Source organism: Thalia democratica, chromosome 2 (assembly GCF_965202585.1).
Source record: "Thalia democratica chromosome 2, ktThaDemo2.hap1.1, whole genome shotgun sequence".
In the NCBI taxonomy this organism is placed as follows: Eukaryota; Metazoa; Chordata; class Thaliacea; order Salpida; family Salpidae; genus Thalia; species Thalia democratica.
Window position 1 is genome coordinate 22,190,233 of NC_139166.1, and position 72,089 is coordinate 22,262,321.

Below are 72,089 nucleotides of genomic sequence, written 5' to 3' on the forward strand. Positions count from 1 at the left end.
AATTAATTCAATACGTTGTTCTTAATGCTTTTAAATACAAGAGTATAACGAGAAATTATCAAAAATCCATTAATTGCTTACATTTTTAAACTTCCTAGCTTACTAAGACTAACTTGATGTACATTTAGAATTAAATTTAACAAATAAAATATTTATTTATTTAAGTTCAGTTGAAGTAAATTATGTTTAACAGTTCTATCAGAAAAAAATATATACAGACTGTGACTAAAATAAAAAATTAGTTAAGCGGAACTTGAAAAACTTATTTAAAACATTTCGGCACCACTATCTTCTGCTTATTCTGAAAGGTTATTTTCAGAAGCTGGTAATTTGTACGTACAAAAGCGAAGTCGATTGATTTTAAAATCTGCTAAAAAATTTTATTTCTTCATTATAACTTAAAAAACAAGAATAAGTTTCTTTTTAGCTTAATTGCGTTGATATAAGTAAATATTATTCACTAAATTACTTACTTTTGTATGTGTAAACAGTTCCTAAAAAAGTTATTGTAAGTAAAGTACTAATGTAAAGCACGACCATAGATTTTCAGTAAATTTCAAATTTCATTTTTTCAATTTAGTATACATCTTAATCTTTAGAAATGTTTTCCGTTAGCTTTTTTTTTTGTAATCTTTATACTAGCTGTTTTAAAATGTTGAATAATTCTTTAACTGTTAAAAAACTTTATATTAATCTAAGTTTATATAAAAATATCGTACTAAAATTCGTACTAAAAATTTGTTGATCGTACCAAAACGAGCTTTGCATGCTTTGCAGACTTTCGCCGATGTTTTTTGTTTATATAAAAACTACACTTTACAGTGTTTCTCTTTAATTGTTTTTGATTAGCTTTTGAAAACAGTTAACTAGATTACTTTTCTTAGATAAACATAGTACTATTTGTAATCCTTACACTTATTATATAAGAAAATTATTGTTAAGTTTTATAGATAAAGTTTTTGAAAGCTAGTTTTTCAGTAATACTTAAAAACAAGTTCAATCTGCAAAAATGAAGCTAACAATCTTATGTATTTTGTTGGTACTGGTAAGTAAAATTACTTTTAACTTAATGTAATTTTAATAAGTTTAATTCTGTAAATTAAGTAAAACAAAAATTTTATGTTAAAAATAGTTTTTACGGTAATATGAGTATTAATTTTGCACAAATTTTATTGTACTTCAGTATACTTGAGTAAACTAGCAAAGTTTTAAATAATTTATTACAAACCTCACTACTTCTTAATAAATATGTAGTAGTTTTAAAAAATGTCTACTAAGTAGTTATCAATTATAGTCAATATACTAGTAAAGTTAGTTTTAGAAGTAATAGTTCAGTAAAATGTATGATTTTTTTATTTAAAATTAAAAAAAGATCAATTTGTATTTTACAAACAACCTATCTAATGAAACTTTATTATTTTATACAATTTATGTTTTGATAGAATACCTTAAGCTATAATACACAAGTGAACTTGTATAAAACTTCTTGACTATTTTATTAAGCTATAACTAGTTTAATACAAAAATTTACCTTTAACTGATAAAAAGTCAAAAGAGTAACATGCAAAATTTTTTAAGTATGAATATGAAGATCAAAATTAAAAGCAATACAAAAACATTTTTCAAAAAACTTTCAAAGTCTTTTTAAGGTGTAAACATCTGTTTCTTAATATATAAACCTTAGTATAAGTTATTCTAAATAGTTTAAAAAGGATTATTTAATATCATTATAAATAAACTTTTTAATTTTTGAAAAATAACATTAAAATTTTTGTCATTTTTGATGTCCTCTAAGTCAAACTATATTTAAATATTTTTGGACTGCTTAAGAACATGTATTGAACGACGTAAAAAACGCTTAAAATAATTGGTCCTAGGACCTGGTGTACAAAAAACCTTCGATTATCGGGTTATTGCTCAGTATATTAAAAACTATTTTATACAGAAACATTTTGAGTTATATTATTAGGTTTTATGAAGGTTTATTTAGAATATAACTTAACATGATGTTTTTAAGTGCTGAAGTTTGAAATACTTTATAACCATTATTAATTTTGACTATCTAACTTACACAGGTTTCTTAGTATAATCTTAATGTCTTTTTACTTGTATAATAGTGACCAAACTACAAGATATTTTTTTTATGTACACATCTTACAGTGTTTTTTTACCAATAGACATTTCAATAACAGTCGATCACCTATGTATTTTATTTTTAAACAGTGTATAAGCTTGAATTAAACTTAAATTGTTATGATAATGTTAAGATATTTTAACAACAAAAACGTTTTTTAATTAGTAAATAATATTATTAAACTTAGTTTATTACAGTTGACAACAATAATATAGAGTTTACTCTATTAGCTGAAAAATTTATTGAAATCGTATCTAAAAGTTTTTTTAATAAAGTTGTTCATCATTAAAGTGAAGTCAGGTTTTTTGTTTCTAATTATGCAAAAAAAGTTGTAAGTATTGAGCTTACTATTGAATAGAGACTTACAAATTCAAATTGACATTTGAATAAAAATGTTCTGTTGCTCCAAATAAAATCTTTTTAAAAAATAAACTGATAGGGAACGGGTCAAATATGCACGAAGACATTTTCGCACAAAAGAAAACTGTTGCACAAAGAGTCACTTTTGCACCAAGTGTAATTTTTGCACGAGAGTAAGAAAAAAAAAAAGAAAAAATTAGTAAAAAAATAAATCAAAAAAGTTACCTACCGAGCGTAATGGTTAGGGGTAACAGTGATAGTAAAAAAAATCAAATATGAATTATTTTTAAAATAATCAAGAAAAATTACAGGGTTAGAGGCAACAGCAGCAGTAAAAAAAATATTAAAAAACTATTTAAAAATGTACAAAAAAAAATATTCAACCCATGCAAAGGTGTCCCTTCGTGCATATTTTACACCTACCCGAACTGATAAATCTATATAATCTTTTTCAAACATTTCTGTAATTGTGATTGTTACAACTTATTTAAATGTATATGAGAAAACAAAAATTATTTTTACATATTCAAATCGATAAATATTATTAAGATAAAGTTAAGTTTTTTTACGAGGCTGTAATTTAACACTGAAAAAGTATATACACTTTATAACTTTGTCTATAGTTTTACATGACCAAAGTATAGTAAAGGAAGTTTTATTTACAGCGTACAGTTTCTTCTTAAAACCTTTTACATAATAAGTTATTTCTAGTGCTTTTATTTGTCACTTGAAAAATTTTACATAGTTTTTTAAACTTTGTCTTACGAACTAACTTATAAAGACATTTCTAACTAAAGGTTTCGTAATTTGCAAAGCATTAACCTTTTATTAGTTAAATAGCTCATAACTATTGTTTATGTGTGGTTTGATAATTGACTACATAAAGTATTCATAACGACAGCTTTTAATCATAGTTGAGTCTGAAGTTATGATAAACTTATACTTATAAACTATATTAAAAATTAATCAAGAATTTTTATTTGTGCGTTTTTTATTTTTGAACTATAATATTGATGACAGAATAGTTTTTTTCATATTAAGTCCTAAAATTAAATATCTGAGCTTTTCTTTTCGGGTTTAAACTCTAAATAGCGGTTTTAATCTTTTAAAATGGTGAAAAATGGAATTTAGAATAAGTTAATTTCAAAGATACTAAGTAGTTTTGAATGATAATAATGAATAAATTTTAATTTTCTAATTATTGTGAAAACCTATAATTCAAGTTAAATCATTCTTAAAATTAGTTATTGTTTTTAGCTACTTTTCATTTTATCAACTATTCAAGTTTCATTAAAGCAATATTTGAGTTTTACATTTGTTCAATTAATTGTAATAAGAAATAGTTAAGCTATATAATTTTATTTTTATAAACTGATGTTGCCGTACAGTTAGATAAAATGTAAACAATTTTTGAAAGTTTTTAGGGTTTGCTTCTAACTTTTAAGAACTGAAGTACAATATATAAACACTGTACAAATTTTGTGAGGAACTAAACATGTCTAAAACTATAAAGGTTTTTTTTACTAATGCAAATTGTTTAGCCAACTAACGTGTCTTTGTTTAACATTTGAAGTTGTATGAAACTGTATCTAAAAAAACTAGCGATCACAACGAGCTGGACGTTTGCAAAAAAATCTCAGTGCCAAATACAAAATTATAAAAATTTTTGCAGCTGACATATTGTGGACATTTTCAATGTTGCAATTGACGAGAAGAAAAGTTTAACCGGCGTTATCAGCAAAAGTAACTGAATGATGTTAAGAACAAATAGATTCTAAGAGATCAAAGTAGAGGAAAAAAAATGAGATAAAATAAACTTATTTCTCAAACTGACAAGTCCATATTTTTCTATATTCACTGTGTTTTATTTTTATTTAGTATATATATGATCCTGTCAGCACGCCACATAGACTGATTATGGCTGATAGCGGAATATCATTATTTGTTTATTTATACGTTGTATGCGTGTAATGAAAAAATGTCAATAATAGTCTGTAATTCACTAAAGTCTAAATATCTAAACTATATAGAAACAAAATTTAGCAGAGTCATTAAAAAAACGCCGCTTGAAATGCTAAAAACAAAGGCAGGAAATAGTAAGTAAAATAATCTAAAAGACTTGAACTGTTTGTGAGAGTCATCAAAACAGAGTTTAAGTTCTAAAAGTTCGGTTTGTATCATTTTAGACAAGGTTTACTAAGCTAGTAATAAAGCAGAAATACATAAATCTTTCTTTTTTAGTTAGCATAAAAAATGTAGTTAGTTTGTATACTTTTTAAGCATACATAACTTTATTGGAGTATTTTTATTTCTTAATGTTTGATATATACTATTTTTTGCAAAAAGTGTTTAGGTTCAGTTAAAAAACAGAATGATAGTATATTTTCAATAAAGAGTTTAATTAAGTAGAAGAAAAATAGTAAAAAATTAAACAGTTTTAAAAAGGTCCAAAAAAAACCCTAATGAAAAAATTTTAATATAACAAGCGCCAAGATTTTAGTTGTAAAATCGTGTTTATCATTTTATAATCAGTAAACAACATATAAAAGTTAGTTAAACTCGTATTTTTTCATCTGACATTTTAATTTCTGTAAAACTTGTATTTTAAAGCTCTAAATTAAAGTAAAAACAAATAAGAACTGCTGCGTTCTTGCAAGCCAAAATCAAATAAAAAAGATCCCTAAAAGTTCCGACTACAAAGGTATGCACTTCGGCATCTTCTTGTTGAAGCTGCCGTCCTTCAAGCAGCGCAGTTTAGGGGATCCCCCCTGCATGTAGAACCCTTCGGGGCACCTCACGGAAAGCGTCTGCTCGAACATCAGGTACCGGTGTCCGTCGGAGGACCTGGCGGGAATCTTCGAGGTGATGGAGGCGTATTTGGGGATCTTCGGAATCCTGCATCTGACTCCTGAGTTCGTTGAAAACTTGGTTATTTATGATTAATTTAAATGATTAAATAAGAATTAAGTTTGCTTTCCAAAATAAAAATTATAGTACTATGATGTAGATTACAAAAGTGTTTTGAGTACAGTTCTATGTAAGTGTATATTTACAATAACTATGCTGCAGTATATAACCAATTTATTTCTTTACAGAGTTTTTGTTCTTCAACTAATAAATCTATAAATTTTTTTGTAAAGTTTATGTTGTTTTTATTAAAATCATCGAGTAACACCGTTAAACAAATGGTTTATTGGGATCCACTGTAAATCTAACTTTAAAGAAGTAAACAATATTTTTTATTCAAACCTCTTGATTCGTAGCGCACAGTGAATCCCGCTCCTTCAACAAAGTAGTCGGACACGAACGTGATTTTCATCCAATCAGAAAACGACTTCAGCTCTTTGGTGGGTTTCTCCCTTCCGCAAAATGTTCCAACTACGCCAGTGTGGTCTTCCACCTTTCAGAGGCTTGTGTAAAAACTAGTAATATGTTTGGCCAATTAACTTACAAAATTTCGTGGCTGTTTCTATTACTAACGAAAAAAACTAATCAAGTCTAATTTAGACTGAATAACCGTATTGCGCCTTAAAATATTTTGTAAAAAGTATGAAGTAGCATGTCTATTAGTAGAACAAGCAACTATTAAGTGTAAAAAATAACTTCGGATATAAAACCAATTAAATAGAGTAAGATTTACGAACAGTGCTATTGTTTGGTATTAAACTTTTTCATGTACAATGGACATTATAAACTAGTTAATTAATTCTTTTTATTAAGTATACTACTTATCATAGAAAGAAATATAAGTTATGTTAAAAGCATACCTTGACATAGTCGAAATTGCAGCTGTGATTTTGCGCCAGCTCAAGATCGAATTCGCTCAGGAAGTTCAAATAAATATTTTCGCCTGGTTCTGCCTGTTATATCAATTAATTTGTAAAATAAATTATATAAAAAGCATTATAAGTTAAGTATGCTTAATTATTTTTTTCAAGTTCTAATAAACATAGTTTAAAGCGGAAAACCTTGGCTTGCTTAGAAAAACTAATTTTGCATAAGATCTTAACAACTAACATTGTAAAAACCTTTAAGCTTAATGATTTTTTATTATGTTAAACGAAAACTGTAAACACTTTTAATCAACAATGTAGAAACTTATAACAATAAAACGAAGCTCACAATCAACATCCAAGTGCACAAAACATTTCTGGCGTAATTATTCTTGTACATTGGAGACATAATTATTCCGGGTTCAGTGACCTTTATGGGTACGCCGTCACAGTGCAGCGATGTTTCCACTAGAATGTGAAAGTAAATATCAGGTAAATGTGATATTTTGAATATTTCTAAATACTAAAACTAATTTATTGATACTTATTTCATTGAACTAACGCAAGCAGCTTCTTCCGTTTGATTCGTCAAGTCGAAAGCCGTTGTCGCAGGCGCACGTGAAACCACCGGGAAAATTCACGCATGAGTGCTCGCAGTTTGTATCGTTATCGACGCTGTCGAAAATTCGATCACGCTCCAACAAGCATTCGTCAATGTCTATAGTTTACAAAAGAGCTAAATTGTAAAAAAACTCATAAATAACTACTTTTGGATATACTTTTTTTTTATAACTTTTATTACGTAAGTAGAGTTTTTTTGTTCACCACATATTGAAAAACCAAACTAAGTAATTTTGTACCTATCTATTCTTAAATTATTGATGCTTTCTAGAAAGTAAAGCCTTTTACTTCTAAAAAACCTTAAAAAGGCATTGTTGCTAAATACTTTTAGTAATTTTCTCAGTAGATTGTACTGACTAAATTTGTTTATTTAAAAGACGTTTTTAAAAAGTTCTTGAATTAAACTTTTTAAAGTGTAGCTTAATGTTTTACTTTGGAGCATGATTCAACCGTTAAATAATAAAATTGCGTTTAAACGCTTAAACTTGAGTTTAACTACTTTTTCTCAACATTCTTTAAAACAACAATTTGTTTATGAATCCTTTTTTTTACATAACATAAAAACAAACTAAAATACACATAAGCTTTGTATCAAGATTTTATATTATGATTTTTTTAAATAAACTACAAAACTAGTTGATTTAACTTTAATAAAATTATTTCAAAATAGCACAAATAAATAAATATATCTTTCTTGGTTGAGTTTATTCACAAATTTTGTTGATTTTAACATACTAATTAAAATGAAACAAACTAATTAACATCTAACAAGTAAATACATTACAGTTGTAATGTTACATTAACAAGAACAGCAAAAAATATAAGTAAATCAATTATAAAATCAAGTTTTTGATCTCATGCATAAGTATTTAATCGAGTGCGTACCTGTAAAATTGCGTACCTTATCGATAGATGTAGATTAGGTGGTGAATAGTTATATATGACTGTAATGTAGAAGTTTATTATAGGGATCAATAAGTAAATGTGATAAAAATATTTGAAAAAATGAAAGAAAAAAGTTGACTCTCTTGAGGTAGCCTTGTTGAATATTCTGAACACGAACATTTGAGCATCATACGCGTATACTTAGTGTTACACTATTAAGAGAGGCACTTGTAGTGTGCCAGAAAGCGAGCTGACGACCTAGTCAGCTTAGGGATTTTACAATGTAAAGCTACAACGAATAAATCCCTAGACGTCTAAGCGGGTAGACGTCGTCAAGGCGAGTTGAGTAGTTTTGCAGGCATATAGCTTGAGTCGACTTAGCAGTCGACTCGAGCTAGAGTCGATAGACCGCAGCTAGGCGATCAAAGGTCGTATAGCAGACCTCATTGAATAAGCACGAAGGGAACGTAAAGCGAAAGCAAGAAACGTACCGTCCTAAGGAAGCCGTTAAGAATAAAAGCCGCTCTCTGAGAAGGCGTAGCAGTATACGAACGAACTCTGACATGATTCAGCCGAGTTAAAAGTACGTTTGAGTGCAAATATGGAACGCATTTCTAGAGGTGAAGCTTCGGCCGGGGCGACTGAAGCAGAGTAGATACTAGAAAATGCGAAGGCGAAGCACTCAAAATGTAACATGTAAAAAAGCGGCTTAGTCTCATAGTCGCTATAAAAGTCAGAGTTCAGTAGAAGCGAAATGTTTTGCAAAGAAGGCAGGAGCTTCGAGAAAAAAAATTAAAACAGGGGGAAGGGTGCTTTTTCGAAATTTTGTTGATTGAGTAAAAAAGTGAGGTTGGAGGAAGAGTTGGTAGAAAATAGAGAGAAAATGAGAAAAAAAATTGGCGCAAAAAAGCCCCCGACGAGACGCCGCGGCGTCTCGTCGGGGGCTTTTTTGCGCCAATTTTTTTTCTCATTTTCTCTCTATTTTTTTTAAAGGCCTTTCGTCGAAAGACGAAAGGTCTTTTTTTTTAACAAATTTTTTTAAAAGGCTTTTCGTCCAAAGACGAAAGGTATTTTTTTTAACAATTTTTTTTTAAAGGCCTTTTGTCGAAAGACGAAAGGTCTTTTTATTACCATTTTTCTTTTCAAGGCTTTTTGTCGAAAGACGGAAGGTCTTTTTTTACCATTTTTTTCTTTTGTGGCTACCTCAAGAGAGTCGAAATTTTCTAATTTACTCCCTGTTAATGACTAATTATTTCTTATAAAAAGTTCGTCTTAAATTTCAAAAGATGCCACTGAAAGTAAAGCATCGTTTTTTCTTTGCACAAAAATAATTGTAGAATTTTTCGATTTACCTAGGGTTTCAAATGACCAAGTCCTTTTAAGTTGGTATTAAAAATTATAATATATAATAATCATTTTTGTAAGTTAAACGAATCGTAGAAGTTTTCAATTTACCTAGGGTTTCAAATTACCAAGTCCTTATAAGTTGTTAGTAAACGTTAAAATGTATATTAACTATTTTTATAAGTTAAACGAATTGTGGAAGTTTTCAATTTACCTAGGGTTTCAAATGACCAAGTCCTTTTAAGTTGTTAGTAAAAGTTAGAATATATAGTAATTAATTTTGTAAGTTAAACAAATAGTTTTATACAGTTATAATTAAAACTATGATATACACAAGGTGAATTCATTAAAACATGTGTGATAAAAATCACACAAATTTATATGCTTGTATTTTATCATTTTTGTTTTAATTTAAAGTCTTTTAATGTTTTAGTTGAAATACTTTACTTGTTTTTAATAAATAGAGTTTTTTTAAGCATAAGCTGTTATGTGGTTTAAAGTTAGTATGATGGACATAATTTTAAGAAACATCCTTAATTTTATTTAATGTCCATTGTTCAAAAACTTCTGGCACAGTTGTTGCTACAATACAAAAAAAAAATTATTAAAATAGATTTTTATAGCAGCAAATCGGTAAGCTTAGGCAAGCAATAAAATTTTAATTAAAAAGAGGAAGGTAAACACTTCGACAAATATTTAACTTTAAACCAAATGCAATATATTGATTGAAAAAAAATTCCTGTGTTTACATAACGTAGTTGATTTTTTCAATAGTTTTAAAAGTGTTAAGAAGAGTGACCAGTAATTTTTGTTTACTTTATTATGTTACTAAAAGCAAAATACCTTCATGTTGTGTATTATAACATATACATTGATTGTTTGCTGTTTCAGAAGCGTTTAACATACTTATTGGTTGTTTACAATATAAAATTATTTTTAAGTATTTAAAACAAAGTTAATGAAAAAACCTAAGTTACAGCAATGGAAAAAAAAAATAATGTTATAAAATGGTTTAATAACATCAACAAGAGTAGTTACACGTTTATGAAATTCAATATACAAGAATCCCACCCAAGTATTTTGAAAAATCTGTTAAGTTAAAAAAATTTGCAAAGAAATATATGAAAATAACAAACTCGGACGTAGATACTATACTACACTCATGCAAGACAGTTCTCAGACATGTCAACGAAGTTTGGATCAAAAAGAATGCGAAGGAAGACCTACTTGACGTTCCGATGGGAAGCAACCACGCTGCTGAAGTTTGCCAGTTAATCGTTTTGTTCTTTTGAATAACCTAAACCTACATTTATTTAAAGATAACTTCCAGTTGTACCGCGATGATGGACTTTTCATAATTAAAAAGCGATCATAGCGAATCATAGAAAAGACAAGAAAAGCTAATCAAACGGTTTTGTCTGAACAAAATTTAAAAAATAAGATTGAATTAGAGAACAGTAAGAGAGACTTTCTTGATGTAATACTTGATCTACAGAATGATATATCATCCCCACAGAAAACCCAACGCTAAGGAAAAAATCATAAATATAAAATTTAACCATCCTCCAAGCGTCAGAAGAGAACTACATAATATGATACAAAATATATTATCTGATTTAACAAAAAACAAGACTATGTCTAATAACTACAAGGTATCATATGAGAAGGCATTAAAAAACTGTGGCTTTAATAAAATTTTAGAATGTACAAATCAAAATGATGGTACAGCCGGTAGAAAAAAGCAATGTTATGCTACAACCCCCATTTTAGCGCAACATTAAAGACCAAAACAGGAAAGTAATTTCTTAAATTGGTTGATAAGTATTTCTCTAAAAACGGATAAATAAAATTCTCAACAGTAAGACAATCAAAATAAGTCATTCATGTATGCCCAATATAGAATCCGAAATCACCAAATCAAATCTCAAAATAATAGAGAGTAAATAATAGAAATAATAGAAAGTAAAATAATAGAAAGTAAAAACCAGAAGAAAAATGAAACAATTTGCAATTGTAGAATTAGAAGCTCATGCCCAGTAAATGCCTTTCCAGACGTGTCATATACAAAGCTACGGTCACGTATAATAACAAAGAATAGCATTATATTGGATCCACTGCAAAAACTTTAAAACAAGCTACAACGAAAATATGCGTAGCTGCAGAAATTAAAATCTGAAAAAATCCACAAAATTCAGCTCATTTATACAGGCCGCTAAGTTCAATGAAGATATGATTAAGAATAATGTTAAATGGAAGATAATGCATAAAACTAATCAACGCAAACCGAGCAGAATATGCACTCTTCGTAATATTGAAAGTTTGTAAATAGCATTCGCTGACAAAAACTCTCTCTCAACTCCAGAACTTAGTTAATTGGTAAATGTAGACACTTCGCTAAATTTTATTTAAAATCATAACATTTTCATGTCCGTTATTGCATATTTTACCATTTTCTAAGTTTGTTGCATTTGTGCTTGTATTTATATCTATTTGTATTTTTATTTCATTGTATGCTATATCCAATAAGGTTTTTAGTTAAAAATTTAATTTAACCCTCAAAATAACTTGAATGACAGCTCTATAACAATTATTCAATTCGTTATTAAGCACATTGGAATTTTTGTTAATGTAATAGACTTATTTAATTCAATCAGTTTTAAGTAGAATCTAATTAGTACTGATTGTTAGCACTTAATAATAGTATATATAGCTTTGTTAGTCTTACTTTATAAAGTTTTTAGTTTATGATCACGTCATTACGCATAAAACATTGTGTAGAATAAGAACTCAAACCTTTAAATTGTTAATCAATGTTTTTTAGAATACAAATATTTCGCAAATTTTAAATCAAAGTTAAGATAAACTATTATTTTTCAAAGATCAAGTTAAATGTTATTGTAATGCTATTGGCATTTTCGCAGTCGAAAGTGGCTTTTTTTATTTCCTTCTCTTCTTTAAAGCTTGATATAAATTTGACGTGAGCGCTTGTTTTTGGCTGGTTAGTTGCTGTTGGCTCTTTAGTCGCTTACGTTTTAAGTTGTTGTAGCTTGGCAATAACGGCCATTTTGTTTATAAAGAGTGGTGTTTTTCTGTTTGGCTTTTGAGCCAAAGTAGTTTATTTGGTGTAATTTTTTAGCATTTTGTATTGTCGTACTTTTATTAGTTTGTAAGTACACCTTTTTGTTCTGAGAATCGATTTCTTTATACTAGTAGTTTAATTATTCTAACAATATTACTACTCAAATAGGCTAAGTTTAAATGATAGTATAAGTTTAATTTGCGTTCGATAAATCGACTTAGCTAAGTCAATTCTAAATATTAGCTTAAGTAACCGTCACCGATATTGTTATAGCGCGTTAAGTCAGTTAATTGCCAGGTCCGCGTGAAAATAAGTAACACCTTTGGCTGACCGGTTTGGATTCTGCAGTTTATAAATTTACTTCAATACTTTTTGTTTTTGACTTTAACATTTTATTTTAAAGAATAGCAAGTACTTTAAATTTCACTAATATATAAGATTTACAAATTCGATAGTAAGTTTGATTATTGTACTTGTTTTAATCTCTAAGTTTAAAGTATATATTAAAATTAATAAAATTAACTCACAACAAAAAACAATTTTCAACAACATTATCGAAACTAAAAATTACCATAAACTTTGTGTTTTAAAAATTACTTACTTTAAATTTGTGCTACAGTTAATAAGCTTAACACTGTAAGGCTAATTTTGATATTAATACTACTGTGTTTTTAAGTAATTAATGACATAACTAAAAATATTCAAGATGAGTATTTTTAGTTTATAAAAGTACAAAACACCTATGAAATAAAAAGCTTAAAAAAAAGGTTTTAGTCAACAGTACTGAGTTGTACAACTAAAAAGGTAATATTCGAAATTAAATAAATATATACTCAGTTGTGTATATGTATGTACACAGTAATTTAAACATTAACATTTTTTACTACAATAAAACGACATGTAATAAATACTCCACAAGTTTTTCCTTTGAACTGTAAGGACCTTTCAAAGCTACTGCTAACTTATAATTTTACCCTGGAAATTTTTGACTGCAGTTTTTTATTCTTATTAAGTGTAAGCAATTAAGTTAAAGGAGTATCATCAGATTTGCACCTGACGCCACTTGAAGCTAATTAATTGATAGCTCACTTAATTTTAATGTATAACTAAACATTTAATCAAATTTCGTTTGTAGAGCGACAGTTCAAATAGCGGATAACATTAAGCACTACATACTTTAAAACAAAATAATTTGAATGTTAATAATAAAACTATTTACGAGTGCTTTATCAAAGTATATTTTATCACATTTTGTTTTTATAATAATTTGTTTAAGTGTGAACCGCGACAACGTTTTTTTTCTAAGTGCACTGCGACCTCTGGTTAAGGCTACCATTGTGGTCCGGTCCTGCTTCATTCCAAATAATTTAATGACGTAATAGTGGTAAAAAACTTTAATTTAAAATGTGTACCTTTTGACTTGTATTATACTGAGTTATACTGAAATGTATGCTAAAATATTAAAAAAGAACTAATTTTAACAACTATAACTATAATTACTGAATTAAAATAAACAATGTTCACCTATTAAAGTAAGAAACACTATGTCAACATAAATCTGTATAAAATATATTACTACTTTCGCATGCCAAACATGAATATGAAAATGAGGTCCGACAATCGTAAAATGTTGGAAAAGAACCAGAACAATAAAAAAATTGCAAAGAAAAATGTACGTTCGATTGCATATTATCAAATGTCGTATAAATAGCGATTGTTTAAATATTAAGCAACACGTTGGATCTTCAGGCTTCAAGTTTTTAATCAGATAAACAAGGCATAAACGGTTTTAATAAAATTAAAATCAAATTTAAAATTGAAACCTCAATTAGCCATGCTTAATTTGCTTTTAAACTACATAAATACGTCATACGCCAAATATTTCTGCTTTGAAGACCGGATCTAGATCACAGGCCTTACGTTTCACACCCCTAAAATAGCGTCTAACTAATCAAGTTTTAAAACTTGTTTTTTCTCAGTATGGTCTACAAAAGACTTTGTTAAATTAAGACCAATACTTGCTACTTATGAGCTCAATGATTATATTGTCTAAAGAAGAAACTAAACTCTAACAGACATAAACATGCTGTACTTGACAATTAAAAACTATAAGAAAAAAGTTTCAAAATTATCTTAGATACTATTTAAAAGTCAATTTACGATAATGAAGAATACAAGTTCTTGGATTTCAGAGCTGTTGAAAGTTTTTGTTCATAGTTTATTTTAATTGTCAAATTAGACAACTAACTTTGTTACATAACTAAGTAAAACTAGCCGAACTAAAACTTACCGACATAATCTCGAAAGCGTACCATTTATTGCCTAATACAGAAAAATAGTATTTGTGGCGCAGACAAGCTAAAAAAACAAGGACAAAAGAAGAAAAATTATTTACAAAAACCTTATGCGAACTAGTAATATACTAGATCCAAGATCCGAAACCAGCCGGATTCGACTGTATTTTGCTTGATCCTAAGTTTAAAAAAATATTCGGTTCTTAGGTGAAATTCGAACGGATCCGGTTTATTTTAAAGACTTAGGTTTCCGCGGTCAGCTTTATTCAGTTTTACATTTAGCTTGTTGTGTTTATGCTTAAGAAACTTTTTATAGAAATCTTTTCTGCTCTTTAGCGCGTTTTAAAACTCTACAAATCAATTAAGATGGTGGTTTTAGACAGTTTCACAATTAATTTTTAATAAGCTTTTTATTAAGATGAATGCGTATATGAAATCAAACTATACTTCGAAGATTTGTGTACATAAAAAACTAACGTATAGTTTTAAGAATACTATTGAAATTAAGAACAGTGAAATTTTGTAATATAACTCTAAGATTTAGTTTGGCCTGTAAGTTTTGGCTTTGAAAAGAGTAGAAAATTAAAAGAATGTGCCTAGTACTACGTGGTTTACAACATGTTTGATTCCATTTATATTGTTACAGCTAGACAATGTCAATTTGTTAGCCACATTACTGAACTTTTTTGAACTGTAAAGTAGCAGTGTAGTAGAATAAGCGCATTGCTGTCAAGTGTATTACCGCATTGAGAAGTAATTGTATTTTTTTCTAATTTTAAAGGGAATAGTTCACCAGATCAAAGTGGCCCTACAACCTTAGCAGAAAAATATAAAAGAAGCTTTAGAAAGAAGGTTGTACAAACAACAGCTAATACTAAAACTTTATGAAAACTGCTTGTTGTTAGTCAGCTGTTGATCCACGGTATCGACTTCAATTCATCACTCCTAATCTCAAACAGGAAGTAGAAAGGCTATTGAAATTAGAAGTAAATAAGCACAGTTGTCGTGAGACTGATCAAAGTAGTCACTTTCTTCGAGTACAACCGCTTAATAATCCTAAAACTCAACTATCTTCAAATTATGTTCCTAATCATTTTTTACCGTCCTACTCCAAGTTTGAAACAAAAGCAAGAACAGCCACTCACGAAAGCTAGCAACAAGATTTAGTTGTTCAAAAGACAAAGAAAGAAACAAAGGTTTTTTTGAATTAAATTTACTTTGACCAAATTAAAAAGCTGAGGTTTTATTTTGGTAAAAGTGAAAGAAGAGATACCAACATCTTTCCAGGAATTATATTTCGGCACTCCCATAAACTGTTTATTATGAAAATTATTCTTTTAAGCTGGTAACTTGTACAAGCAAAATCAAAAGCGATTGCTTCTAAGGACCGGCAAAAAAACTTTTAATTACTCATCATATCTTATTATATGGCTACAATATATTTTTTGTAAATTTTTAGCGTGGATATAGCAAGTAAACGTTAGTTATCAAGTTACTTACTTATATATATCTAAACAGCTGCTTAAGAAATTACTCTTGATCTTTTTGAGTATTAAAGTTTAATTTAAGTTTATCACAAAAAACACATGTAAAGTTTGTGTTTTTTAAGCATTTTAGCATTTAATTTATTTTACATCGTACAAAAATGCAAAATTCAATCGTATAAGTAGCTTGAAATCCTTTTATAAAAATCAATTTTAGATTTTGTATAGATAGAATTTACTTGTCTTTTTTGTACGACGTTTTTTTTTTGTTAGTGTTCGAAAAAGAATAGCTTTACAGTAACATCGTACTTCTATTCTAAGATTACAAATGATTAAAAAACATTTTACTTAAATAATGGTTTAATGACCATTGACTGTTCAAAGCTATAATTTTTTAGGATCCGGATCCTGCCGTACTATGATTTTAATTTAAGAATAAGAAGCGGATCTGGCCGGTAATTAAATTTAAAAAAAAGATCCGGATCCGGCTTGATCTTAATTAGTAAATCTAGTAAGTCGCTAATATGAACAGATATGTTAAGGGTAATTAAATAATAATTCTTAAAAACAATAAGTTAAAAGACAAATTTCGTAAAAAAACCATCCGTTCGGTTGGTGTCAGTAGCTGATTCAGGGAAAGAGTAAATGAATTCTGAACTGTTTGCATCAAAGAAGAAAAAAAAAAAAGATAAAGTTTCTAAAAAAATTTATAAAACTTCAAGTTTGAAAAAATAACTCCAGTAAGCATCAAAATAAAGAAGTACCTACAGACGAAGCATTAATATATTCTCAAATAACGTAAAAACAGAGATATAGAATTTTAAGTTTTATATTGTCGCCTGGAAAAAGAGAAAAACTGTTGCTAAAAGTTATCTATCTAGACCACAACTTAAAAAGTATGAATGCAAAAAAGTTGAACAATTTTTTTTTTTTAAAGATAAAAGTTGTCCAAATTATGACGTCATACCAACTGAGGTTATAAACTGTTAGAACTTCTGAAGAAACTAAAATAGGCAAAAAAAAGCATTCAAATTTAAAAACGCAATAAATGTGGATAGTGGTTTGAGTATTTCTTTTTCGCATTAAAAACTATAATTCACATAAATTATTTGTTTTTGTTTAAAAAAAACGCATAAAACTAGGGAAATTGCGAACATGTCCACAGACCATGTTATACACTCAAATACCTAGAAATGTTTTTATCAAGGTTATATCTAGGGCATTCTTAGTTCAAAATGATTGGACCACTAATACGTTTATTACATCATAACAAAAAAATCAAATTAGATTAAAAATGATGTTAACGACGAAACAATTAAAAGAACGATGGAACATCACTCTACGCTAGGGATCAGCAAACTGCTGCCAACAAAGCCAAAATATGCGGCGTGCAAAGTATTTTTTAGCTCAGAACATACCTTTTTAAAAGCAATAATAGAAAGGTTTTTGTGGTAAAAAGGCTTTTAAATTAATAGTTAAAAACAGCATATATCACAAAGTTTAAATTTTTATTACATTGTACTGATAAAACTGGCAAGAGAATAATCTAAGCTAAGCAATATATGTTAGCATTAAAGTTTAAATAACAAACAAACCATTGTTTAGATCGACTTCACCGAGCAAAGTGATTGGAGAAGATCTTTTCTGTTACAAACTTGTAAATACCAGCTTGATATTACCCGTCGTATTATCACTGCTGCCATCAAAATATACTTTCCCGTGCAGTTTCTACCATGCCTATGGTTTTAATGTAACTGATTAAAGCATTTTTAATATGTTAATATTGTAAGTATTTTATGTAAAAACAATGGGTTGTGACAGTTATATATTTATACTTATAATCAATGAAACTATTATATACTTGTAAACTACTTAAAACTTTGATTTTTATGTTTTTATGGTGCTATAACAACTTACGAATTAAAGTGTAATTAGAATTAGTTTAATTAATAAATTCAATAAAACGTGCAAAATCAACGGGAAGTGCAAACTAAAAAAGTGTGAACTCAAGAGGAAAGTTCCTGTAATATACATATTTTCTTTATGTCCTTTTCTGAAAATAATATATCTAGTTTTAGTATACGGTGATACTTGTGTCTAAGAACATCGCATATATTGAACAACTAAAACAATAAGACCTGGCATATAAAACACTGTAGTACTATGACCAAAACACTCATTTACAAAAACTAAAGTAAACATAAATTAGCTTTAAAGAAATAAGGTCGATAAAAAACTATTGAATAGATATCAAACTTAAAATGTATACAAGATCTTTTTTAAACAAGAAAGTAACTTAAGAGTTATGTAAAAAACAACTAATTAAAAAGTGTACGTTGTTGCTTAAACTTAAAGTAAGTTTGTCAAAACTCTGAAAAGCATTTCAAAAACACAATGGTTATTAGCAAATTATACTATTACAATTTTTTTGTTAAAAGGCAAATGTTTTGATTTTTAAAGGTTTATCAAAGCTAAAATAAACAAAAACAATCTTTACTGAAATTACGTTACAGCTATAACCAGTTATTATAGTTTTATACATAAGCTTTTTAACCATAATATTAGTATTAATGATTTTCATAAATACCCAAAATCATTATAACTAAATTTGGTTTTACACTAACTCAAAATAAGAGTTAACATTCTAAGATTTTTTTTTTTTACTGTGTAAAAGATAAAAAGTTGTTAAACAATCTTTTTATATATTTGTTTAATGTTTATATTTAACGGCATGCTTACCATTTATAAAGGTTAGTAAATATGTGCAAATAATGTGTTTATTATTTATTAAAATAATTTTCACTTAATAACTTACTTCTACTTAATAAATATTGTTACAATAAAATTGACTAAATATTACATTGAAAGTTATAAGGAAAAGTAAAACTATTATCTTAAAATTAAAACTATAATTTAGAGACATTAGATTGACAGCTAAAATGACTTTACGAAAAAGTGGTTGGCCGTTTTGTGGTAAAAGTTCAAAGAGTTTGTAAAACTGCTAAAAACGTTAGATGTAGATCACTGCCTTGTCTCCTACATACTCGAGAGAACAATATATGTATAGAGAATTGAAATAGCATGATTGGCATATTTTTTACGTTACATATGGGAAACTATATTAGTTAGTCTGACCGTAAATATATATATGTTCTTATTGACCAGGGGTCAGCAAACTATGATAAGCTGCGAGCAAGTTTTTCTATAAAAGTTTGATCGTGGGCCTAACAATACAGAAAAAAAACGTTTTTGCACGCAGTTGTTTTAGAATACAATTGCTTCTCAAAAATCTACGCACATTACGTCCACAACAGAAATCCGTAATTAAATGAGAGAAAGTAATTAATGTGGAGTAGTAAATGTACCTAATACTTATCCGCTGTTTTCTAATAATGCATTTGACTATAAACACAGGTTTGCCAGTCGTTTTTTTTTTAATTTCTCATGTTTTTAAAAGCACACAATTTTAGGTCTTATTTTAGTTTAAAGTTAAGTTTAAGGTAAGAAAGTGTGTTAAATAGTATAAAAATATCGAAACAATACTGTAAAGCTACTTTAAATATGATTTTAATAAAAACAATTTTTGATTAAAACAAAACTTTTTATTTATATGGTAGAATTTTTAAATCAAATTGAAGTTTTACTACTGAACATGTGAAAATTGTTAAAATTCCAGGTATTTCTTGCCTTTATTGTCAAATTCCAGGTTTTTCCAGGATTCCAGGTAAAGTGGCAACACTGTAAACATTTAATTTATGTTTAAATTTTTTATTATTATTTATATATAACATACATTCAATTTAATTTTTTATATTCTTTAAAGAACTTTTAACTGCGTAACTAAACGAGTGTCAGTAATTAAACAAGTGCGTAGATTCACAAGAGGTTACTGTAATTGTAGGAACCAATAACAAAATACTATTTAAAACAAAATGTGATATAATAAGCAAAAAAGGAGCTGTCGTAAATAATAGTTTCTAAATCAAAAAGCTAATTGTATCTTATAAGCATTTTTTTTTTTTGTTTTAAAATAATTTGTTTTGGGCAACGTGTAACCCGCCGATTTTTGCTTTAAGTGTAATTTTTGGACCACGACCAATCCCGAATATGATCTAGTTTTTCAATCCCGGGTGTAAGAGGTCAGTGTTAATAAGTAAACAGTATAAATTCAAATCTATTTTTAAGTAGTCATTGGGCTATATCAAGAAAATAAAATTCGTTTTTAAATTTATGCCAAAAAGGCGTTTATTAAAACGTGTTTATGAAACCCTGCCCTAACCTCTGTTGGTCTGCGCCCAATTAGTCTTATAACCAGAAGAAACGACATAACCTATTGTAGTTGGGCAGCTTATTAAAAACAAAATTCTTTTCTTTCTCTATTTCATATATTTTGCTCCTTGAAAATATCATAAAACTTTCATTTTTCGGAACTTAATTTGTTGTGTGACTGCTACAGAAATATTTTAAAGTTCTTTATATATATTAACTCACATCTTAACAGTTTACTCAAAAATAAACAAAATTATTCTCATATCTTTTAGACATTCCAAGATTTTCAAGCAGTTTTATCGAAGAATGATTTTCATTTTGCCTACAAAAACTAAATGCTTATTTAAAAATAATTCTATCATTTTAACATCAACAAACTTAATGAGCATGACGAGGGACGTGCATCCGGGTATTTTATGTTCCTATTTCCAGCACGACGTTTTGGGTGCTGATCATCATCTCCTCTTGTCCATAACTCTCGTACGCCTTCTTCTTCCCCGGTGGAGAGTCCTGCCGTGAACCTTTTGCTTCAATGTTTCTTCTTTCGCTTCGTTGCTGTTGTTAGGTGTTTATAATTATAGGAAATGTTGTTTTTAAAGTAATCATTTGAACAGAAAAAAAATGGCATCGTAAAATGGCAAGAGTAACGTAAAAATACTTAATAACTAATTGATGTTAATAACTAATATACTTTTTCCTTCAAAGACAAAAGTAAAAGCAATTTTATATAAAACTAGAAATATTAATTAAAATTTAGCAAACTAAATTACTTAACGTTACAATAAAGTAAGTTTGCATAGTAATATCCTTAGTATTAAAAATAATTATTTATTTTGCCTTTACATGTTAAATTTCGTGTTTTTATACTAAAGTTTTTTTGTTGTTTACTGATTTTTATTTCATACTATTCGAGCTCAAATACTTGCCGTCCGTGAAACTTTCACTTTCATCAACACTGTACTCTCCAAACTTGAGTTCTGGCAGCGACCAATCTGTCTGAAAGATTGCATAAAAAGTTATTTTATTTTTTTAAGATGCCAACAATTTGGCGTGGAGCTGAAAACATTTTTGAAAAATTCAGTTTCTTTTGCAAAAGCTGTACTACTAAAAAATAGTTTTTTTGTTCCTAAATAGTGAAACATTAGGTTAAACCTAGAAATGTGTAACGAAAAAGTTTAGCGGCTTTTAGTTGAAAAATAGTATTATGATAAAGTTAGTTAGTAATGAGATTTAGTTAGAAATTAATTTGTCGATTTTGACGTCAAAAATTTTTATTTTATTTGAACGTTGGTTTAGACGACTTATAAAGAACACATATACAAAGTATTAAAACAATACAACGTAAACTGCAGGTTAAGTGCACTAGCATATACATAACTACACGATTTATACGGGTTTTTCGTCTTCAGGTGTCGATTATGACGTCAATAATAGTTTATTTTAAATGAAACTTTGAATTATTGTTAGAAGACTTATAAAAATGCATATACAAAGTATTAAAACGATACAACGTAAACTGCAGGTTTGGTGCACTAGCATAAAAATATAAGAATGTAACGTTGCAAATATTCAGCTCACTATAGAAACGTGTTATAATTTATTCAGTTGACCACAAAAGCCTACAAAAATAAAACCTTAAAAATATAGCCCGAAAAAAAAACAAGGATTTTTTAATTTTACATCTTATGATAAAGTTTAAAATTAAATATGTGTTTTACTTTCTACTGAAAACTTCTGAAAATATAAACTTAGCTGAAAATCTAGTTATAATTTTATTACGATAAAAAATACATCTAGTTCACACCTTAAGGCACTTACAAATATAAGGCACTGCTAATGTTTTTTACGTAAACAATGACCCTCACATGGCCCTAATATAATAGCAAGCTTTTTATTTTTTATCAGGAAATAAGTGTTTTTTGTTAGGATTAGTATTGTTATAAAATCTCAGAATTTTTAAAGTATTGTTGTTTTAACTGCCTTAACATTTTATACTAACATTATTTTTTCGGTAATTACCAAGGATGATGTTGCACTAATATCAAGCTGAATTTTTATTATACTTAATGTCATTTTAAAACAAGGTTTGAGGCTAAAAATTTATATCTTAAGATACATAAATAGAATAAAAACTATTTATCTAAACTATTAAAACTTAAACATTTAATCGCTTTTATTTTACAACATAAAGTTTATAATTGATTATATCAACAGTTTATTTTGATTACAATCTATTGTGAAATAAAATCGAGAAACTATTTTAGTTTATTAAAATTAATTTATTTCTTACTGTGTATTTATGTAGCTTCTTTAAACCAAAGTATCTTTTTAGATTGAACATATTAGGCTTAAAACAATGATTTTTAGCCTATAAATATGGTTAAAAACAAATTAGATATAATTTAATTTAAGCTTGATATTGGTGCAACATCATCCTAGGTAATGACTAAAATGCTTAAAAATACTAGTCAGTTTGATTTCAAATCTTCTTTTTGTTTGTCATTAAATTAACAATTTAGTAATTGAAGATTTATACATTAAAATTATAATTTTTTACAAAGTTTATAGTTTTAACTGTAAATTTTAAGAAATTAATCTTTCAAATCATTTTAATTATATTAATTACCCAGATGTTGCACCAATGTCAAGCTGAAATTATAATATATTTGATGTTTTCTTTAATTACAATTTTAGGCTAAAAACTTATATTTTATAAATACATAAACAAAACTTAATTTATTTATCCTAAACTTACAAAACTTAAAAGTTTAATAACTATTATTTTACAATATAAAGCGATTATATGAATGCAATATTGTGAAATAAAATCAATGAAATATTTTACTTTATATAAATAAGTTTAATTCTTACTATGTTTTTAAATAGATTGTTTAAAACAGTACCTTTATAATACTTTATAGTACTAAGTATGTTTTTAGATTAAACATAATAGGCTTAAAACATTGATTTTTAGCCTAAAATTATGGTTTAAAGAGACATCAAATACAATATAATTTCAGCTTGATATTGGTGCAACATTATCCTAGATAATTACCTAAGTTTAATTTCAAACAAAAACACCAAAAACAGAAATGATTAATGAACTCCTTATGGCACAAACCAACTACTTTTGAAGTGCATATATTTCAAAATAAAAATACTTCTTTGGTGCATTTATATTTAACTAAATTGAACTATGGCAACACATGGCAATTACACTACCAAAAAGGTCACTAAAACTTCTTAACGATTAAATAAGTCAAATTAATGGCCTAGCCAACCACATAAAACAAATAAATTATTCTTTGTGGAAGGCAGAAAATGGTAAGTTAAGTTGCTTTTGATCTAAAAGAAGAAAATATTTCTGAATATGTAGCAACCATTGATTTTAAAATTTAGTGAACTCAAAAATACTTGTCTTTGATTCAAAAAAATTTGTTTGAGTGTTTAAAAATTGATATGAGTCAAATAAAACTAGATTGAGTTTATTAACAGGGTTGCCACTTGTTTTTTCAAATTTTTTTTCCAGGTTTTCCAAATTTCTTCCAGGTTTTTTAAAATACAAATTTTTTATTCTGTTTTCAGTTTTTAGTTAGTTTAAGGTAAGAAACTGTGTTAAATACCATAAAAACATTGAAAAGATGCTGTAAAGCTACTTTGGATATATTTTTTAGTAACAAAAATGTTTGATGATGACAATAATATATTTTAGACTTATTGAGTTAAAACAAAATTTTACTATTGAAGATGTAAAAATTGTTAAAATTCCAGATTTTTTTAGTCATTTTTGTTGAAGATTCCAGATTTTTTCAAAATTTTTCAAATCCCAGGTTTTCCAGGTTTTTTAGTCTAAATTGTCAAATTCCAGGTTTTTCAAGGTTTTGCCAGGTTTCCAGGTAAAGTGGCAACCCTGTATTGATGAAAAAAAAATGTGGTAAAAGAATAAAACTCAATCAATTTACTTTGAACTAAGCTTTTAGATTTTTAACAATTTAATAAACTTGGGTTAGTAATACAAAACTAATTAAGGGTCAATAAAAGTAATGAAAACAAAACTATTAAAACAATATAAATTTAACAAGCCTGATTTATTAAATAAAATCACCCTTATCTTTTATAATTTAAAAAAAAACTTCAAACAAGCCTGAATGAACCTGACAAAAAGCTCAATCTAGCCTTGGTTAGGTTAAATTTGTGAAATTTGTGATATTGCACAAGTGTATAAAAAGTATTAGAAATATTGATAACTTATATTTGTGTGTGGTCTGAAATTAAAAAAATGAAAATACCTGTAATGAATGGTAAACCAGTCAGTTTTTCCAAATGCCATAGTGATGTCCAATTTTCATTAAAAGTTTTTTTTTTTTTTAATAAATATCAGCTTAAGCTTGAAAATGAATGTTCTTTTAATAGTCTCAAAACAGTCGAACTAACAATAAGTTTCTTTTCAATTTGATATTCAGACAGATTAAAAAAAATAAATAATAAATTTTCAACTGACTTGTTTTTTATTTTATCAAATAGAATGATTCTGTTTGAAATAGATCTTCAATTTAAAAACCCGCTCTGCAGTGAATCTTAGTAATTATTTTCTCTAAACTTATAAATTATTAATTACTTAAAAATTAACAGTTCTACCCTATTCTTGATAATTAATTCAATACGTTGTTCTTAATGCTTTTAAATACAAGAGTATAACGAGAAATTATCAAAAATCCATTAATTGCTTACATTTTTAAACTTCCTAGCTTACTAAGACTAACTTGATGTACATTTAGAATTAAATTTAACAAATAAAATATTTATTTATTTAAGTTCAGTTGAAGTAAATTATGTTTAACAGTTCTATCAGAAAAAAATATATACAGACTGTGACTAAAATAAAAAATTAGTTAAGCGGAACTTGAAAAACTTATTTAAAACATTTCGGCACCACTATCTTCTGCTTATTCTGAAAGGTTATTTTCAGAAGCTGGTAATTTGTACGTACAAAAGCGAAGTCGATTGATTTTAAAATCTGCTAAAAAATTTTATTTCTTCATTATAACTTAAAAAACAAGAATAAGTTTCTTTTTAGCTTAATTGCGTTGATATAAGTAAATATTATTCACTAAATTACTTACTTTTGTATGTGTAAACAGTTCCTAAAAAAGTTATTGTAAGTAAAGTACTAATGTAAAGCACGACCATAGATTTTCAGTAAATTTCAAATTTCATTTTTTCAATTTAGTATACATCTTAATCTTTAGAAATGTTTTCCGTTAGCTTTTTTTTTTGTAATCTTTATACTAGCTGTTTTAAAATGTTGAATAATTCTTTAACTGTTAAAAAACTTTATATTAATCTAAGTTTATATAAAAATATCGTACTAAAATTCGTACTAAAAATTTGTTGATCGTACCAAAACGAGCTTTGCATGCTTTGCAGACTTTCGCCGATGTTTTTTGTTTATATAAAAACTACACTTTACAGTGTTTCTCTTTAATTGTTTTTGATTAGCTTTTGAAAACAGTTAACTAGATTACTTTTCTTAGATAAACATAGTACTATTTGTAATCCTTACACTTATTATATAAGAAAATTATTGTTAAGTTTTATAGATAAAGTTTTTGAAAGCTAGTTTTTCAGTAATACTTAAAAACAAGTTCAATCTGCAAAAATGAAGCTAACAATCTTATGTATTTTGTTGGTACTGGTAAGTAAAATTACTTTTAACTTAATGTAATTTTAATAAGTTTAATTCTGTAAATTAAGTAAAACAAAAATTTTATGTTAAAAATAGTTTTTACGGTAATATGAGTATTAATTTTGCACAAATTTTATTGTACTTCAGTATACTTGAGTAAACTAGCAAAGTTTTAAATAATTTATTACAAACCTCACTACTTCTTAATAAATATGTAGTAGTTTTAAAAAATGTCTACTAAGTAGTTATCAATTATAGTCAATATACTAGTAAAGTTAGTTTTAGAAGTAATAGTTCAGTAAAATGTATGATTTTTTTATTTAAAATTAAAAAAAGATCAATTTGTATTTTACAAACAACCTATCTAATGAAACTTTATTATTTTATACAATTTATGTTTTGATAGAATACCTTAAGCTATAATACACAAGTGAACTTGTATAAAACTTCTTGACTATTTTATTAAGCTATAACTAGTTTAATACAAAAATTTACCTTTAACTGATAAAAAGTCAAAAGAGTAACATGCAAAATTTTTTAAGTATGAATATGAAGATCAAAATTAAAAGCAATACAAAAACATTTTTCAAAAAACTTTCAAAGTCTTTTTAAGGTGTAAACATCTGTTTCTTAATATATAAACCTTAGTATAAGTTATTCTAAATAGTTTAAAAAGGATTATTTAATATCATTATAAATAAACTTTTTAATTTTTGAAAAATAACATTAAAATTTTTGTCATTTTTGATGTCCTCTAAGTCAAACTATATTTAAATATTTTTGGACTGCTTAAGAACATGTATTGAACGACGTAAAAAACGCTTAAAATAATTGGTCCTAGGACCTGGTGTACAAAAAACCTTCGATTATCGGGTTATTGCTCAGTATATTAAAAACTATTTTATACAGAAACATTTTGAGTTATATTATTAGGTTTTATGAAGGTTTATTTAGAATATAACTTAACATGATGTTTTTAAGTGCTGAAGTTTGAAATACTTTATAACCATTATTAATTTTGACTATCTAACTTACACAGGTTTCTTAGTATAATCTTAATGTCTTTTTACTTGTATAATAGTGACCAAACTACAAGATATTTTTTTTATGTACACATCTTACAGTGTTTTTTTACCAATAGACATTTCAATAACAGTCGATCACCTATGTATTTTATTTTTAAACAGTGTATAAGCTTGAATTAAACTTAAATTGTTATGATAATGTTAAGATATTTTAACAACAAAAACGTTTTTTAATTAGTAAATAATATTATTAAACTTAGTTTATTACAGTTGACAACAATAATATAGAGTTTACTCTATTAGCTGAAAAATTTATTGAAATCGTATCTAAAAGTTTTTTTAATAAAGTTGTTCATCATTAAAGTGAAGTCAGGTTTTTTGTTTCTAATTATGCAAAAAAAGTTGTAAGTATTGAGCTTACTATTGAATAGAGACTTACAAATTCAAATTGACATTTGAATAAAAATGTTCTGTTGCTCCAAATAAAATCTTTTTAAAAAATAAACTGATAGGGAACGGGTCAAATATGCACGAAGACATTTTCGCACAAAAGAAAACTGTTGCACAAAGAGTCACTTTTGCACCAAGTGTAATTTTTGCACGAGAGTAAGAAAAAAAAAAAGAAAAAATTAGTAAAAAAATAAATCAAAAAAGTTACCTACCGAGCGTAATGGTTAGGGGTAACAGTGATAGTAAAAAAAATCAAATATGAATTATTTTTAAAATAATCAAGAAAAATTACAGGGTTAGAGGCAACAGCAGCAGTAAAAAAAATATTAAAAAACTATTTAAAAATGTACAAAAAAAAATATTCAACCCATGCAAAGGTGTCCCTTCGTGCATATTTTACACCTACCCGAACTGATAAATCTATATAATCTTTTTCAAACATTTCTGTAATTGTGATTGTTACAACTTATTTAAATGTATATGAGAAAACAAAAATTATTTTTACATATTCAAATCGATAAATATTATTAAGATAAAGTTAAGTTTTTTTACGAGGCTGTAATTTAACACTGAAAAAGTATATACACTTTATAACTTTGTCTATAGTTTTACATGACCAAAGTATAGTAAAGGAAGTTTTATTTACAGCGTACAGTTTCTTCTTAAAACCTTTTACATAATAAGTTATTTCTAGTGCTTTTATTTGTCACTTGAAAAATTTTACATAGTTTTTTAAACTTTGTCTTACGAACTAACTTATAAAGACATTTCTAACTAAAGGTTTCGTAATTTGCAAAGCATTAACCTTTTATTAGTTAAATAGCTCATAACTATTGTTTATGTGTGGTTTGATAATTGACTACATAAAGTATTCATAACGACAGCTTTTAATCATAGTTGAGTCTGAAGTTATGATAAACTTATACTTATAAACTATATTAAAAATTAATCAAGAATTTTTATTTGTGCGTTTTTTATTTTTGAACTATAATATTGATGACAGAATAGTTTTTTTCATATTAAGTCCTAAAATTAAATATCTGAGCTTTTCTTTTCGGGTTTAAACTCTAAATAGCGGTTTTAATCTTTTAAAATGGTGAAAAATGGAATTTAGAATAAGTTAATTTCAAAGATACTAAGTAGTTTTGAATGATAATAATGAATAAATTTTAATTTTCTAATTATTGTGAAAACCTATAATTCAAGTTAAATCATTCTTAAAATTAGTTATTGTTTTTAGCTACTTTTCATTTTATCAACTATTCAAGTTTCATTAAAGCAATATTTGAGTTTTACATTTGTTCAATTAATTGTAATAAGAAATAGTTAAGCTATATAATTTTATTTTTATAAACTGATGTTGCCGTACAGTTAGATAAAATGTAAACAATTTTTGAAAGTTTTTAGGGTTTGCTTCTAACTTTTAAGAACTGAAGTACAATATATAAACACTGTACAAATTTTGTGAGGAACTAAACATGTCTAAAACTATAAAGGTTTTTTTTACTAATGCAAATTGTTTAGCCAACTAACGTGTCTTTGTTTAACATTTGAAGTTGTATGAAACTGTATCTAAAAAAACTAGCGATCACAACGAGCTGGACGTTTGCAAAAAAATCTCAGTGCCAAATACAAAATTATAAAAATTTTTGCAGCTGACATATTGTGGACATTTTCAATGTTGCAATTGACGAGAAGAAAAGTTTAACCGGCGTTATCAGCAAAAGTAACTGAATGATGTTAAGAACAAATAGATTCTAAGAGATCAAAGTAGAGGAAAAAAAATGAGATAAAATAAACTTATTTCTCAAACTGACAAGTCCATATTTTTCTATATTCACTGTGTTTTATTTTTATTTAGTATATATATGATCCTGTCAGCACGCCACATAGACTGATTATGGCTGATAGCGGAATATCATTATTTGTTTATTTATACGTTGTATGCGTGTAATGAAAAAATGTCAATAATAGTCTGTAATTCACTAAAGTCTAAATATCTAAACTATATAGAAACAAAATTTAGCAGAGTCATTAAAAAAACGCCGCTTGAAATGCTAAAAACAAAGGCAGGAAATAGTAAGTAAAATAATCTAAAAGACTTGAACTGTTTGTGAGAGTCATCAAAACAGAGTTTAAGTTCTAAAAGTTCGGTTTGTATCATTTTAGACAAGGTTTACTAAGCTAGTAATAAAGCAGAAATACATAAATCTTTCTTTTTTAGTTAGCATAAAAAATGTAGTTAGTTTGTATACTTTTTAAGCATACATAACTTTATTGGAGTATTTTTATTTCTTAATGTTTGATATATACTATTTTTTGCAAAAAGTGTTTAGGTTCAGTTAAAAAACAGAATGATAGTATATTTTCAATAAAGAGTTTAATTAAGTAGAAGAAAAATAGTAAAAAATTAAACAGTTTTAAAAAGGTCCAAAAAAAACCCTAATGAAAAAATTTTAATATAACAAGCGCCAAGATTTTAGTTGTAAAATCGTGTTTATCATTCTATAATCAGTAAACAACATATAAAAGTTAGTTAAACTCGTATTTTTTCATCTGACATTTTAATTTCTGTAAAACTTGTATTTTAAAGCTCTAAATTAAAGTAAAAACAAATAAGAACTGCTGCGTTCTTGCAAGCCAAAATCAAATAAAAAAGATCCCTAAAAGTTCCGACTACAAAGGTATGCACTTCGGCATCTTCTTGTTGAAGCTGCCGTCCTTCAAGCAGCGCAGTTTAGGGGATCCCCCCTGCATGTAGAACCCTTCGGGGCACCTCACGGAAAGCGTCTGCTCGAACATCAGGTACCGGTGTCCGTCGGAGGACCTGGCGGGAATCTTCGAGGTGATGGAGGCGTATTTGGGGATCTTCGGAATCCTGCATCTGACTCCTGAGTTCGTTGAAAACTTGGTTATTTATGATTAATTTAAATGATTAAATAAGAATTAAGTTTGCTTTCCAAAATAAAAATTATAGTACTATGATGTAGATTACAAAAGTGTTTTGAGTACAGTTCTATGTAAGTGTATATTTACAATAACTATGCTGCAGTATATAACCAATTTATTTCTTTACAGAGTTTTTGTTCTTCAACTAATAAATCTATAAATTTTTTTGTAAAGTTTATGTTGTTTTTATTAAAATCATCGAGTAACACCGTTAAACAAATGGTTTATTAGAATCCACTGTAAATCTAACTTTAAAGAAGTAAACAATATTTTTTATTCAAACCTCTTGATTCGTAGCGCACAGTGAATCCCGCTCCTTCAACAAAGTAGTCGGACACGAACGTGACTTTCATCCAATCAGAAAACGACTTCAGCTCTTTGGTGGGTTTCTCTCTTCCGCAAAATGTTCCAACTACGCCAGTGTGGTCTTCCACCTTTCAGAGGCTTGTGTAAAAACTAGTAATATGTTTGGCCAATTAACTTACAAAATTTCGTGGCTGTTTCTATTACTAACGAAAAAAACTAATCAAGTCTAATTTAGACTGAATAACCGTATTGCGCCTTAAAATATTTTGTAAAAAGTATGAAGTAGCATGTCTATTAGTAGAACAAGCAACTATTAAGTGTAAAAAATAACTTCTGATATAAAACCAATTAAATAGAGTAAGATTTACGAACAGTGCTATTGTTTAGTATTAAACTTTTTCATGTACAATGGACATTATAAACTAGTTAATTAATTCTTTTTATTAAGTATACTACTTATCATAGAAAGAAATATAAGTTATGTTAAAAGCATACCTTGACATAGTCGAAATTGCAGCTGTGATTTTGCGCCAGCTCAAGATCGAATTCGCTCAGGAAGTTCAAATAAATATTTTCGCCTGGTTCTGCCTATTATATCAATTAATTTGTAAATTAAATTATATAAAAAGCATTATAAGTTAAGTATGCTCAATGATTTTTTTCAAGTTCTAATAAACATAGTTTAAAGCGGAAAACCTTGGCTTGCTAAGAAAAACTAATTTTGCATAAGATCTTAACAACTAACATTGTAAAAACCTTTAAGCTTAATGATTTTTTATTATGTTAAACGAAAACTGTAAACACTTTTAATCAACAATGTAGAAACTTATAACAATAAAACGAAGCTCACAATCAACATCCAAGTGCACAAAACATTTCTGGCGTAATTATTCTTGTACATTGGAGACATAATTATTCCGGGTTCAGTGACCTTTATGGGTACGCCGTCACAGTGCAGCGATGTTTCCACTAGAATGTGAAAGTAAATATCAGGTAAATGTGATATTTTGAATATTTCTAAATACTAAAACTAATTTATTGATACTTATTTCATTGAACTAACGCAAGCAGCTTCTTCCGTTTGATTCGTCAAGTCGAAAGCCGTTGTCGCAGGCGCACGTGAAACCACCGGGAAAATTCACGCATGAGTGCTCGCAGTTTGTATCGTTATCGACGCTGTCGAATATTCGGTCACGCTCCAACAAGCATTCGTCAATGTCTGTAGTTTATAAAAGAGCTAAATTGAAAAAAACTCATAAACAACTACTTTTGGATATACGTTTTTTTTGATAATTTTTATGTACGTAAGTAGAGTTTTTTTGTTCACCACATATTGAAAAACTAAACTAAGTTGTTTTGTACCTATATATCTTTAATTATTGATGCTATCTAGAAAGTAAAGTCTTTTACTTCTAAAAAACCTCAAAACGCATTTTTGCTAAACATTTTTAGTAATTTTCTTAGTAGATGGTACTGACTAAATTTATTTATTTAAAATACATTTTTGAAAATGAAAAACTATAAAATGTAAACATTTTTTGACACTATGAAAAACTCTACTTTAAATGAGTCTCGCTGCTTTAAATAGTGTTGCTCCTGTTTTAAAAATTTTTTAGTCACCTAAAGTTATATATACGGCATGTTTTATAAATAAAACTACTATTTAGTAAAAAGATATTGTAAACCAGTTATCGGCTATCTTTAATGGGGAACCAGCTAACTTTACTAAAAAAAATCTTCACGGACATAGTTTATTTTAAAACTTTTATTATTAAGTAATTAAAAGATGTATGTAAAAGCAAATGTATCAAGCATAAAGTAGACAGTACAATCTACTCACAAGTAAAAAAAAATATTTGCAATTTTTTATCATAATATAGCTCTAAATTTATTTTTTCATCTTTAACTAAAAACACGTCGCCAGTCAAAATTTATGTTGTAAAGACTAAATTTTGCCCGCGGACCGAAGTTTGTTGACGCAAGTTGTAGACTTAAATATGACTTGTTTTGTATATAAAATTATCAAAGTCAAGTATGATAAAATACAAAAAGTTTTAACTTTATAACATCAAATTGAACAGAATCACACTGAATTTTCAAAATAAAACAAAAATTATTGCGTAACTGATACAAAACCTTTGCAAAAAGTTACTATTAAACAACAAAACGCAAACCTTCCAGGCTGTAGAAAGCTCTGAACCCGGTGGGGTCTGCTTGACCGGGTATTCCCCCGTTCGACCCGTCAGTCTTCATCCTGATGACCATCTTGTTCCCCGAACTCCTGAACACCTGTCCGAGCAAGCTGGGCGCCAGTGGCCTGCAAAAGTTGTGCAAGTACTTAACTGACTTCGTTTACAACGGCATTGAGAGTCAATTTTGCCACAAATTTAGGGCAAATATGGCAACTCAACTGACCTTCTCTCCCCGCTGTCTCCACACATTTTGGCAATTCTCTCGTTCGTTTTGCCATCAAGAAGCTGTTTTGATCAGTTGTTAGTTTTATTTTGTTAAATTTAGTAAGGTTTTTTTGTTAAGCTTTTTCATTGTTGCTTAATGATAACAAGTTTTACACTTTTGTTGTGTATAAAAAGAAAAGAACAAACTATCAGTAATTGGTAATTAAAAACCGTTTTTGATTATGCAAAAAGTATAAAAAAAAGTATATGAAAACTGTTTCTAATGAAAAAGTTTAAAATATATTACTCAAAACGTCCTTTTTTAAAACAGTAATTAAAAGTTCAAGTTGTAGTTTAATGTTAAAAAACTAACGCTGATAAGCTTGTTATAATGCTTAACTAAAACATTTGATACTTTGGAACTAGTAAGAAAAATAGATAAAAGAAAAAAGCTGAGTATATTATTTTCAAAAGTTTTTGGCTTATACTCGTTCTATACTAACTCGAAACTAAATTAAAAGCATTCTTAACTTGCAGTTTGAAAATTTCAAACCTCAACAAAATCACCGCAGGGAAAATCCCCCTTAGCGGAACCGCCTTCCTCGACGTTGAAAGTGTCGAAGTAGAGCGCCACCACGTGGCCTTCCATCACCTCGATTTCCACCTGCTCGTCGTAGTTGTCAGGGTAACTCGAGAGGGTGAAGTTGGGCGAGGCTACCGAGCCGTGAAAGCGGGAAAGTTTTTTCTGGAAGCCGAGAGCGCATTGTGACGCAACAAACACGAAGAAGAGAACTGATAAGATTTTATTCGTTTGCATTGCGCTGTATAACAAATTAAATTTTCTAAAAATAAATCTAGTACAAAGTTAGGTTTCAAAGTGTTGGCTCGAGATTCGCACTTGATAGTGGTAAAACATTTGACTGCTTCATGCATTTTTTAACGAAACTCTTGAGTGAGTTTGTTTACTTGTTTTTATTTGTTGCAATTGATTTAATTTTATTAAAACTTATTTTTTAACCTTCAACCCAACCCTAATAGTTTTAACAAAAATCGTACGGTAAAAAAGTACATGTATAGAAAGCAGTCAAATGTTTTGCCACTAGTGCAAATATTTGAAGCCTCCCAGTTATTATAAATCATGAAGATTATGTTAGAAATTAAAAAAACTACAACATAAGTCAGTTAATGCTTCTATAAACAAATGCTTTAACACCTTGAAAACTTTTATTTCTTTTCACAGATCATAAACTTACATAAACACTTACTGAAAAACAAAAATAAAGTAAATTGGTTAAAAAGTGTCTAATTTTTTTGTATTTAATTTGAAACAGCTTGTTGAACTGATTAAATAATAAAAAATCAAGTGCGAGCTATGAGTTCTGTTTGTTTATTTATTTACTTAAATTGTTAAAGCAAACACCATGTGATTTTTACATGCATGGTTTAAGCAATCTACACAAAAATATATTACTAAATGCACTTGAAACAGCTAAAACGTTTTAAACAGGTTTTTAAATGTCATATTGTGTTATTATAATTTTAATAAGTGTTAGTATACTTAAAATTTTGACTGGATATTTTAGCTAGTATTTTGTTAGATTTCATGATCAAATTTTGTGCTTTTTTTTTCAATCTTGTATTATTGAAAAAACCTACATGTATTAAGCACAATAAATAAAACACAAAAACAAAAAATAAAACTCTATTAAAACTTAGAATGGTTTTTCTAATTTAATTAGTTATTAAGTTATAATCAATATAAAACTACTAAAGAACAAAAACTTATTTTTTGGTATGCGCTGAAAAAAATCTTAGAACAAACTATTATGTGTTTTAAATTAATTGTTGTAGTGTTTTGCAGGGGCGTCGCGTGGGGTGTTGCACTGCCGCAACTGCACCACCTTGAAATTTTCTAAGAAAAAAATAAGTATCTATAACGTTTTCGGTATTTTTTTGAACGAAATCTCTTTTAAAACTTCAATTTTGAAAACGACCATTTTGCCCACTTCACTGCCGCAAACTCTTAGCTGACTGCCGCAAATGAACTCAAAAAAGCAAAATTTCTTCAAGAATTACCGCAAAATCAATATCTTGCGGTAAGTAAGCTAAGTTGAAAATTACCTAAAACAGGACTTGCTTAAGTATCATCTACAAGCTATTGTAAACATAAAATAAAAACAAAGCAAGCTACTGCAAAGGATTAAACTTGAGTTTATGTACCCACATGATTTTTAAAATTTAACAGATCACTTCTATTAAAAGATTTGTCATAAATTGCATATTTTGAAAAAAAAGATAAAAACCCTAAATCTCCAAAGTCTTAAAAAATTGATTTTTTATTTTAATCTGCATACATAAACTTAACTATAACTGATTATTGTTATCATAAAGTTAATAAAATAAATAATAAAATTCAAGTTTTGAAAAAAAGAATTAAGAAGTTTATTATAAACTTCTAGTTCACTCTTACACAAAAATATTTTAGATTTATATTAAATAAAAAATTGTATTATTGAAACAATCACATATTTAAATAAAGTAAATAGCCTTAATTTAGAAACTTTGATTACTTAGAGTAGTTTAACATTTTAGGGAAATTTAGTCTACCTCTACTTTATATAACTTTTGGTTTAATTTTTTCTTAAACAAAGCAAAAATTTTAGATAAAATTGTTGAAACATGGTTGCCTTGCCTCATAATCAGGATAACTTAGAAATGTTAAAAACTTAAGATGACCCAAGATAAATTAAAACAGACCAAATTAGAAAAATATTCAGGCTGACTAAAGCAGTTTTAATTTTTACTCTGAAAATAACAAGGTTATTTAAAATTAAAAAATAAGTGTTTTACCCCTATGGCCACATGAAAACTAACTAACCAAACTTTTACTTCTATAATGGTTACATATTTATAAATTATCTTTAAAATTCTTGAAAAGTTCAACAGCCTCACAACTAAACTTAAAAAAGTTAGCTCCTGAGAAAAATACTGTCATCAAAATGAAAAACAAATAAATATTTAATAAAGAAAAGATACTCTTAAAAAACTATTGAATTTTAAACCTCCAACAAAAAACATTAAAACTAGAAAAAAAGTTAACAAAAATGTTAATGTTTGTAAAAAAAAATGTGCTAATTAGTGTAAGGGGGGAGGGTGTATAGGCACTTTTTTACATGTTGTTCTTATTTTAACTTTTTCAGAAAGCTAATAGTTACTCTTTAATAAACTTGAAATTTCCAATTAAACTTTTAGTTACAACCAGTCAAAGCCAGAGAGTACAATGGTTTATTATACAAGGAGCAAACCAAAACAGCAAAAAATACAATTTTACTGAAAACCTATATTCTCCATCATTTTTAAAACAATTCTTAATTAAACTTTTTCATCCTAATTTTTTTAAAACTTTATACTTTTGTTGAAGAGAAGTTTTCAATTTTTAAGTATCAATATATTTTTTTATATATACAAAAAAAACTTTTGTTATAACTTTTTTTTTCTTGGTGTTTTAAATATCTAATTTAGCAATTTTTTTTTGTTTTATAAAAGAAACATCTAAAGATTTTGAGGCCAACTTATAAAACAAAGATATGATTTTAGTGATTTGATTTATTTGTTGTTTGAGTTTATATTATAAAAATAAGGATTCATTTGTACCTCTGACTGTGAATTACCATATCTCAAAAATTTTAAGAATTTTTTATATTGATAAAAGATGACTTGTAGTAAAATTAAAACTGTATAAAGTAATTTCAGTAAAATAATTCTAAAGTAGATGTTAAGGGCATAAAGGGGGGGGTAAAACATTTTTTTAAACACTGTTTTAGTTTGTGCCTCCCATTATGAACCTTTTGTTGCCATTGACTTTGACCGGCTATATCTTAAAACATATACTGAATTTTTAAAATCTGTAAAAAGCATCTTGTAGCTTAGTAAAAACTACATAAAATAAGATCAAATTGTTTCATCCCCCCTATGCCCTTAAAAGCAAAGCTTATCTTCTGGTGTAGCAAAAGTTCAGATGTTTTCAAACTTGACAGTAAAAACATATTTTTATTAAAATAATTGATATTTTTTTAAATTCTGCACCACCTAAAAAAAATACCACGCGACGCCACTGGTGTTTTGTATAACGTTTTTAAAACTTATAAATAAAAACTTTGTTCCTAAAATAAAATGATAGTTAGCTGAAAGATAGAAAAAATTATTTTTGAAATCACGTCACAAATTAAACTACTTAGTTCGTTTAAAAATAAGACTATTTACGTTTATTCTAAAGCTTTAAAATTTTGTCAGTTTTGATATCTGTTTTAAAATTAAACAACTTTGATTATGTTTTGCGTAAAATGTATTTATTTTAAACACAACTTAAACTGCTTCACAATTAAACTTGCACATAAACATTATTAGTTCCATAACAAGACGTATCTTTCATAACTAAAAGCGGCTAACAACCGTTTTTTAACTAACTACTTTTTAACTTTAACTTATAAAATTTAATTTTAAAACTATTTATTTAATTTTTAGTTAATACTTAGCTTTATTTCTACCCATTAGTTAAAAAGAAAAAAAAAGTGTAAAATAACTGTAATAAAACATCAATCTACATTTAAAAACTCATAAAGTGCTAGTCTAATAACAAACATACAGAATGTTTGTCATTTAAGGGATTGACCATGTGATTAGAGGTAGGCAACTTTATTAGTCAGCTGATCACATTTACAAAAAAAAGTCTTTAGCGGATCACCTAAGTTTGTGACACTTAAACAAAAAATAGAAAAAAAAGTTTTTGAGAAAAATTTTTATTAAATAATAATAACAATTTTGGGAAACCCTGTTTTAGACTATGATGTCATAAAAAAGTGGTTGAAAAATAAGAAGACGATAAGAGAGATTGTGCTCTTCATATGTTTTTTTCTACACTAAATTACGCTAGGTGCTTAATTGACTAATTTAAACAAAAAAGTTTACTTTAAGTAAAAAATATTGTAGTTAAATGTAATCAAGAGTTGTTAACAAATAAAGAGTTATACATGTTTATAATTTTTTGTAGTTTAAGATGCTGAAAATTAAGGGCTTACAGTTTTTTTTTTCGCAAAATTGCTGATATAATCTATTTTAAAATATAATTTTTCAATCATGTTAATATATCATCTTACAAAATATATAATTTAACAGTTTATTTGAAAATTAAAATAAAATATTAGAAAATTTATGTATTGAATAAAATGTATTGTTCTTGTTAACTAAAAATGTAGTTATATAAATTGCTGAACAATATACATAAAAAAAAAATTTGCATAAAAAACTAAAACGAGTTGGTTATGTAACAAACAAAAATTGATTGAAACCAAAGACTTAAATATTTTGATGAACCGTAATTTTGATAGATGCTACGAGTAGCAATTTTTGTACAGGGTCTAGCATAAAACCACTCAAATTTATTTTACTTGATAAAATTTCTTATATTTTGTTGTAGCTTAATGATTTTGTCAATTATAACAAAAAAAAGGAATATATTTTATGATTGAATTGTATATCGTCAAAAACTTATAATAATGAAAAATAAACTGCCTTGTATTTACTTGTTAGCTTTTTTAATGTCTTTTTTTAAATAATTGCATTGTTTAAATAATTATCTTGAAATTAAGGAAGAAGCTGCAGTAAAAATTTAAACAGTATACCAACATGAAACACGTTTTTATAATTTGCCACCAATTACAGAATTAAAAAAAAAATCTATTTTTGAGTTTTTAAAAAGTGTCATGTAAATTTTAACACTCATAGGGAAGGTTAATTTTGACTTACTAAAGTCTATACTTGTTTAAATTATATGGTACGATCGTAATTTACTGTTGCATCAACTCTTTTGTTCTTTATTATAAACAATGCATTTAAAAATTACTAAATGACTAACCTCACGACTTATCACGAAAGACTAAAACCATTCAAAGTTTTGATAATACTATTTTTTCTTTACATCGTTTACTTTAGCAAGTAGCTTTAACTTTGTAAAAAACTTCTAGATCAGTTTAAAATTTAAAAAAATATTTTAATTGGTATGGACATGAGTTTAAAGGTACCCAAGCGGTGAGCGACTAAATTATATTCGTCCTAGGACCAAATATGTAGAATGCTTTTTTTTTTTGTTCAACAGACTTTATATAATAAAAAGGCAAAATAAAATTAAAACTTATTGGTTTTAATGTATGTCTATAAAACAGTTTTATACAAAAAGTTTTATCTTGAGACTAAAAAAGTTCATTAAGTTTTAGCAGCTTTAGTATTTTTATATAACCATTATTTTTTTACTTATTAGTAAAAAAATATTTAAATTGTTCAAGTGAACTGTTTTCTTAACTGATCAATAGTATAAGTTAGTTTTAGCAACAAACTACAGTAACCTCTCGGATCTTTACGCACTCGTGACGTTACGCACTCTCGTTTAGTTACGCATTTTAGAATTCGGAAAAAAATTTTAAATAATTTTTTTTTATTTGATATTGCAGAAATTACGCATATTGTATATTTTTTATTAAAATGTATTTTTTAATGCTAACTCACCTCTCTATATATTTAGACTTTGTTAACTTATGTTTCTTGTCTAATTGTTAAACATTTAATTATATTTAAGTATATCAGAAATTTTGTTAACAATATGAGATTAAATAAAATACTTAAAAAATCCTGACTATGTTTAATATTGTAAGTAAAACGAAGTAATTAGAGTTTAAAACACAAATAAAAAGTACAGCAATCTTACCCTATATATGAATAAACATCTAAAAAAGAAATCTAATGAAACTTCCTATCAAAAAGTAGCAGTTAAGCTTAATAAGTATAGAGCTTATAATTAACACAAATATAAATTTACTGTTATTATTATTATTATTAAAATTAGTAAAGTTTTTCTACATTTATTATTTTAAATAAATCAAAATCCTTTTTTTTTATTATGTATAGTTTTATCTTTTATTTTCATATTTATAGATAAAGTAAACACATTGTTAATAGTGGGAAAGTCTTCATTCTGCTTTTAACTAGAAGCAATATTAAAAAACAGCCGTCATAGTAAGTATTTTTGGTACCTCTCGTATCTTTATGATCTCTCATATCTTTACGCACTTTTTCTGAGGACACAATGTGCGTAAATAAGCGAGAGGTTACTGTAGTTATTGTTTGAGTAAATTTTGATTTTTAAATCAGACTTTACCAAAGTAGGCAATATCACCCCACTGGGGCGACTATTTTGTGATTTTAGCCACGTTTGCGGTTATAATAATGGCTTGAGATAACTCTGCTTAAGATAAATACATATATATTTAATTTTCGAACGAAATTTTTAAGGTAAAAGTTTATACAGTTTTCAAAAAATTTCGAACTTGTTCTATTTTTTTGTGGTTTTCATCAGACTATTTTAAAACGTTTTGATTTATTAAATTTTGAATTTTTACTAATGCAAAATCAAATATTTTATTTTCAATTACAAACAGAAAAAAAAAGTTATGCAAAATGTAAATTTCTGCATTATACCTTTAAACATTGTTGTTTTTATTTGTATATTTTTTGCTGATTTAACAAAACAAAATGATGATAACATATACCTTCAGCAACATACACGAGTTCTCAGTAAGTTTTTTATAAATAATATCAGCTTTACTGATTGTTTATTAATTTATAAAAGATTAAAAGTCTTTGTAACAGTATTAAAAACTATAAATTAAAATATAGTTTATGAAAGTTATTATTTTGCTTATTCTTAGTTTTTTGTTGCTAATAGCAAAATTTGTATTACATTTATCTGAGGTTATAATTGATAGTTTTACAAAAATAATCCATCAACTTATATACCATAGAAAAAATTACCGAACAAAAAAACTTCATTACTGTTTAGAGGTACTAAGATTCTAATTGATAACGCTATGTCAACATTTAAGTTTAAATTAAAATAAATTAAATAAATAATTACATTTTATTCTAATATTTATTTTAGTTTTTTGAACTTTAGAGCTCGAAAATTTTAAACCAACAAAAAAATGCTCAAATAATGAGGTTGAATGCAACAATTCATATGGACATAGAATTTGCGTGAAAAAAAAGTTCAAATATGTTGCTTGCGCTGTATATTCAACTTATCTTTGTGAAGAAGGTAAATTTCTTGCCGAAAGTACTAAAACAAAAAGGTATATCACAACTTATTCGTTTTATAATATTTTATAAAATTACTAGCAGTAATTTTTTGTTCTTATTTCATTTGTAGAAACGATATATTATTGTTTGTTTTATTTGATATGTACATCAGCATTTTACTCTGTTTAACTAATGATCTACCGGATAAACTAACAAATAATATCAAAAGTCTTTTTTATTGAATATTTATATAATTATAAAAACAATTTCACTAAACTGTAAACTTATAACAAAAGGTTCTTTGAGAAGACACAAGTAAACCATCAAACAAGAACTAACTCAAATTAGTTACAGAACACATTCACGTACTTTAAAAAACTTTAATTGATATATACAGTAACCTCTCGCAAATCTACGAACTCGTTTGATTACGCACTCTCGTTTAGTTACGCATTTTAGAACTATTAAAAAATAAAAATAAACGTTATTTGAAAAGTCTTTAATATTGAAAAAGTTGAATTTGTTGTATGAACTATATAAACAATATATTTAATTTTTATACAAAATTTTAAACGCTAACTCGACTCTTTATAACTTTAGACTCTTTAAAATTATGTTCCTGAACCGATATATAAACATATTCAGTAAATAGTTTTTAGTTTGTAGCTTTCATAATAAACTCTATGGCTTTGTCCTTTAATCATCTTAGGTGTTTTAACCCTCTCTTCATACCTTTATGTCAAACAAGAATGTACAATGCTCAATTCTTCACAATATTTATGACAAATAATTTCATTTCAACTCAATAAATTTCTTAACTTTCCTCCGATACCATGCAAGACAACTTTAGTCTTGTTTGTCCAAGGAATAACTTAGAAAAATAAAGATATTGTGTATACACATAAACAATTTCTATTAAAAAAACTTTCTTATATTTCATCATTGTCTTTTCAAAAGATGAGCTATTACCATTACAGCCTAAAGTACGTACATACGTGCAACTTAAATGAAAACTAGACAAGTAAACAAGTGATAAAGTTGGGAAAGTCCCCAAACTGTTTCTATTAGTTAGTGTAGTAGGTAACAGGTACATTTTCCTCTTTTTGTTTAATTACGCAGTTTTGCGACAATAATTTATGAAGAACGCATAAATAAGATTTCTTTTTTGCCGTCATTCAATATGCACTAGACTACGCTGTACGACTATCAGCAGCAGTCCATATGACATTCTGATAGGTTATGTTGTCCTCAAGGAATAAGTTATTGCACAAGTTCTAAAAAAAATTTAGACAGCAAATTTTTATTTTACAACGCATTTAGCTCGAAAATGGCTTTTGACAGTTAGGTTAACTTCGAAGGTTTTAATTTTTATTTTATTAACTGCATCCGTATCCAGCAGGATCATAGTTTGTGGATCCGGAAGTTCACTAGTGCTATCAGTGTTAGTTACTTTAAATCAGTCCAGTCTTAAAAAGTTTTTTTTTCTAGATGTATTAAATGCGTGAATGAAAAGCCTGATCCGATTTGTATGCCCGGTTTTTGCTTCAATCTTTTCATGAACTATAAAGATGTATATTGGGACGTTTTGAAAAAAGTCAAAGGTGGCAGAGAAGCTGTATTTTCGAATGAAGTGAATTATATATGGAATTGGGAAAAAGAATACGTGAGAGCAAAAGAGAATACGTGTGACGGTGTGAATGTAAGTTGTTGTTTGAAAATATTTTAAAACTGATCTAACTTTATTTTTTTGTTTTTTATCTGTGTTATTTTTTGGATTAATTCACTTCTACAAACTGCAGAAATTAAAAGAAAATTGTGACAAAGAAACATACTTTCAATGCAAATCAGGAAAGGGAGAGTGTGTTCTAAGAAGTTTAGTTAACAACAAAGTTGACGATTGCAGCGATGGATCTGACGAAGATGTTAAAAACTTTTCATGTTTTGAATACGAGCTTAGCTGCTCTTTGCACAGCAGCAAAAATTTCAGCAGGTGCCTTTCGTATGACAGCGTTAGGGATGGAAAAAAAGACTGTTTGTCAACCGATGACGAAAGCGCCTTTGTTGAAAACTGCGACCACGAAAACTTGTTCTCCTGCCTCGACCAAAGCCGATGCCTGCCAATCAAGTTCAAATGCGACGGGAAACTGAACTGCATCGACGGCAGCGACGAGATAGAAGGGTGCGCTCACGCCAAACACGTAAGGTACTTCGAGTCGGAGAGAGCGCACGTGCACGATCCCCCCAGCTTTCTGGTGAGAACCACCGGCAAAAACCTTTCGAGCGTGATCAGCATGGACACCGAAGAAATGGCGCGCACGGGCAGAAAAGTGGTCCGAGAAAAATTTTTCGGTCTGAAGTGCAAACGCGAAGGTGCCCGTCAGACAGTGGCCGAGCCGATCCGATCATCAGCGAATTTTTGCTACGACGGAGAAGACGACTGCTTTGATGACGTCACGGGAGAGCTGACGTGTTTCCGGTGCTTCGACGGCGCGGTGCTGCTTAGCAACCAGGTTTGCGACGGTGTGGTCGACTGCCGGGACCTGAGCGACGAGTGCGCGTGCGAAGAACGCAAGGTGGTGCCCTTGTGCGATCATTTATACGGTGATAAAGGAGAAGTCGACTTTGGCGTAGTTTGCGACTTGAACGCTGATCTGCCGGGAAAAATCGACGAAGTTTACTGCAGCAATGACATACTGTTTGCAAACAGACCCTTGTTTTGGGAAGACAAACACATAAGCCATGAGACAGCACAAATAAAACAATGCGCTAAAGGCCAAAGTGCATTTAATCGCACGCTGGAAGTTTTTCCAAGTGACGGCATAGGCGACGGACAACTTCAGCACATGTTCACAGGCGATGATGAAAAGTATCGTCCACTTAAAACACTGAACAATTTGGTCAGATTTAACAGGTTCTTGCAACCGAGTGTTTGAGTGCCCCTTTCGCGAAGACGAATGCTCTTCTGAATGCATTGTTGCTGCATTGGATCAACTTGGGATAAATTTGTTTTTCCCTTTTGTTTCATGTTTCAGCTTCGTTTTTGAGAACTTGCAACTTTCTTCATTTGTACCTAAAAACAAAGCATCCGAAGAAAGGCATTTCTACTTAAATAACTCATTCATTAGACTGTTTGATGGAAAAACAAGTAGTATCAAAACCAATCAAACTATAAATGAAATCTCAAGACGACACCTTTGTTTTGAAAGCAAGCTGCAAAACTTGAGTTTTTGTTTCAACGGAAGTAACTCTTTCCAAGTGTGCAAAGACAACTTGCTCGATTGTCCTTGGTACTTCCGTTGCCACTCCGACAAAAACTCGTTAATAAAAATAGAAAAGGTTTGCGACTTCGCTGCAGACTGCGCCGACCAGTCAGATGAAAAGTACTGCTCCGATGAAACTCACTTCAACTGCACGTCGGGAACAACGTTTTCAATTGACAAAAACAAAGTGAACGACGATTTGCTGGACTGCTCCGATCGTTCGGACGAGTGCAAGGAGAGCCAGATAAGCTCAGTGAGGCAAATGATCAAGAACGCCCATCTCAGAAAGTTCATCTGGGTAACTTTGGCGGGAATCGTTGTTTTTAATTCAATTGTCATCACAAGAAACTTCAAATTGCTAAAAAAACTAGATAAGGAGCAACTGATCAAGTACTTCAACTTGCTGTTTGTTTTAAACTTGTCGTTTTCAGACATGATTTACGGCTTCGTTTTATGCGCGATCGCGTACACGTCACAAAAGTTTTCCGGCACTTACTGCGCCTCTTCGTTCGAGTGGCGCTCGAGTCTAAGCTGCGACATGATCGGATGCTTGACCGTCGTTTCGTCGCAAACTTCTCTCAACATTTTAGTGCTCATGACCGCATTTCGTCTTTACACCGTTTACAGGCCTTTTGAAAGTTTGGACATGAAAAAGCACAGGGTTTATTTGCTTCTGCTGTTTTGCTGGGTCTTTTCATTACTTTTGTCGATCGCACCTGTAGTTTTGAAAAAGGAGTTTACGCAAAAACTGGTCATATCGAAGAACATCTTTTTCAATAACAAAAAGGTCGACAGGATCATAGAACCAAAAAGGTTGTACGAATTGACCGACGCAATCGAAAACGTCTGGACTAAATCTCACCGAAAAGACAAGTTAGCCTCAAAAAGTTTTCGCGAAACGAGAAACTACAATGACTGGTTTCTCAATTCTCCAGAAGTAAGAAGAAAGCATCCTTGGACGAGCGTTGACGTGAAGACCTCGTTCGGATTTTACGGATCGTCGTCCGTTTGTCTCCCCGACTTTTACTCGAAATCCGAGACGGCTTCAAAGTTTTCCGTCGCTTTGATGAGCCTCAACTCGCTTTTGATCAGCTTCATTGCGATCGGGTACGCCTTGATATTTTACAAAATCAGGTCTAAAACAGTAGACAAGCGCGCCAAAAAGAATTCCGAAAAAGGAAAGCCTGTGTCCGTCAGAATATTTTTGATCATGGTGACAGACGTGTCCTGTTGGTTGCCAATCATTGTCTTTTCGTTTGCAAGTTATTTCGGATACCCAATTGCTGACGTCGTTCATTCTTTAACTTCGATCGTACTTTTGCCCATTAACAGCTTGCTCAACCCTGTTTTGTACTCAAGAATCGACGCTGTGCTGTTTGAGAAATTAAAAAAAGTTTTCATCTATGCTAGAAACAAACATCTTGGTGTTCTAAAACAACAAAATAAAAAATATAAGCACTAATTTAAAACAAGTTTGAACCTTAAAATTTTATAAAAACGAAATGTTTAATTCTAAGGGTTTAAGATAATTGTGTTAAGCACAAAAAATACACTTCGTTAAAGTTGTAAGATGTTATTAAGAACATCAAAAAATTTGTTTTTAATGTCATAGGTATCTGTATGGTTTTATCACATTTATTTTTAGATCTAAAATTAACTAGAAAAAAATATTAAGATCTTTAATAATTTGTCAATGTACTCATTGCTTTATTTATATAAAGTTTACTTAGTTAGTACTTAAGCAGATACACATGTTTAATCTTTTTAAACCAGATTTGAAATTTAAATTGCTATATTTTGAGTAAAAAAGAAAGAAAATTGATATAAAATGGTGTAACTTTTTTTTTTGTTAATTTTCGATTTTAAACATTAGTTCGTTTAAGAAAAACAATATAACGTTAAATTTTCGATAAAATAGTTTAATAAAATGTTATTGAAAAATAATTGTATAATTATCTGTTAAAACATGTTTACTGAGAAAACTTATCTTTTAACTGTACAACCTTATACCTAGATTAGCATTGATACTAAAATTATTAGTCTTTCCCGTAAACTTTTTACAGTAAAAAAACAGTTTCGTAGCAAAACTTTTTATTTCATTTTATATAAACAAAAGAATACTGACAAAACTAAAACTATTTTGACAATACAAAGATCTTTTAAATTTTAGTAAACAAACTATTTTAAGTATAAATAAGCGTTTTATTTAAAAAGGAGTGCATTTTTTAGAACATGTAAAAAAAGGGATTTTATTTCCGATTTAGCGCAGTTGTTAAGAGATTTCGATCAAATTATTTCATTTACAAGAAAGTTATTTTTAACCACAGAAATCATCAAAGAAGTCACAAAAATGTTTTTTTAACAAAAATAGTTTATTTAAAAGTTACAATAATTTGTTTTAAAGACACGAAAAAGATTCCTGTTTATCAAAAAAATTAGAAGAAGTTTATTCGTTCAAGAAGGTTATTCACTCGTCCACAAGAAATGAAATTGTTTTTCTTTTGAATCAATTCATTAAGTAAAGTAATCGCTGTGAGCTCCTTCGTAAGCAATTACTTTGTAAGAACAGTTAGTCGTATTCTACATAGTTTGTATACTTACTTGTGTAGTAACTTATAGCAGATTTTTTTGAAAATTTCACATAAAGTGCACATTAAGTACTTTTAGTTTTTTATTTACGTTTTACTTCCACTCATAGCTATGTTTTTTATTTTTGCAAAAAATATACCGTTTATTTTGATCGTAAATGATGTATACGCAAAGTATAAACTTATTCAATGAAAAAAGTTATACTTACTTATTAAACTTAATTAAAATACATGTTATATAAAAATTACTGTATTAAATTTTTTGTGGCTTTAAACCTCTGTAATTTTTTAGAGTAGTGTATCAAAAAGAAAAAAAAAAATAAGTAAGCATTTATGTTATAAACGTTTTATTCTCAAACAAAAACAAAAAAAAAGCGAAAAAAGCAGCGAAATTGCGCCTAAAAACTTCATGTACAAAAATTACAAACAAGAAGGGAATTTAGTGTTGGTTGTTTCTTCTATCCAGTCCCTGTAGTGGTCGATGCTTGCATGAATGGCTGGTCTGGGAGAGTAGCCACACCGGAGGTCACCATATGAAGTTACACCTTTCAGATTCCAACTTCCTGAACTTCCCTGGCACATCAGTGCTGAACCGCTTGTTCCCTGCAGAAAAAATAAACAATTTGTATTGCTAAATAATTTGTAAATTTGAATTTTAACTTATTTCATAATAATTTTTATGTATATATACTACTAATAATTTTTTAACTTATTCAAAGAAAAATAACATAAGCTAGAAACAGTCTTAATAAATGTTTAGTTTTCTATTTATTTTGAAAACGTATCGCTTTATTTATGTTAAAATTCTTTTGTTGTTAGTAAAGTTCATGCTCAAGAAATTTGTTTAATGTTATGTTGATCTTTAGTCATTGCGTACATTGTATACAGACAGAAGTTACTAATAAAAAACAGTACTACAAAACATAACAAACTTGGCAGTTAAATGCTGAGCCTTTGCTTTTACTCGTGCAAATGGTGCGGTCGTTGTTTAATTGGTCAATTACACGTTTGTAACCGACCTTCCAAAAACCAAACATTTGCTGACACTCTCCTAAAGACAGGTCTTGCATGCTTACCACTGACAGTGTGTTTGAAGCTGTCGAATTTCAAATTTATTTTTACACTTAATGTAAATGTTGTATGTGTTGTAATTTAAAATACTCACTGGTCTGAAGGTCGAGTGAAATGCAGTTGATAGATGGAGTCGCTTCACCCACGCAAATCGGACTGACAAAATCTGAACTGAGGTTTAATGGCGTTTCCAGCTGTTTTGAATATTTTAGATAAACATCTAATGTTTTTAGAATATGAAAATTTTAAAAAATTTATAAATTATTATAATCATGTTATACAAAAAGTTTAGTAATTTAAGTAGAACGTCAATAACAGCAAAGTTATTAGATAATATTTACTTTTTTTCAAAGTTGGGTACGATATAAAATGTTTTACTACACGAAAATTTAATTAAACTTTATTGCTAACACCAGAAAAAAATTTTAAGTTAATTATATAAACCAAGTAAACGAAAAAAAAGATTAGAACCTCGATAACAGCAATGTTGTTTTCGATAAAAGTTCTGCTGTTGAAATCCGGATGAATTGTTGTTTTGACTGCAGTTTCTATTTGAATGTCTCTTCCGTATTCAATTTCTGGATCCAAGTCGAATTGCGAATTTGGACTTCCTGCGATTACTTTAACTCGGCAAACTTGATATTGAAAAATCGTTGCACTGTAAAAAAGGGAATTGAATAAAAAAATCTAAAAGTAATACAAATGTTGGAAACAGTCTTATTATAAGTAAAATTTTTAACATGGTAAAAATACTATTTTAAACAGATAAACTAACATGACGCATTTAGCAGAGGTGATGACGTGTTTTTCACTTATTATTGATCCGAGACAAGTCGTCAACCCACATTTAACACGTACCTGTATTACGTCATATCATATTGGTGTAAAAAATAAAATATTTTTAAAACAAGCGGAAATAATCATAACTTTGAAGTCTTTTTTGAGAAAAAAAATAATATTATACACACTTTAAGTTAAAAATTAATTATTTTAAAAACTAAAAATTTAAAAAACTTAATTTTCTAATTTTAACTTTATCTATTGTTATTATGTAAGTTTGAAAATGGTTCTTAATGAATTTAATTTTGATTTAACTAACTGTCCATGGAAATGACTTCTGAATGGATTTTTCATCTAAATATTCCAAATCAACTGCTCCCGAACGAACTAATATTGGTTTCGGCTCAGGTCTTAAGACTGCAATATTGTATAGTTTTTAAAATTATTTAACTTACTTTAAGTTCAATAACATAAAAATTAATTTTAAAATAAAAAGTACAATACTATTAGATATTAAATATTCGTTAATTTTTTGCTTTATATGGTAAAACTTCTTTTTGTTTAGGTAAAAAAAAATTATTACAATATAATACAGATAAAGTTTCAATTTGATTAAGAAAGTTAATTTTTAAAATGTTAAAGTAAAAAGTTTCAGTAGCTTATATCCTTCATACCACGTGTTCGATACTTTTAAAGCTAAAAAGATTAAATCTAATGATTTTAATCATATTAAGCATGCGCTTTTATATGGTAAAAAGGTAAACTAAATTTATCTTTTATCGTAAACGTAAAATTAATAAAATTATAGGTTTAAAACTTTTGAAGGTTATAAACTATAAACACCTTTGTATTAACACAAAGTATAGTCATTTCACTGAATATCACTTGGTAACTTTTTTATTTTGTTATGGTTCGTAACATATTTTTTTAAGAACATACATTTTAATTTCATTAGTATTGAAGGTTCATTATTAAAACATCAGAACACTAGTATATAAAATTTACCTGAGCACGGTTGCTGATTGCAGGCTCTTGTTTCAAGTTTTTTTCCTGAACAAGCAAACGGTCCATTGCACAGCTGTACCCTGTAACTGACCCCCTTTCCACAACTTTTTGAACATCCGGACCATTGTGTCCACCTCCCTTGAAGATTAACTGAAAGTTTGTTGATTTTATTACTTTTTTATTAGTTTTAAAATAAAGCTTCGAAACTTACTTGCTTTCGATTGTGAAACAACAACTGCTAATAGAGCAACTAAAAGTGAGAAATTATTCATCATTTTTAGGCTTGATTTATATAAAATTTTTAAATACCTGATAAATTTTCGCTTGGTAAATTTTTTTGGTAACTTTACTAAAGATTTTTTTTTAAATTACATTTTACTTTTAAAAATGTTTTCAACTCTAAGTAAAACTTTGTTTAAATTGAGTTAAAAACAACTTCAAAAATATTAAAGTGAATCACTTTTGAAAATTAAAAGTTTAAATGTGACCTTTCTCAAGATAGCTTTTCAACTGATTTAACTTTTCATTTTTCGGCGGGCTTTTATGCAAAACGAAACTTTTTTCTTTTACGAACACGCATGCTAAATTTACCGCATGTTTTTAATCTCTGGCATGTTCCCGTAAATTCCTGTGTTTAGTCAGTGGCTGGAATTACCACCTTACTCATGGTCACAGCATTTTTATTTAATTCGTTATTACAACCAACTAAAACAAAATACGACGTTAGAAACAATAAAATTTGCATTTTTGAAAAGGACAGTAGTTAGATTAGACACATGATTATTCAAATCTGACCAAAATGACGAAGGAAAATCGCTTACCTATTGTTTTAAGCTTTTAACTATTCGTCTTTGAAAAGCCTTGTGACAGGTACTGATTTCCGACTTGAAACACTTTAAATTCCTGAATATGCGTTGTTGAAAAACCTCAGAAACAATAAAATATCTCATAGCGGTTTTCTTCATCTGATTAGTAATAAATGTTTTTATATGCTATTTTATAGAAATGGTTATGTAGCAATGCTTTAGACTAGATAACTTTAAAGTAGTCATACAAAATATGTATTTCTACACGTTTTATTGTATGCGTTACAACAATATGTTTTGGATTATCTCTATAGCTTGTTTAAACTAGCCTGCTTAATATTTGGTGTGAAGTTTTGTTGTTTTTCACTTTTAATCAACTTGTTCGTTTCTACACAGATTTTTCTATCGAAGCATACTCATTTCGCTTATAATAAAATATAAAATCTTTAGCATAAAATTATATTTTTATTTTTTTTTAAATTTTCTAACTATAATATTTAAAAGAAAACTGAAACCTTTATTAAATGATGGCTTTTATAGTTTATATTGGTAATTGTAAAATGCCTAAAACAAATAAAGACATATAACTAAGATTTTATATTTGCTAACTGTTTTTAATCTACTTTAGTTTTCTGTAAGTTACTCAAAAACAATCAAAAAATAATAATTGAAAAAGTTGTTTTAAAAGTAGCAAATGTAACTAAATTGTGTACAAATAAAATTAACTTGCTTCTATAAGAGTCTAAATAGTATAACAGAGTTTTAATCAAATGGTTAAAAAGGTTGTCGTTTAAATTTTTTTTTATTCTAAAGTTGCTAAATGCATATTTTATACATAGTAGTAGATTATCGGAAAAAATAAAAACATTTCAAGTAAAATGAGCAAGTTGTGTAATTAAATGAATTATCTATTTAAAAATAAATGAGACTTGCACTTATGAAACTTGAACTTTTGATAAAGTGTTTGTTTATTGAATAAGACTTTTTAGTGAAGGTTATTTACAGTTTTAAAAGTTTTTAAATGATAAAGCACTTAACAAGAGGTTCGTTTTTTAAATAGAGTATTGAAGAAAAATATACATAATCATCAAAACTACGAAAAAAAGATATAATTAATCAATTTTTCATTAAAGAAGTACAAAAATTTGAACTTACTTAACGCATTTGTTTACCTGACAAAACTTAAAGATAATTATGTACTAGTATAAACGACAAAGCATAAAATTCAATTTAATACAACATTCATTCATCAGTTCTGTAGTTACATTCTCTATAAATGTTATTATTAAACAGCAATTTATCATTGCAAAGTTTAATTTCGTTAAAACTACTTGGTTTATTTAAAACTTGTTTTAGCTTCGCCTATAGTTTAACAAACAAGTTTTATTGTAACACAGTTATTGTTTTGTATACCAAGCGAATATTTTTTGTGTTGATTAACAAAAAAGTAATAGAAATTTATATACATTAAATTTATTTTGTAATAAAAAACTAAAAAAAAATACTTAGAATATTTTATGTCAGTTACAAAATTACAACTAAAACTAATATTTCTTTAAACTATAGGGCTTCGTAAATATTTGCTATCAAAGATTATAAAACAAAAAAAATTTCATCATTGTACGTATTTTTAAAACTTAAAAACTACTTACTAAAATCACAATGAATAAAAAAGTAAAAAAAACGAAAAATTTAAAAGCTTAAATATATTATTATTGAAATTTACAAAAAGTAAAGTTCATTATTAAAAAAAAGCATCTCTTCTGATAATTATTTTTATGTAGCTCTAACTCAATTTTAATACTTATGTACTTACTGCAGTTTATAGTTAATTATTCTTACTTATTTCGTAAAGAAATTTCCAAAAAAAAATTACGTAAACTAATGCAGCTTAAATTTGATTAAGAAATAAAAAATAGTGATACTTAAGCTTAAAAGTATTGACAAAATTTTTAACTTTTAAAACCGATAAGATATATAAACACACCAGCTAAATTTGTTTTCCAATGTCTAGTGATCAACTGTTAAGTTTAAAGTAGGTAATTCATTAAAAATACAGATTATGCTTACCAATGTCTTAAAAATTCTTCAAACTTCTGAACTATTAATAATTTTTTTCAAAATTAATTAAATATGTAACATATAACTTTATTATTTTTGAAGTTATACTACTTACAGCTCTAATGAAGTCGTTTTTTCATAGTGCAATACTTATACAAAGATTACTTTTTAGCAAACAAAAAACATATCTATCGAAAAATGCAGCTTATTGAATTTATTGTCTATCAATTTTTAAATTGATGTAAAAATGGTAGTTAGTATTAAAAATACGTTTTCAAACAAACAGTTATACATATACTCACATAAAACTGACGTTAAAAGTCTGAAATTAAGAATAATTTCTAGTCTAAAAACTAAAACAAAAATAGTGTAGTTTTTGTTTGTGAATGCTAATTTATTATAAATTTTAGTTAGGTTTATTGTTTTGTGAAATAATCTTAATTTATAGGCTCAATTCATAAAACTTTATAGATAAAGTTCAGGGATTAAAATTGTTTTTTATTTAATGAAAAACAAAATATTACGCCAGTGATATGAAACTAACTCAATTCTATTTTTTCGAAAGTTTACCAAACTATTTATTAGAAAATTATATACTATTTATTTTAAACATACATAACCAGTAAGCTGTTTAAAAATGATTTTGTGGCAAGTACAAATGTGTTCTGATTTAGTTAAAAAATAAAACTTAAACGAAAAATCACTTTGGTTACAGCTTATTAACCACAGAAGCAATAGAATATGAACAGCGGATGAAACTTATATGTAAATGTAAATACAATACTTGGTGTGATGCACCATATGAAATTTATGATATTTCTATTTCGTAATGTACATATGTAGGATCTTTTAAACAATTTAGGGATTTAGTCACTTAGCTATTGATAACTAATGCTGAGTTAGGCTTAAAGTATCGGAACTATTGTATATTTATAGATTTATATCTACATTGGTGAAAATACACTACGATTTTTTTGGACTTAAATGTCCCATGCTTATTCATTATATTATTTGAGCAGTAAGTTTATTATAAAGAAATAAACATTGACCAAAACGCACAGAATATATTTATATATACTTTCATTGAATAGTTTTTTATCACAACGATATTTGATTTTTCACAAATACTTGAAATTTTCTAACTTAAATATGATATCTTTTATTTAGATTTTATTTCACAATCAAAATGTTAATACCCAAAGTTTATTGTTTTCCAATTTTAAACTTTTTTTTGTAAACACCTATATATATATTTAAGTTATTATGTTTGTAATTAAAAAGTATGAAAAAATTTGAACAAATATAACTTAAAGAGTGATTCATTTATTGTCGGTAAACTATTATTTATGATTGTTAAACAGGTATACTCTGCAAATATAAACTTGCAATTAGATTACTTATCGTAACGTGAAAATAAAGTATAGTACTTTTAAACTTCAAGGAAAACAAGTATAAGCTCCTTATTGTATTGTAAGTATTAATCAAACTTTTTTGGTATTTAAAAAAAATTAATCTAATTAGATTTATTTATAATCTTGATATGATCTCAATTAAATGCTTACCATTATTATTTTCTTATACGGAAATTAACACAGTACGTATACAGTTTAAGCTTGTTTAGTACTTGCGTCTGTTTTCATGGTTTATGTTGATAAAGTTTAAGTTTTTGCTTTGTTTGGAATTAGAAATATATTTACAGTTGTAAAAATGTAACAGATCAACTTAGGTAAAAATATTAGTGCTTTTTCCCTAAATCTGATAAATCTTACTTTTAACAATCTATCCGTTTTTTTATTTATAACAAAATAATACGCTTTAGTTTATTACTCTTAACAAAATTTTATCTTCTAGCTATTTTTTCATTCTAGGTTATTCTTAATTATATGTCATATTTTGTTTTAAATAAGTTTGATATTTTTATTTTTATAACTTCGATAAAAATTTGTGTTTGTATATCTGAAAAAAAATATTTAAAAAGATAGTTTGTAGCTTAATTACCATATGATTTTTCTATATACCAAGTCCTTTGACAATACTTGTTACTTTCTTTATGAAAAAAATGTTAACACGTCTTGGACATGACATCAAACTGTATCCTTATCTGATGTATGACTCGATAACCAAAATATTTTTTCGTACACCAGATCCTTCGACAAAACTTTCTGAACCCTTTCTATCGTTGAATAAACAATATATAATGACTAATGTTAGATTTTTTGCATTTCTTGAACAAGTTTAATATGTTTAAAATTAAACTAAAAACATTAAAAAAAACCTAATAATAGGTGATGAGTGTAATGGCTGTTTTTTTTCTATAAAAACAAATCCTAAAAATTTTCGAGTAAATCAAAATAAAAACAAAACTCTTTATATGTATATGTAGAAGTAAAAAAACTATTTTAGATGACCATTTCTACCTAGTAAAGTGGTAGCAACGTACATATCGCAAGTTAGAAATATCCGGCCCAACAATGTAATAATGTACTATACATTGTAAAGTCAAACTGCGGCCCGCGAGCATGTAAATCTGGCTGCTCAACCAATTTTTGAAATTTACTCTAGGTATTTTTAGATTTGAAGTGAAGAAAAAAAGATCTTAGGTACAATGTACGGGAAAATTAAAACTTACACTAGATAAAGTAAAATAGGATACATAGAACTAGTATTTTGATGAAATTGATTATATAACTGAGTAATTTTTATTAAATAAATGAAATTGAATCACTCCAAGGGCTAAATTTATCTATATCTGGCTTACTGATTAAAAACCTTGCTAATTTCTTATATTGTGCATAAAAATAGAAAAAAAAATACATATTACAAAAGTAATGTAAGTCTGAATAAAAATTACACAGATTATCAAAGATTTTTGGGAAATGATAGAAGTTTCAACAATGCAAGAAATCATAGCATTACGATTTGCATAGAAGTTTGAACCGCTTTTTATATTCTTTTGTTTCTGTGGTTACTAAGCAATAACCAAAGTGATTTTACGATTAACGAATACATTTGTACCTGCCACAAAGTATCCTACGAATATCTTATTGAACAATGGTTTCGAAAAAAGTATTGCATAACTATTCACTTACTTAAGGTTTTATTGTTTTTTATAAGCTGACTAAATTCATTTTTATGCTACTGTTCGTAACTTTTGCTTTTTATTATGAAACTTTGTTTTATTTGCTATAATAATTAGAAATAAAAGAGGTATAAAACAAATTTGAGAATAAAATTCAAATTGGTATATTCAAAAAGGTTTATTAATTATTATACTAATAGCTTTGTAACTTTAGAGAACCAAAAATAACTTACCAAATTGACAAAATTTATTGTAAAGTAAACATAGTGAATTCCTAACAAATATTTAAGTTCATTATATCTAAAATTGAGGTTTCAAAGTTGATTAAAATGATAACTATTATACATAAGCATCCAAACTAACTCGAAACACAAGTGTTTACTTGTATTATTTAAAAAAATTAGTTGTAAGTAATCTAAACTCATTTTTTGTTTCAAAAATGATAGTTTATATCAATAAGTTGATTTTTTTTTTTGATTTTAACAAAATTTTCTTACTCAAATAAAAATATGTTTTACGAAACTATAAATTAGCTGTATTATCATCGCTAAATGTACGTTCTGTATGCTATAAAAATAATTAAAAAAAGTAGATTACGCTATGAAATGTTTTTGTAGCAGTAAACTGTAATAAACTCAATTAACATTTTATTTAAAAAAATAAAACATGTTTTTTAGCAAAAGCTTTTGTCTGTTTTACTAACTTTATCTGTTTCAAAACTACTTTTACTCAATTTAATTTTTTAGTAAACTGTTTATAAAAACTAACTGGATAATCTAGTCAAAAAATATTCAACTACACTTAATTTTAAAGAAATATCAAAAGTTTATAAACTTACTTTAATCAAATTTGTAATGTAAGCATATACAAAATACAAATAAGAAAAACATAGTAACAATAATACTTTTTTATTATTAAATAATTAATACTAGTCTGAATTCTAGTTACAAGGTTTTAATTTATTCTAAGATTATTAAATTAAAATTAGTAGCAACTAAAAAGTATTAAAAGTTTTATTTTTCAAGTATTATGCATTTTTTGACAAAGCTTTTTGTTGTTGTCTAAGCGTCTTTTGTTAAAATTGTTAAACAAAATACACATTTGAAAGAAAAGTTTAAGTGAAAAATACTTAGTAATAGTTATTCTTTTGTTTTCACTACAAATTAAGTTCATTTTTGTATTTCTAGTTGCAATGATTTAATTTTGTTAAAGTTAGTAGAACTTAAACATTTTCCAATTAAAGTACACTTTAAGTTTAGTATTAGTAGTATTTTAGGACATTTTAATCAGACTATTTTTTTAATTTGATTTCTTTACTTTTCCGATACTTTTTATTTAAGAAAAATAGAATAAATTCTAGTGAATTTTATGAAGTAAAACAATGACATATAAATGTAAGCCGAACTATCCTACAAGTTATAAACGATTCTAAGTTTCCTTTTAAGAAAAATATATATAAAGTATATCACTGTAATGTTATATTAACAAACTAAACTTATGTTTTTTTAAACGAATACTTTTGTTTGCAAATAGGAATAAAACTGAATTTTTTAAATTAAATACAGACTATACTCATAAGGATAGTTTATAGTGTTTAATGATGTTAACTTTAGTGAAAAACTCTCATGTTTTGCGAGCTTGTTTTTTGTAATGTTTTAAGTAGAAAAATATAAATTTTTCTTGTTTGTGAATTTCGTTTCAAATTGTTTGATGTAATTTTCTTAAAGTGTTGGTATGAAATTATTTAAATTGAGAAAGAAGTGTTAAGTAAATTCAAGTATTTATTATAAAAAGAAAAAACAAAAACATGTTATACAAGTAAGCATAAAGTTTTTATAAAGTTTGTCTTGGAAAAGACATTCTAAGCTAGCTAGTTTCGAAAAAGTTATTTTAAGATATCTCAATGTTTTGTACAAGTAGAGATACATACTCTCTAAATATTTTTACTTTGCTGACTTCAAAAATTTATAACATAACCAAAAATTACTTATATAACGTAATTAATCTAAAGATGCATTACAAAATGCTATTAAAACCGCAATAAATATTTCATTGTTTCGGAGGCTATTAAACAGTGTGGTTTTAGGATTTTTTAGCATTTTTGTACCTGTCACAGAGCTTTACTTTGGATGAAAGAATTTTTCTGCTATGTAATGTGAAAACAATCATGCAACTGACCACTGAGCTTTCCAATAACTTGCTACTGTTTCGAATACCAATCATTGTATTAATTGGTTGCAAACTTGAACTGACCCCACTTTGTGGCGGCTACCACCATGAGGTTTGAGGTAATTCCAGCTGCCGACTTAATGCAGGAGTGTGTCAGCCACAGATGAAAAACATGCGGTAAGCTTACCATGTGCAATCGTAAATGAAAAAACTTTCGCTTTGCACAAAAGCCCGGCGAAAAATGAAAGTATAAGCATTTGCAAAGCTAACTTGCATTGACAAATAGTCAATTCACATTAAACACGTACCTTTGTTACGTCATGATATTTTAGTGTAAAAGAAAATTCTCTTAAATTAACAAGTGAGTAGATCATATTTGTTCAGTCATTATAGAAAAAAAGTTGTATTATACACATTTTTAGCTGTTTAAAATATTTATTTTGAAAACCGCATGATTAAAACAATTGATCATAAATAAAAAACTTAAGATATCCTTTAAAACCCTATCTATTACTGTAGTATTCATTATTGTGAAAGTTTATAAATTCTCCAGGTTGCTCTTGATATAAATTTAACTAAATGTCCATGGAAATAACTTCTGAATAGATTTTTTATCTAAATATTCTAAATCAACAGCTTCCGATCGAACTAACACTGGTTTTGGCTTAGGTCTTAAGACTGAAACATTTTTGTTTATTTTAAGCTATTTAACACATTATATTTCAAAAACATTAAAGTTATCAATTATAAACTTTTATTGACCAGTAAAAACTAAAATACATATGATGTGTAAAAATCGTTTTTTTTTGTATACGAATAAGCTTATTATGATAACTAAATAAATTACATTTGAATCTAACATAACAGAAATAAATATAATTTTTTATTCTGATTGGGTAATCTGATAAAAAAGATGTTCAACAATGTGAACAATTTTAGTAGCTTTTTGTTTTGTTTCATATAACATATTTGTGGTTTAAAAGCTAGCAATATTAGATCTTAACAACTTAATTATATTACGCATGTGCTTTTCCGTGGTAAAAAAGTTTAATCAAGTTTAATCAAATTTAATTTTTGTCGAAAAGGTAAAACAAATACTCTTATTAGTTGTTAAACATAAAAATTAAATTTATAGTAAATTATTTGAAGTTTCAAATTTTAGTTTACATAGTTGAATATTGTTAGATAGTTTTTAATTCTTGTAATGATTCATAACATATTTAAATCAAAGTTTAAAACATTGGTTTAATTAAAAAGTTCATTATAAAAGTATTTTAATTAAAATAAAACAGTTTAAAAAATTTACCAGAGCACGGTTGCTGATTGCAGGCTCTTGTTTCAAGTTTTTTTCCTGAACAAGCAAACGGTCCATTGCACAGCTGTACCCTGTAACTGACCCCCTTTCCACAACTTTTTAAACATCCGGACCATTGTGTCCATCTCCCTTGAAGAATAGCTGAAAATTTGTTGAATTTATTAATCTTATTAGTTTTAAACAAAGGTATAAAACTTATTTGCTTTCGATTGTGAAACAGCAATTGCTAAAAAAGCAACTAAAAGTGAGAAATTGTTCATCTTTTTGTTCGTGTCGTACAAGTTTTTCAATTATCTAGTATAGGGGTGGGCAACGTACGGCCCGCGGGTTGAAAATAACCGGCCCCTCACCGTTTTTTTAATTTTAATAGGATCCGGCACGCAAATGATATTGATCGGCCCGCGAGCGAATTTACAGGCCCGCAATGCGTCAATATTACAATTTTTTTTATAAAACTTTTTATCATATTTTTACAAAACAAAACTGTAAGAATTAGACTTCAAAAACTTGCTAAAAAATTACTTTATAAAATAATGTGTACTAATAAATACACAATTTTATCCTAAAATTTTGTTGTTGTTTTAACTTAGTTGGAGTATCTTTTTGTAAAATTACCCCAAGCAAAGTGTTTTTTTAAGTACGATTTTTTACATACGTACCTTTGTCAATTACAATGTCAATTCTATTCATAGATATTGTTTAAACATCTGACATGTCTTAATCTGCATCTTAAGTTGGCAGACTAGCGAAAGCTTTTTGAATTTGAAGGATTTAAAATATTGATCAACTGTAACCATAAAATTATATTCAGGCTGGATCCGAAATTTTTATTTACATTAGAATCCGAACGGATCCGTATCTCGACTTAAAATTAGTTTCCAATCTGATTCGGATCAAAGAAGTCACTATTCGGCTGGATCCGGTAAATCACTAATTTAAAATTCTTCGGCCTACAAAAGACTAAATTTTTCCGGATCCGGCCCGTTGATTGAAAAACGTTGCCCACCCCTAATCTAGTATTTGTTCGTTTGATAAATGTTTACGTTTTACGACGTATTTTTTTTTTTATTGTACATTTTAGTTTTTTAAACATTTTAACTTTTTGTAAAATTATTTCTTATATTTTAAACTAAAACCAATTTAAAAACCTACAAAACATAATGTTTTTGAAAAACAAAAATAAATTTTAAACTAATTTATTGCAAGTTAGCTTTCAAATTGGTTTATACTTTCATTTGTAGGCGGGCTTTTATGCAAAGCGAAAGTTTTTCATTTACGATTACACGCAAGCTAAATTTACCGCATGTTTTTCATCTGTGGCTGACACACTCCTGTGTCAAGTCGGTAGCTGGAATTACCTCAAACCTCATGGTAGTAGCCGCCACGAAGTAAGGTCAGTTCAAGTTTGCAACCAACTAATATAATGATTGGTATTCGAAACAGTAGCAAACTATTGGAAAGCTCAGTGGTGAGATGCATCATTGTTTTTACATTACAAATCAGACGAATTCTTTTATTCCAAGTAAAGCTCTGCGACAGGTACAAAAAAGTTAAATCTGCTGAAACCACATTTTTTAACAGCCTCTGAAACAATGAAATATTCGTTGCGGTTTTAGTAGCATTTTGTAATACATCCTTTGATTTATTACGTTATATAAGTAATTTGTGGTTATGTAATAATTTTGTGAAGTCAGCAACATGAAAATAATCAGAGAGTATGTATCTCTACTTGTGCAAAACATTGAGATATCTTAGAATAACTTTTTCTAAACTAGCTAGCTTAAAATGTCTTTTCCAGGACACTTACTTAAAAGTATTTCATTAAGTCTTCATGCTTACTTGTAAAACATTTTGATGTTTTTTTTTATTGTTTGTAAGTGAATATTTTTAATATTGTTAAGCAAAAAATAGCTTTTTAGAATTTAAATCCAGTATTACAAACCATCTACTATAACTTTATAAATTTATAAACAGTGTAGTATATCTTTAAACAGTTATTAAAACGTGAATTTTTTTTAAATTCAACTGAATAAGAGCACACAATCAATTATAACTTTAGTAATAAATAATAACAATTTTCAATTCTAATAAAGTATATTTTTGTCCAAAACTTCTTGATAAATATTGTTGACAATTTTTTTTTTCGGTAGACAGTTTAAGCGGTTTACTAAATAAACAGACTACATAAACAGATTACATCAATGTATCTATTTTTATTATTGACAAGAGTTTAAAATACTTGAACTTACTAAACACTTCTTTCTTAAGTTTAAATAGTTTTGTACCCAAACTTTAAGAAAACTACATCACACAATTTGAAACTAAATTCACAAACAAAGAAAAATTATATTTTCCTGTTTAAAAAATTACAAAAAACAAGTTCGCTAAACATAAGAGTTTTTCACTAAAATTAACATCATTAAACACTATAAACTATCTATATGAGTTTAGTTTTTATTTTATTTAAAAAAATAGTTTTATTCCTACTTGCAAACAAAAGTATTCGTTTAAAAAAACATAAGTTTAGTTTGTTTATATAACATTACATTAATAAACTTTATATGTATTTTTCTTTAAAGGAAACTTAGAACAATTTGTATCTTGTCGAATAGTTCGGCTTACATTTAAATGTCATACAAAAATACTAATATTACTAAACTTAAATTATACTTTAATTGCAAAATGTTTAAGTTCTACTAACCTTAATAAAATAAAAAAATTGTAACTAGAATTAAAAAAATGAATTTAATTTGTAGTGAAAACAGAAGCATAACTTTTACTAAGTATATTTCACTTAAACTTTTCTTTCAAGTGTGTATTTTGTTAAACAATTTTAACAAAAGACGCATAGACAACAACAAAAAGCTTTGTCAAAAAAAGCATAATACTTGAAAAATTAAATTTTAAATACTTTTTAATTGCTACAAATTTTCAATTTAATAATCTTAGAATAAATTAAAACCTTGTAACTAGAATTAAGACTAGTATTAATTATTCAATCAAAAAAAAGTATTATTGTTACTAAGTATTTCTTATTTATATTTTGTATATGCTTACATTACAAATTTGATTAAAGTAAATTTATAAGCTTTTGATCTTTCCTTTAAATTAAGTGTAGTTGAATATTTTTTCACGAGATTATCCAGTTAGTTTTTAGAAACAGTTTATTAAAAAATTAAATTGAGTAAAAGTAGTTTTGAAACAAATAAAGTTAGTAAAACAGACAAAAGCTTTTGCTAAATGACTTGTTTTGTTTTTTTTAATAAAATGTTAAATGAGTTTATTACTACTGCTACAAAAGCATTTCATAGAGTAATCTACTTTTTTTAAATTATTCTTATAGCAAACAGAACGTACATTTAGCAATGATAATACAGCTAATTTAAGTTTCGTAAAACATATTATTATTTGAGTAAGAAAATTTTGTTAAAAAAAAAATTCAACTTATTCAAAAAAACTATCATTTTAAAAATAAAAAATAAGTTTAGATTACTTAAAATAATTTTTTTGAATAATATAAGTAAACACTTGTGTTTCCAGTTATTTCGAATACTTATGTATTATAGTAATATTTTCAATCAACTTTGAAACCTCAGTTTTAGATATAATGAACTGAAATACTTGTTGGGAATTCACTATGTTTACTCAACAATAAATTTTGTCAACTTGATAAATTATTTTTGGTTCTCTAAAGTTTCATAGCTATTAGTATAATAATTAATAAACCTTTTTAAATATACCAATTTGAATTTTTTTCTCAAATTTGTTTTATACCTCTTTAATTTCTGATTATTATAGCAAATAAAACAAATTTTCAAAATTAAAAGCTAAGGATTACGAACAGTAGTGTAGAATTAATTGTAGTCAGCTTATAAAAAACACTAAGACCTTAAGTACTTGAATTAGTAATGAAATACTTTTTTCGAAACCATTGTTCAATAAGATATTCGGAGGATATTTTGTGGCAAGTACAAATGTATTCGTTAGTCGTAAAATCACTTTGGTTGTTGCTTAGTAACCACAGATACAAAAGAATATGTAAAGCGGTTCAAACTTCTATGCAAATCGTAATCCTATGATTACTTGCATTGTTGAAACTTCTATCATTTCCTAAAAACATTTAGTAATCTGTGTAATTTTTATTTAAACTTACATTACTCTTATTATATGTTTGACTTTAAATCTATTTTTTATGCACTAGATTAGAATTTGGCAAGGTTTTTAATCGGTAAGCCAGATATAAAAAAATTTAGCCCTTGTAGTAATTCAATTACATTTAGTTAATAAAAATTACTCAATTATAGAATTTATTTCATCGAAATACTAGTTTTATGTAACCTAGTTTTACTTTATCTAGTGTAAGTATTAATTTTCCCATACATTGTACCTAAGATCTTTTTTTATCTTCACTTCAAATCTAAAAATACCTAAAGTAAATTTCAAAAATTGGTTGAGCAGCCATATTTACATGCTCGCGGGCCGCAGTCTGACTTTACAATGTATAGTACATTACTACATTGTTGGGCCGGTAATTTTTACCTTGCAGGATGTACCTTGCTCACACTATACTAGGTAGAAATTGGTATCTAAAACAACTTTTTTACTTTTACATATACATATAAAGAATTTTGTTCTTATTTTGATTTACTCGAAGATTTTTAGAACTTGTTTTTATTGAAAAAAACTATTGTTATCCTTATTACCTACTATTAAGTTTTTTTTTATGCTTTTATTTTTATTTCAAAAACATTTTACTTGTACAAAAATTGCAAAATATTAAACATTAGTTATTTTATATTGTTTATTCAACGAAAACGGCTCAGAAAGTTAAGTCGAAGGATTTGGTGTACGAAAAAACCTTTCGGTTATCGAGTCATACATCAGATAAGGATACAGTTTGATGTCATGTCAAAGACGTGTTATTATTTTTTTCATAAAGATGATAATGAGTATGGTCTAAGGATGGTATATTAAAAATCTTATCGTAATTAAGCTACAAACCATTTTTTTAAACATTATTTTCAATAATATAAACAAAAACTTTTAACGAAGTTATAAAAATAAAAATGACAAAATTTTTAAAAATAAAGTATGACATTAAATTAAGAATAACTTAGTATGAAATTGACTGATGAAACAATGCAATTTCAATTACAATGAAGCTTGAGATACATTTGTGTCCAAACAAAATTGTAGCGTATTGTTGAACATATACATACAAATACAAATCTATAAACATACAATAGTTCTAAGGTACACTATCAAAATCCACCCGCGTTCAAAATCACCCAGTATATTTATTTTTCTCTTTATTTATTAATTTATTTTATACATTTTTGCATTTTTTTTTTACTTTTTATTTACTTTTAACTATCACTGTTACCCCTAAGCCTAACCCTTACCCTCGATCGGTAAGCGGTTCTCGAATTTGGCTTAATCCCAGTAACTTAATACGTAACTTATTTAAAAGACCCTTCAAATGTATATTACAAAAAAAAAAAATTATAAAATTTATATAATGCAAAACATCAAGTATAGTATTAACATTTACATACAAGTTAAATCCGCTGTTCATATTCTTTTGTTTATGTGGTTAATAAGCTGTAACCAAAGTGAACTTTCGTTTAAGTTTTATTTATTAATTAAATCAGAATACATTTGTACTTGCAACAAAATCTCTTTTAAACAGCTTACTGGTTATTTATGTTTAAACAAAGTAATATCTTATTTTAATCTGCTATTAAATAATTTGGTAAACTTTCGAAAATTAGAATTGAATTAGTTTCATATCAGTGGCGTAATATTTTGTTTCTTATTAAATAAAAACCATTCTATTCCCTGAATTTAAAACTATTAAGTTTTTTGAATTAAATTTATAAGTTAATATTATTTCACAAAATAACAAAACTAACTAAAGAATAGAATAAATAAACATTCATAAACAAAAACTACAATATTTTTGTTTTAGATGTTAAACTAGAAATTATGCTTAATTTCCAACTTTTAACATCATTTTTCATGCTAGTATATGTATTTCTGTTTGTTTTGAAATATATTTATAATACTAAAGACCATTTTTACATCAAATTTAAGACTGATAGACAAGAAATTAAATAAGCTGCATTTTTCGATAGATATGTTTTTTGTTTGCTAAAAAATAATCTTTGTGTAAATATTGCACTATGAGAAAACGACTTAAGTTGGAGTTGTAAGTAGTACAACTTCAAAAATAATAAAGTTATATGGTACATGTATACTTAATTTAAAAAAACTAATAGTTTCGAAGATTGAATAGTTTTTTGACATTAATAAGCATAATGTGTATTTTTAATAAGTTACTTACTTTAAACTTAACATTTGAACACTAGACATTGGAAAAAAAAATCTAACTGGTGTGTTTATATATCTTATCAATTTTAAAAATTAAAAAAAAATGTCAAAACTTTTAAGCTTAAATGTTACTATTTTTTATTTCTTAATCAAGTTTAAGCTGCATTAGTTTGCGTAATTTTTTTTGGAAGTTTCTTTAACAAATAAGTAAGATTAATTAACTATAAACTGCTGTAAGTACATAAGTACTGAAATTCAGTTAAAGTTGCAAAAAAATAAGTAACAGAAGAGATTATTTTATTTTAATAATATACTTTATTTTTTGTAAATTTCAATAATTATATATTTATGCTTTTAAAGTTTTCGTTTTTTTAATTTTTTATTTAGTCTGATTTTAATAAATATATTTATGTATTAAAAATATGTACAATAATGATTTTTTTGTTTTATAATCTTTGATAGCAAATATTTACGAAACCCTGTAGTTTAAAGAAATATTAGCTCTAGTTGTAATTTTGTAACTGATAGAAAATATTCTAAGTATTTTTTTAATTTTTTATAATATAATAAATTCAATGTATATAAATTTTTACTACTTTTTTTTAATCAACACTAAAAGTAATCGCTTGGTTACAAAACAATAACTGTGTTATGATAAAACTTGTTTACTTAACTATAGGCTAAGCTAAGACAAGTTTTAAATATATCAAGTAGTTTTAACAAAATTAAACTTTTAAATAATAGATTGCTGTTTATTATTATAATTTATAAAAAATATAACTACTGAACTGATGATTGATTGTTGAATTTAATTGAATTTTTTGCTTTGTGGTTTTTTTTAGTACATAATTACCTTTGAAATTTTGTCAGGTAAACAAATGCGTTAAGTAAGTTTAAGTTTTTGTACTTCTAATATCAGAAAATGATTAATTGTACCTTTTTTTTCGTAGTTTGTATATATTATGTATATATTATGTGTATATTATGTATATTTTTCTTCAATATTTTATTTAAAAAACGAACCTCTTACTGCTTTATCATTTAAAAACTTTTAAAACTGTAAACAACCTTCACCAAAAAGTCTTATTCAATAAACAAACACTTTATCAAAAGTTCAAGTTTCATAAGTGCAAGTCTCATTTATTTTTAAATAGATAATTTAATGAATTACACAACTTGCTCATTTTACTCGAAATATTTTAATTTTTTCCGATAATCTACTACTATGTACAAAATATGCATTTAGCAACTTAAAAAAAATTTAATACAAACTAAAACCTTTTTAACCATTTGATTAAAACTTTGTCACATTATTTAGATTTTTATACAAGCAAGTTAATTTTATTTGTACATAACATAGTTACAATTACTACTTTTTAAACAACTTTTTCAATTATTTTTTTTTAATTTTTTTGAGTAACTTATAGAAAACTAAAGCAAATTAAAAACAGTTAGCAAAGATAAAAATTTGGTTAAATGTCTTTATTTGTTTTAAGCATTTTACAATTACCAATATAAACTATTTTAAGTCATCATTTAATTGAGATTTCAGTTTTATTTTAAATATTATTGTTTAAAAATTTAAAGAAAATTAAAAATATAAATTTATGCTAAAGATTTTTTATTTTATTATAAGCGAAATGAATATGCTTCGATAGAAAAATTTGTGTAGAAACGAACAAGTTGATTAAAAGTGAAAAACAACAAAATTTCTTACCAAAAATTAAGCAGGCTAGTTTAAACAAGCTATAGAGATAATCCAAAACATAATGTTGTTACGCATACAATAACTCGTGTAGAAATATATATTTTGTATGACTACTTTAAAATTATCTAGTCTAAAGCATTGCTACATAACCATTTCTATAAAATAGCATATAAAAACATTTATTACTAATCATGTGAAGAAAACCGCTATGAGATATTTTATTGTTTTTGAGGTTTTTCAACAACGCATATTCAGGAATTTAAAGTGTTCCAAGTCAGAAAATACTACCTGTCACAAGGCTTTTCAAAGACGAATAGTTAAAATTTTAAAACAATAGGTAAGCGATTTTCCTTCGTCATTTTGGTCAGATTTGAATAATCATGTCCCTAATCTAACCACTGTCCTTTTCAAAAATGCAAGTTTTATTTTTTCTAACGTCGTATTTTGTTTTAGTTGGTTGTAATAATGAATTAAATCAAAATGCTGTGACCAAGAGTAAGGTAGTAATTCCAGCCACTGACTAAACACAGGAATCTACAGGAACATGCTACATATGAAAAACATGCGGTAAACTTAGCATGCGTGTTCGTAAAAGAAAAAAGTTTCGTTTTGCATAAAAGTCCGCCGAAAAAATGAAAAGTAAAACCAGTTGCAAAGCTATCTTAAGTTAAACGGTCACATTAAAACTTTTAATTTTCAAAAGTGTAACCCTTTAATGTTTTTGAAGTTGCTTTAACCTCATTTTAAGCAACGTTTTACTAAGAATTAGAAAAAAAATATTAAATGAAAATTATAAAAAAAAATAATCTATAGTAAAACGAATACATTTACCGAGCAAACATATTGTAGGTATTTTAAAACTATATACAAGTTAAACAGCAAAATGATGAATAATTTCTCACTTTTAATTGCTTTTTTAGCAGCTGTTGTTTCACAATCGAAAGCAAGTAAGTTTCAAAGCTTTATTTAAAACTGATAAAAAAAAAGATTAAATTTAACAAACTTTCAGTTAACCTTCAAGGTAGATGGACACAATGGTCCGGATGATCAAAAAGTTGTGGAAAGGGGGTCAGTTACAGGGTACAGCTGTGCAATGGACCATTTGCCTGTTCAGGAAAAAAACTTGAAACAAGAGCCTGCAATCAGCAACCTTGCTCAAGTTAATTTTATAGACTAGTATTCTAATGTTTTAATGTTGAACTTTACAAGATTAACAATATTTTAAACTTTGATATAAACATATTACGAGTCATAAGTATAAAAAAAAACACTAAACTAAGCAATAAATTTTTTTAATATTATTAAGGTATTGAATTAGTATATCCTAACAAAACTTTAAAATTTTCACAATATTTTTTTGACGTGGTCGACAAGAGCTAAACTCAATTAAACTATTTACCATAAAAAAGCACATGCTTTAAATGATTTAAATGGTTAGATTAAAGCTGGTTAGCTTAAAAAAATAAAGCACGTGGTTTGAAGGAAATAAGCTTCTGACTTACTAGTGTACTCAATAAGAAAATGTTGTACGTTTATTTGTTGTATGTTATAATTGAAAACTTATTTTTCTAAACATAATAAAATGACTAGATTGCAAAAAAAAAAATTTTTAGATATAAATGTTAATTCTAGATTGACAATGAATTATATGATCAAAAGTAAAAATTTTTTACATAGTTAAAAATAAACTAAATATTGCAGTTTTAAAACCAGTCCGAGTTCGATCGGGAGCAGTTGATTTGGAATATTTAGATGAGAAATCCATTCAGAAGTCATTTCCATGGACAGTTAGTTAAATTAAAATTCAGTATATTTAGAAGGCAATTTTAGTGTTCATATTGAAAATAGATAAATATCAAGTAGAATAACATATGTATTTTATAAATAATAAGTTTTTGAGTCAGTTGGTTTTCAAAAATAAATTTTTTTATAACTTAAAGCGTGTATGATATGTTTTTCTTTTTCAAAAATGACTTCAAATACCTATCATACTGATTTGCTTTTGAAAGAAAATTTCTTTCTGCGCTAAATACATTATGACGTAATACAGGTACGTATTAAATGTGGGTTGACGACTTGTCTCGGATCAATAATAAGTGAAAAACACGTCATCACTTCTGCTAAATGAGTCATGTTAGTTTATATGTTTAAAATAACATTTTTACCAAGTTAAAAATTTTACATAAAGTCAGACTGTTAACTATATTTGTGCAATTTTTTTAGACCTTTTTTGATACATAGTACTTTTTTGCAGTGCAACGATTTTTCAATATCAAGTTTGCCGAGTTAAAGTCATTGCAGGAGCTCCAAATTCGCAATTTGATTTGGATCCAGAAATTGAATATGGAAGAGACATTCAAATAGAAACTGCAGTCAAAACAACAATTCATCCGGATTTCAACAGCAGAACTTTTATCGAAAACAACATTGCTGTTATCGAGGTTCTAATTGTTTGAATTAAATTATCGTATACTTGGTTTATACAATCAACTAAAACTATTTCTGGCGTTAGCAATAAAAAACAAATTAAATTGTTAATTAAATATCCTATATACCCAGACTCAAATTATTTTTACTAGCTTGTCGCATAGGCATATTCTATTAAAGTTTAAACCTTTTTTAGCATTCGAAATTTTGCAAAAATAAATTATCAAAATAAAAAAGAAAATTGATTCTGAAAAACAAAAATTTAAACTTCATTTACAGTTGGAAACGCCATTAAAGCTCAGCTCAGATTTTGTCAGTCCGATTTGCGTGGGTGAAGCGACTCCATCTATCAACTGCATTTCACTCGACCTTCAAACCAGTAAGTACTATAAATTACAACACATACAAAATTTACATTAAGTATAAATATAAATTTTAAATTCGACAGCTTCAAACACACTGTCAGTGGTAAGCATGCAAGACCTGTCTTTAGGAGAGTGTCAGCAAATGTTTGGTTTTTGGAAGGTCGGTTACAAACGTGTAATTGACCAATTAAACGACGATCGCACCATTTGCACGAGTAAAAGCAAAGACTCAGCATTTAACTGCCAAGTTTGTTATATTTTATAGTACTGTTTTTTATTAGTAACTTCAGTCTGTATATGATATACGAAATAACTAAAGATCAATATAAAACAAATTTCTTGAGCATAAACTTTACTAACAATAAAAAAATTTTAACATAAATAAAGCAATAGGTTTTCAAAATAAATAGAAAACTAATAATTTATTAAGACTATTTCTAGCTCATGCTATTTTTCTTTTAATGAAATAAAAAATTATTAGTAGAATATATACATAAATATTATTATGAAATAAGTTAAAAATTCTATTTACAAATTATTTAGCAATACAAATTGTTTTTTTTTTCTGCAGGGAACAAGCGGTTCAGCACTGATGTGCCAGGGAAGCTCAGGAAGTTGGAATCTGAAAGGTGTAACTTCATATGGTGACCTCCGGTGTGGCTACTCTCCCAGACCAGCCATTCATGCAAGCATCGACCACTACAGGGACTGGATCGAAGAAACAACCAACACTAAATTCCCTTCTTGTTTATAATATTTGTACATGAAATTTTTAGGCGCAATTTCGCTGCTTTTTTCGCTTTTTTTTTTGTTTTTGTTTGAGAATAAAGCATTAATAACATAAATACTTACTTAACTTTTTTTACTTTTGATACACTACTCTAAAAAATTACAGAGATTTAAAGCCATAAAAAATTTAATAAAATAATATTTTATATATTATGTATTTTAATTAAGTTTAATAATGTAGTCTATTTTTTCATTAAACAAGTTCCTACTTTGTGTATACATTATATATGATGAAAGTAAACGGTATATTTTTTTTGCAAAAAATAAAAACATGACTATGAGTGGAAGTAAAACGTAAACAAAAAACTAAAAGGACTTAATGTGCACTAAAGGTCAAAAAATGTTTTAACAAAATTAAACTTTTTAATAATGAATTGCCGTTTATAAATAAAATATATAGAATGTAACTACTGAACTGATAATATATTGTTGAATTTTGTTTTTTGTTTTTACGTTTATTTTAGTACTTAATAACCTTTTAAATTTTGTCAGGTAAACAAATGAGTTAAGTAAGTTCAAGTTTTTGTACTTCTTATATAAAAAATTGATTAATTATACCTTTTTTTCGTAGTTTGACCATTGTGTATATTTTTCTTCAATATTCTATTTTAAAAACCGAACCTCTTGTTAAGTGCTTTATCATTCAAAAAAGTTTTAAACTGTAAACAACTTTTACCAAGAAGTCTTATTCAATAAATAAACACTTTATCAAAAGTTCGAGTTTCAAAAGTGTATGTCTAATTTATTTTTAAATATAAAATATAATTATTTACACAACGTTGCTCATTTTGCTCGAAAAAAGGCGTCGCGTGGGGTGGAACGCTAAAGCTCCAACTAAAAAATGGAAACATTTTATTTTTATTTTAGAGTTTAAGGCTATAAATGCGCTGTTTTAAATTGGCCCCTGCGTCAACTGTACAACTCCAAACTACGTCAAAGTAACTTTATTTTAATGCTAAGGAATCGAGCTTTAAAATGATACAAAAATTTATGTATTACCTTAAAAAATAAGGAAGTTATGTTATCATAAAATTGTACAAAAATACAGCCAAATGTGTACATGAACGTCGTTAACTTCCCTACTGAATTAGTTTTTATATCATTTTTATATTTGATGTTCCAAATGTTCGTAAAATTCGAGCTGCAAGCTCAAT

General features: G+C 27.0%; 3 protein-coding genes across 3 annotated transcripts; 1 reads left to right on the top strand and 2 right to left on the bottom strand.

The window, feature by feature from the left end:
- Positions 1-20,657: 20,657 nt before the first annotated feature.
- Positions 20,658-33,872, bottom strand: LOC145828443 (mannan-binding lectin serine protease 2-like). The gene is made up of 10 exons (XM_082936201.1): positions 33,609-33,872; positions 33,075-33,136; positions 32,834-32,976; positions 31,723-31,878; positions 31,510-31,628; positions 31,155-31,247; positions 30,637-30,787; positions 30,097-30,295; positions 21,182-21,239; positions 20,658-20,798 (listed from the first exon to the last, which is right to left on the bottom strand). Exons 1-10 carry the CDS (start codon positions 33,870-33,872, stop codon positions 20,658-20,660), a joined length of 1,386 nt encoding a protein of 461 aa, XP_082792327.1.
- Positions 33,873-47,330: 13,458 nt separating this feature from the next.
- LOC145849672 (chymotrypsinogen B-like) lies at positions 47,331-50,219 on the bottom strand. Its single transcript, XM_082954680.1, has 8 exons — positions 50,098-50,219; positions 49,887-50,036; positions 49,201-49,298; positions 48,877-48,959; positions 48,573-48,759; positions 48,196-48,295; positions 47,963-48,126; positions 47,331-47,633 (listed from the first exon to the last, which is right to left on the bottom strand). The coding sequence occupies exons 1-8, from the start codon at positions 50,159-50,161 to the stop codon at positions 47,451-47,453; spliced, it is 1,029 nt and encodes a 342-aa protein (XP_082810806.1). The 5' UTR covers positions 50,162-50,219; the 3' UTR covers positions 47,331-47,450.
- Positions 50,220-57,999: 7,780 nt separating this feature from the next.
- On the top strand, positions 58,000-71,036 carry LOC145828444 (kallikrein-14-like). The gene is made up of 6 exons (XM_082936202.1): positions 58,000-58,113; positions 68,364-68,530; positions 69,609-69,795; positions 70,061-70,160; positions 70,230-70,393; positions 70,718-71,036. The coding sequence occupies exons 1-6, from the start codon at positions 58,000-58,002 to the stop codon at positions 70,898-70,900; spliced, it is 915 nt and encodes a 304-aa protein (XP_082792328.1). The 3' UTR covers positions 70,901-71,036.
- The last annotated feature ends 1,053 nt before the right edge of the window (positions 71,037-72,089 follow it).

Coding starts and splice junctions, on each gene's coding strand:
- LOC145849672 (XM_082954680.1), bottom strand. CDS start 50,161: ATGATGAATAATTTCTCACTTTTAGTTGCTCTATTAGCAGTTGTTGTT. Junction 48,960..49,200: donor AGAAGTCATTTCCATGGACA/GTTAGTTAAATC, acceptor GACGTAATACAG/GTACGTGTTAAATGTGGGTT. Junction 48,127..48,195: donor TTCACTCGACCTTCAGACCA/GTGAGTATTTTA, acceptor GAAATTCGACAG/CTTCAAACACACTGTCAGTG.
- LOC145828444 (XM_082936202.1), top strand. CDS start 58,000: ATGCAACTGACCACTGAGCTTTCCAATAACTTGCTACTGTTTCGAATA. Junction 58,114..68,363: donor GTGGCGGCTACCACCATGAG/GTTTGAGGTAAT, acceptor ACAAACTTTCAG/TTAACCTTCAAGGTAGATGG. Junction 70,161..70,229: donor TTCACTCGACCTTCAAACCA/GTAAGTACTATA, acceptor TAAATTCGACAG/CTTCAAACACACTGTCAGTG.
- LOC145828443 (XM_082936201.1), bottom strand. CDS start 33,872: ATGCAAACGAATAAAATCTTATCAGTTCTCTTCTTCGTGTTTGTTGCG. Junction 32,977..33,074: donor GGAGACAGCGGGGAGAGAAG/GTCAGTTGAGTT, acceptor CAACTTTTGCAG/GCCACTGGCGCCCAGCTTGC. Junction 20,799..21,181: donor CAGTGTTGATGAAAGTGAAA/GTTTCACGGACG, acceptor ACCTAACAACAG/CAACGAAGCGAAAGAAGAAA.